This window comes from Oncorhynchus keta, unplaced genomic scaffold, assembly GCF_023373465.1.
Source record: "Oncorhynchus keta strain PuntledgeMale-10-30-2019 unplaced genomic scaffold, Oket_V2 Un_contig_23193_pilon_pilon, whole genome shotgun sequence".
NCBI classification, from domain to species: domain Eukaryota; kingdom Metazoa; phylum Chordata; class Actinopteri; order Salmoniformes; family Salmonidae; genus Oncorhynchus; species Oncorhynchus keta.
The window spans coordinates 58,750-130,471 of record NW_026283254.1 but is presented as its reverse complement, the minus strand read 5'-3'; the positions used below and the strand labels follow the sequence as shown (position 1 = coordinate 130,471).

The 71,722-nt window shown below is 46.3% G+C and overlaps 2 protein-coding genes and 1 pseudogene across 52 annotated transcripts; 2 read left to right on the top strand and 1 right to left on the bottom strand.

Annotated features, from left to right (window-relative positions):
• Positions 1-6,944: 6,944 nt before the first annotated feature.
• LOC127921701 (bifunctional purine biosynthesis protein ATIC-like) lies at positions 6,945-13,179 on the top strand. Its single transcript, XM_052505288.1, has 14 exons — positions 6,945-7,110; positions 7,494-7,620; positions 7,903-8,046; positions 8,805-8,893; positions 9,347-9,498; positions 10,538-10,694; positions 10,893-11,018; positions 11,108-11,301; positions 11,375-11,464; positions 11,591-11,716; positions 11,799-11,891; positions 12,075-12,257; positions 12,431-12,586; positions 12,742-13,179. The coding sequence occupies exons 1-14, from the start codon at positions 7,092-7,094 to the stop codon at positions 12,859-12,861; spliced, it is 1,776 nt and encodes a 591-aa protein (XP_052361248.1). The 5' UTR covers positions 6,945-7,091; the 3' UTR covers positions 12,862-13,179.
• Positions 13,180-16,665: 3,486 nt separating this feature from the next.
• LOC118381974 (fibronectin-like) lies at positions 16,666-51,239 on the bottom strand (annotated as a pseudogene). Its single transcript, XR_008109366.1, has 42 exons — positions 50,876-51,239; positions 50,510-50,632; positions 50,185-50,322; positions 49,955-50,086; positions 49,024-49,161; positions 48,784-48,930; positions 48,077-48,310; positions 46,526-46,708; positions 46,224-46,400; positions 45,440-45,595; positions 44,113-44,241; positions 43,246-43,388; positions 41,789-41,910; positions 38,917-39,085; positions 38,567-38,746; positions 37,357-37,485; positions 35,907-36,191; positions 33,023-33,301; positions 32,531-32,794; positions 31,138-31,401; positions 30,803-30,889; positions 30,087-30,278; positions 28,487-28,768; positions 27,283-27,474; positions 27,026-27,115; positions 25,813-26,079; positions 25,127-25,408; positions 24,499-24,654; positions 24,199-24,315; positions 23,757-24,026; positions 23,490-23,677; positions 23,267-23,354; positions 22,988-23,167; positions 22,418-22,699; positions 22,169-22,258; positions 21,136-21,581; positions 20,265-20,403; positions 19,887-20,051; positions 19,555-19,680; positions 17,322-17,428; positions 17,105-17,206; positions 16,666-16,985 (listed from the first exon to the last, which is right to left on the bottom strand). The product of XR_008109366.1 is annotated as a fibronectin-like (transcript).
• Positions 17,426-19,578, top strand: LOC127921702 (clumping factor A-like). Of its 50 annotated transcripts, none has more exons than XR_008109369.1 (7): positions 17,426-17,556; positions 17,629-17,796; positions 17,916-17,987; positions 18,471-18,518; positions 18,855-18,878; positions 19,119-19,238; positions 19,431-19,578. XR_008109369.1 is itself a non-coding variant. In XM_052505293.1 (7 exons), the coding sequence occupies exons 1-7, from the start codon at positions 17,452-17,454 to the stop codon at positions 19,506-19,508; spliced, it is 1,431 nt and encodes a 476-aa protein (XP_052361253.1). In that variant the 5' UTR covers positions 17,426-17,451; the 3' UTR covers positions 19,509-19,565. The 50 variants fall into 50 exon arrangements, 48 of the variants coding, with proteins under 48 accessions (XP_052361253.1, XP_052361254.1, XP_052361283.1 ...); XR_008109370.1 differs by lacking the exon at positions 18,855-18,878 and adding an exon at positions 18,687-18,710; XM_052505293.1 differs by adding exons at positions 18,012-18,059; positions 18,279-18,350 and having other exon boundaries at positions 17,426-17,796; positions 17,916-17,963; positions 18,399-18,974; positions 19,119-19,262; positions 19,311-19,565.
• Positions 51,240-71,722: the final 20,483 nt, after the last annotated feature.

Genomic DNA, 71,722 nt, shown 5'->3' with positions numbered 1-71,722 from the left:
ACACTTTTTTTTCTGTATCACACGTCCTTCCCTTGTTTCCTGTCTATTTCAGCCACCTTGTTGTCACAGATAACAGATGGCCAGATGGCAAAGAGAAAGGAAGATAATCCAACACTGCATATTAAACCAGCAGAGCCCCTTAATTTACAACCCTGGGGCTTTCAAATATGAATTACTCAGGCGGGTTTTACTGATAGTGAAATAATTAAGTTAATGAAGGAGAGGTAAAGGCTTATGTTCCAAGTGGCTCCCTATTACCTATATAGTGCACTACTTTTTAGGGATCTGGTAGTGCACTACTTAGGGAATAGGGTGCCATTTGGTGCGCACACAAAGTAATCAGTGCCTGATGGTGATGTCACCCAGGCTACATTTTCATTTGCAAGAAGAAACAGAAGATGATGTGTGTCTGACTGAAACGGGACGTTTTTATTGGCCGTCCAAAGTACGGGCGGTGATTAAAAACCGGACTAGAGGACACACGCGGCATAACTCGTCTCCTCCCACCCAGCCGGCCCACAGGCCCCCGGCCCACAGGCCCCCGGCCCACAACATCATGCTTATATAGTGATTAAATGCATTTTTAACTGGCCGGGCAAGACGCTGGCCTGTCTCTTGAAACGAAGCCGGGATGGTTCTGCTACATGAACTTGAGACAGAAAGGGGCCTTTCTGCACAGCTACAGATCTGGAGTCAGTTTAGTCTTAATTTTGGTGGTGGTGGAGGGCAGTATGGAGTCAAGGGGCACTAGTCCTAGATACGTTCTTTTCTGTTTGGAGACGGCTGGGTGCTCAGAAACTGAGAGCCGGACAAATGCAGTAATAGATAGTTATGGAACAAGGTGGAAGACAATGATTGGAGTTATTGAATGTGTTTGACAGTGTGGTGGATTGGATTTAGTGTCCAAGGATTTGAATGTGTTTGACAGTGTGGTGGATTGGATTTAGTGTCTAAGGTGTTGAATGTGTTTGACAGTGAGGTGGATTGGATGTAGTGTGTCCAAGGTTTTGAATGTGTTTGACAGTGAGGTGGATTGGATTTAGTGTCTAAGGTGTTGAATGTGTTTGACAGTGCAGTGGATAGGATTTAGTGTCCAAGGTTTTGAATGTGTTTGACAGTGTAGTGGATTGGATTTAGTGTCCAAGGTTTTGAATGTGTTTGACAGTGTAGTGGATTGGATTTAGTGTCCAAGGTTTTGAATGTGTTTGACAGTGTGGTGGATTGGATTTAGTGTCCAAGGTTTTGAATGTGTTTGACAGTGTAGTGGATTGGATTTAGTGTCCAAGGTTTTGAATGTGTTTGACAGTGTAGTGGATTGGATTTAGTGTCCAAGGTTTTGAATGTGTTTGACAGTGTAGTGGATTGGATTTAGTGTCCAAGGTTTTGAATGTGTTTGACAGTGTGGTGGATTGGATTTAGTGTCTAAGGTGTTGAATGTGTTTGACAGTGCAGTGGATAGGATTTAGTGTCCAAGGTTTTGAATGTGTTTGACAGTGCAGTGGATAGGATTTAGTGTCCATGGTTTTGAATGTGTTTGACAGTGTGGTGGATAGGATTTAGTGTCTAGTGACCCCATCCTAATCTTTGTGGCTCACAATCAGGGCCTCAAAATCAGTTCACTGTTTTGAATGTAAACAGTGCTTATAGGCCTTAAAGCACTATGTCTCAGACCTAAACACTGTGTCAGACCTAACCATTATGTCTCATACCTAACCACTATGTCTCAGACCTAATCACTATGTCCCTCTCACTCATACCTAAACACTATGTCTCAGACCTAACCACTATGTCTCATACCTAACCACTATGTCTCATACCTAACCACTATGTCTCATACCTAACCACTATGTCTCAGACCTAACCACTATGTCTCAGACCTAACCACTATGTCTCAGACCTAACCACTATGTCTCATACCTAACCACTATGTCTCATACCTAACCACTATGTCTCAGACCTAACCACTATGTCTCAGACCTAACCACTATGTCTCAGACCCACTATGTCTCAACCACCACTATGTCTCAGACCTAACCACTATGTCTCAGACCTAACCACTATGTCTCAGACCTAACCACTATGTCTCAGACCTAACCACTATGTCTCAGACCTAACCACTATGTCTCAGACCTAACCACTATGTCTCATACCTAACCACTATGTCTCAGACCTAACCACTATGTCTCAGACCAAACCACTATGTCTCAGACCTAACCACTATGTCTCATACCTAACCACTATGTCTCAGACCTAACCATTATGTCTCATACCTAACCACTATGTCTCAGACCTAACCACTATGTCTCAGACCTAACCACTATGTCTCAGAACTAACCACTATGTCTCAGACCTAACCACTATGTCTCAGACCTAACCACTATGTCTCAGACCTAACCACTATGTCTCAGACCTAACCACTATGTCTCAGACCTAACCACTATGTCTCATACCTAACCACTATGTCTCATACCTAACCACTATGTCTCAGACCTAACCACTATGTCTCATACCTAACCACTATGTCTCAGACCTAACCACTATGTCTCAGACCTAACCACTATGTCTCATACCTAACCACTATGTCTCATACCTAACCACTATGTCTCAGACCTAACCACTATGTCTCAGACCTAACCACTATGTCTCAGACCACCACTATGTCTCAGACCTAACCACTATGTCTCCCTCAATGCAGCATTTAATTTGGCTGATGAAAAATCATATCAATCAATAAGAGTTTATTTAGATGTGTGACTAATGCCATTCGGCCTGTTTTATGATACAGGGCCGCCTGACAAACACAACTAAAATCATAGTAAATTGATAAGCAGGCTGAGCGAAATATAGAGATCATTGATTCAGTTTTTCAATTCTAATTTAATCTGAACTCACCTGTCATACGGATAAAAAATGATTGGTGTAAATTCCATCCACTGGTGATAACGCTGTCAATAGGGATTTCTCAACAGCCTGGTCTGACAGAATTGCTGACGGCCCCTATGCTTTTTCTATACCAATAATGTAATCGCCTCATTGTGTGTGTGTGTGTTTGTGTGTGTATGTATGTGTGTGTGTGTGTGTGTATGTGTGTGTGTGTACATGCATGTCTGTGTGTGCATCCATGTATGTGTGTGTCTGTATTTGTGTGTGTATGTGTGTCTGTGTGTGTGTGTGTATGTGTGTGTGTGTGTGTGTGAGTGTGTGTATGTGTGTGAATGTATATGTGTGTGAGTGTGAGTGTGTGTATGTGTGTATGTGTGTGAATGTGTGTGAATGTATGTGTGTGTGAGTGTGTGTATGTGTGTGAATGTGTATGTGTGTGAGTGTGAGTGTGTGTTTATGTATATGTATAACATTTTGTCCTGTCTATTATAGTGTCACAATCACTCAAGCGACTCGCCAAGACATCAGTGCAACCCGCACGAGTCCTCCAATAGGGAAAATGTTTACCAGAAAGGCCATTTTCATAGTTAAATAAATAAATGCAGTTTTCTTTCACTTTGTCAGATGGTAAATCAGGATCAATAACTTAAGCGGCAAGACCCTGTAAAATATTTACATCCTGTAGTTTAATCAATCAGCAAAATGTCGGCCTCATTACGGAAATATGAACAGATTGTCTGATCTTTTAAAGTAATCACCCATATTGGTTTAGGTTTCCCTTGGCCCTGTCGTGTTACTTAAGCTAATGGGTAGCTAGGTAAGGGAATGAGGGACAGGGGCTGTAAATTCACATCTGTCAGAATTTAACCGCTGTTCAAATGCATGAAAAAGGCCAAGTTTTGGGTAATAAAGTTTATTGAAAAGGGTTGGCCCTCCGTCAGAACAATGGGGAATGTAATCATGAGAGGCTTTTATTGTTGCAGGAAATCTATGTTACAGGTGCTCAGAAAAGCAATGATCGTGACACAACAAAGCTTTGGTAATTGTGCTTGTCCCAATGTCATTCTCAAGACAGACAGACAGACAGACAGACAGACAGACAGACAGACAGACAGACAGACAGACAGACAGACAGACAGACAGACAGACAGACAGACAGACAGACAGATAGACCTACCTGACAGACAGAGGGAAAGAACAGGCAGACAGACAGGGATCAATATCTCAAAATATAACTGCTCATGGGCTCTATTATTCAGACCCCTCTGGCTCGGACCTACCCACCAGTGGCTAGGTGTATGAAGTACCCCTCCAGTGGCTTGGAGGTAAGAACATCCAGTGGCATATATACCCCTCCAGAACAAACCCCTCCAGCTTAGACCCCTCAGTGCTGGGATCCTATTAATATCCAGTGGCAAAATATAGTACCCCTCCAGTGGCTATAGGCCTACTAAGTGGCTCTATTATTCAGTTCCCCTCCAGTGGCTTGGTGTAAAACCCCTCCAGTGGCTTGGTGTATGTCAGTACCCCTCCAGTGGCTAGGTGTATGTCAGTACCCCTCCAGTGGCTTGGTGTATGTCAGTACCCCAGTGGCTTGGTGTATGTCAGTACCCCTCCAGTGGCTTGGTGTATGTCAGTACCCCTCCAGTGGCTAGGTGTATGTCAGTACCCCTCCAGTGGCTTGGTGTGTATCAGTACCCCTCCAGTGGCTTGGTGTATGTCAGTACCCCTCCAGTGGCTTGGTGTATGTCAGTACCCCTCCAGTGGCTTGGTGTATGTCAGTACCCTCCAGTGGCTTGGTGTATGTCAGTACCCTCCAGTGGCTTGGTGTATGTCAGTACCCCTCCAGTGGCTTGGTGTATGTCAGTACCCCTCCAGTGGCTTGGTGTATGTCAGTACCCCTCCAGTGGCTTGGTGTATGTCAGTACCCCTCCAGTGGCTTGGTGTATGTCAGTACCCCTCCAGTGGCTTGGTGTATGTCAGTACCCCTCCAGTGGCTTGGTGTGTATCAGTACCCCTCCAGTGGCTTGGTGTATGTCAGTACCCCTCCAGTGGCTTGGTGTATGTCAGTACCCCTCCAGTGGCTTGGTGTATGTCAGTACCCCTCCAGTGGCTTGGTGTATGTCAGTACCCTCCAGTGGCTTGGTGTATGTCAGTACCCCTCCAGTGGCTTGGTGTATGTCAGTACCCCTCCAGTGGCTTGGTGTATGTCAGTACCCCTCCAGTGGCTTGGTGTATGTCCCCTCCAGTGGCTTGTATGTGTACCCCTCCAGTGGCTAGGTGTATGTCAGTACCCCTCCAGTGGCTTGGTGTGTATCAGTCAGTACCCCTCCAGTGTGGCTTGGTGTATCAGTACCCCTCCAGTGGCTTGGTGTATGTCAGTACCCCCAGTGGCTTGGTGTATGTCAGTACCCCTCCAGTGGCTTGGTGTATGTCAGTACCCCTCCAGTGGCTTGGTGTATGTCAGTACCCCTCCAGTGGCTTGGTGTATGTCAGTACCCAGTACCCCTCCAGTGGCTTGGTGTATGTCAGTACCCCTCCAGTGGCTTGGTGTGTATCAGTACCCCTCCAGTGGCTTGGTGTGTATCAGTACCCCTCCAGTGGCTTGGTGTATGTCAGTACCCTCCAGTGGCTTGGTGTATCAGTACCCCTCCAGTGGCTTGGTGTATGTCAGTACCCCTCCAGTGGCTTGGTGTATGTCAGTACCCCTCCAGTGGCTTGGTGTGTATCAGTGGCTTGGTGTATGTCCCCTCCAGTGGCTTGGTGTCCAGTGGCTTGGTGTATGTCAGTACCCCTCCAGTGGCTTGGTGTGTATCAGTACCCCTCCAGTGGCTTGGTGTATGTCAGTACCCCTCCAGTGGCTTGGTGTATGTCAGTACCCCTCCAGTGGCTTGGTGTATGTCAGTACCCCTCCAGTGGCTTGGTGTGTATCAGTACCCTCCAGTGGCTATGTATGTCAGTACCCCTCCAGTGGCTTGGTGTGTATCAGTACCCTCCAGTGGCTTGGTGTATGGTAGTAGTCCACAAATGCTTCTTCACCTTTTCTCCTTTCTTTCATCCCTACTGATCTGTAAATAATGGATTTATTAAAGTAAAATGGTGGATGTCTACTGAGCATTCACTTTAGTGTGTTTAGTTCTCTCTGATCAACAGCACCACTATTTGCCCATATGGTCCTTCTATAGTGGTGTAAACTCACCCTCCAGTGGCAGAGCGAGAGTCTAAAATCTCACATTGTTATCATTTCAAATAGCCTAAATCTCTCTGGCCTAATTGTGTGGTGGTGGCATGTGGTCAAGATCATTTGTGGGATCCGTTTATTCGACCCATAGTCATATCCCCAGCAAATCATTTTTGTCTCAAATGGACATGTGTTTTGGTCTGTATCTCTAATGCCATTAGAGATACAGGGTTAGGTCATGAAGTACATATGAGAGGACATTCTGGGCTTTTCAATGATATCATGTGTGGGGGGTGTCACCCTGATAATCAAAATAGCCCCCATCCCAATTAGCACATCTTATGGTGTAATTGTGTAATGATCATTTTTGACAGTTTGATATTCAAATTGTTTCTTATAGGTCAATTTTTAGTTTGGTGAGTTTTCAGAGCAGTGCAATAAATACATGAAATAAGAGCTACATAAAAGCTGGTTAATTACTTGTAATCTGTTATGTTTACTGTAATGTTAACTTTTTATATATTTCCAGTCAACCGAGTTTTAATGGCCACTACAGTCCAGATACAGTCCAAAAAACAATATATGTGTTCACATTTTTTCCTTTGTAACATGTTTTTTTGCACCTCAAACCGTTATCTGATGTTTAAATATATATATATATAAAAATTCCAAAACGTGTTTTTTACTGGGACTCAGGATAGAAGTCAGCGAATTTGAATTTTACTGCGCAGAAGGCAACGAAGAGGTTGTTTGAGGGGTACAAATGGGTCATGGCTAGCAAACCCTAAATATATTTTCTAACCGTAATCTAATTCTAACCTGCACGTTAATTTTCCTAACCTGCTGCGTAAATTCTCCTAGACTGCAACGAAAAGTCACATCTGACAAAAGCTGTATCCCGTTTAGTCAAAACCGGTCAAAGGGGCGGTCCTGTCAAATCACAAAGTTCCCATCATGCCATGAATTGATACAACTATACACATGCTTCTCGTCTCTCATTCCCAGACAGAGAACGTTACCCAAAACCATGGCCTGCTCAGAACTGGGTAAACTTTCTCCTTCTTTTTAAATTAAAAATATATATATTGTAGCTAGCTTTAGCTAATGTAGTTTAGAGACTGAGTAGTCTATGTTGAAGCACAAGTTTGAGAATAGTGTTTATGCTGCGTGGTCAATATCCAATTAAATTGTTTCTTGCGTCGTGCTAGACAGGCTAGGTAGGCTAGCTACAACTAGCATGCCACAAAAAACATGCTTCCATTTTAGTTAGCAACGGGTGGCTACAAAGGAGCAATAACCTATCGATAACGTCTCAGTGGAGTCAACATATTTACCGATATTTGAAAAGCAAGCTTCGTTTCACAGTGGTGCCATTCAATCAATCTCTATAACTTTGTCACCGTTTTGTCTCTTAATTCTACACACACAGCACTGTTGAGTGTGTCCGACAAGTCTGGACTTCTGGACTTTGCCAAAAGGCTGGTGAACGTGGGACTGTCACTCGTCGCATCAGGTGGCACCGCCAAAACCCTGCGCGATGCAGGACTGGCTGTTCGGTAGGTGTAACCGTTTGCATACATTTCCAATATCTCATCTATCCTTGTTGATAGTGTTCAGCCACCAACGTTCTCTTGTGCTAATGCTCAAACGATTCAATGTTATGCTGATAACAATGTATTCCTTTAGGTCACCTTACTGTTTGGAACTTCAAAGAGTAGGTCTATCTAGTATTCTGCAGTCATTGACCACCTTTCAGATGAGTGGCATTCCCAGCCTCTAAATGCAATTGAGAATGTGTGCCACTGAATCACCTAACATCCATCTCCCTTTTGTTCCAGGGATGTGTCTGAGCTGACTGGCCATCCAGAGATGCTTGGTGGGAGGGTGAAGACCCTGCATCCTGCTGTACATGGGGGCATCTTGGCCCGGCACACCCCTTCAGACAAGGCTGACATGGAGAAACTGGGCTACAGTCTGGTTAGGTAAGAGACAGGGAAGTAGGTTAAATTAGGCTCTAGACATTGATCTAAGCTCAGATGTGTTTTCCTCAATAGTTAAGAGTAGGACTTGTCCATCTCAGTCAACTTTTCTATACTTTTTTCCCCCAGAGCCACTACTGCTTTAATGTGGTTTTTAGGGGTCTTTGAAAAACAGTCTTTGTATGAATGAGCAGACCTAAAACACCATGCATGTGATCGGGCACAAGACTGTTAGATTTAGCCCTAATGCAGGGCAGTACGGTTGTAAAGTGGAGAAACTTCGAAGTATGCGTTGCTAATCTAATAACCGGCTGACTCAAATGCTGCTGCATCTGCACACATCTGATCGTGTTACACACTTTACATTTTTTGGGAGTCTGATTGGCTGTTTAAGCTGCCTATTTGACATTCATGGGATGTGATTGGCTTTGAGGAGAAAGTGTGCAATGCATACAGCCTCTGAAATAAACCATGAATTCTCTTTGGATCCTATGGGCACATATGTTTAACAATTTGGGTTCAAGGCTGCAAAATGTGACCTGTTTAATTGACACATGTTCCCATTTACAAAAGTCAAAACTTCACCCTTTTTTTCTTTGTAAGATATTGTTACTCGTTGAGTCATCTAGGGCACACGCTATGTGGGGGATTGAACAGCCACGCTACTCATTATTTCAAATTGCCTAGATGGTTAGAGAAACATAGTGAAATGCATTGCATTTCTTGACTTGTATTGCTTTCCTTTGCCGGTCTTTGACCAGGGTGGTGGTGTGTAACCTTTACCCGTTTGTGAAGACTATCTCCAACACTAATGTGACCGTGGAAGATGCAGTGGAACAGATTGATATTGGTGAGTGGAATGTTAAAGTTGCAATAACTTTAAAAAACAATTTTTTGTCCGACCTGACCAAATTCACACAATTGTTCTCATTGAAAGCAAGTATAAGAAGCGGTAGATCTGTTCTATGTGCACTATTTCTATGCTTTCTGTGAAGTTTAGCATTTGCTGCTTTTACTTTCAGTTTTGTACACCAGCTGGAAATACAATATTTGGGGTTATTGAAAATAATTCACAGCGGTTTAGATGGTACAATGATTCTCTACCATATACTTGCTTCTTTTGGCACACAAACTGAATTTAGGCGAACAAATATTTTAGCAACCAGGAAATGGTGGCGCAATTCATTCATATTGCACCTTTTAAGGCCAGCTTTACATTTTACTTTCTGAAGTCTGTTCTATAACCGGAAATGCCCTAGGTTGCCATGGTGATTACCCTGTTTGACCCTGGCTGTGTCCTCAGGTGGGGTAACCCTGCTCCGAGCAGCGGCCAAGAACCACGCCCGCGTAACCATTGTGTGCGACCCTGCCGACTACCAGCTGGTCGCTGTGGAGATGGAGGGTTCTGAGGTTAAAGACACGACCCTGGACACCCGCAAGACTCTGGCCCTGAAGGTAACGAGGGCAACTTGAAAGCACGGGTTGAAAGTGGACTTTTTTTTTTACATGGTCCTTTTTGTCTCGTGTATATCAATCTACTTTCTGGACAAGTTGGGAATGGTGAGATCTAGTGTAACTTCCATGTGCTCTCCTTCTGCCTTCCTGTTGAGACATGTCTGTCAACCTCAACTGTGAACAGAGAGAATGTTGAGTGATAGAGAAATGATGCTATCAGGAACCAAACTGGACATAGACACAACTGAAGTCTTAAGACAAATCAGACAACTGGGGAAGGCCTCATACTGTGTCTTTGACAGATTATTGACCCTCTGTTAAAAGGATCAATTTGCACAATTGTAGACCAGATACCATGGAGTCTATATAGTCAAAAAGCACAATTGCAATCAGGTCATTGGGTTTTTGTTTAATTGATTGTTTGTTGGTTAATGCGAGGTAAAGTTCAGAGTCCACAACCTCCCATCTTGTCCTTGGGGCCATGTTGTTCAGGTCAGCCCTCAGTATTCTATTGATCCAGTATCCCTGGACATTGTAAATATGCTACTGGAACTGCCCTTTATATAGTTTGCTTACTTGATTGTTTTTGTTCTACCTTGTTGTTTTAATATTACATTGTTATTGATTACTGCATTGTTGGTTAGCTTGCAAAAAATAATTTCACTGTACTTGTGCATTTGACATTGAGTCTTGAGACTACATGGAGTAGAATGGATACATTTAGCACATGGTGTCTCTTGTGAAGGCATTACAAATCTTAGTGATAGTTTGTATTAAAGCTGCCTCCAGATAAAACTATAGAAGCCCATGTTGGCTTTGATCATGGAATAGGTTACAATGCTGTCTGGTTCAGCTGTTTACCCTGGGCTATGTTCATTAGGGAACACCGTAGAAAAACATTTTGCAGAGGTAAACAGATGTGCATTTCCTATTGGAATTAAGGTTTTCCCTTCCTGTTTCAGTCCCTTTTCTTCCATATGTTGCCTAATGAACAGGATCCTGGTGTCTGCTATCTAGTTGTCCTCATTCTCTCTCCCAGGCCTTTACTCACACGGCTCAGTATGATGAGGCCATCGCAGACTACTTCCGGGGCCAGTACAGCCGTGGGGTATCCCAGCTGCCCCTGCGCTACGGCATGAACCCCCACCAAGCCCCCGCCCAGCTCTACACCCTGCGCCCCACCCTCCCCCTCACAGGTAGGCTTCCCACCCCCCCTCATTGTGTAGCCAGCAGTCTCGGAAATGACAATAGGGAAACATTGTCAACCCTCATTTTAATTGGTGTCATATGTTCAACTGAAACCGTCCAGGCGGACTTTGGGGACCTTGTCCCGTCTAAGGTAGACTAACTGTATTGACCCTCCCTTCTCTCCATTCCATTTCTGCCTCTGTCAGTGGTAAATGGTTCTCCTGGGTTCATTAACCTTTGTGATGCCCTGAACGCCTGGCAGCTGGTCCGAGAGCTGAAGAGTGCCCTGGGCATGCCCTCTGCCACCTCCTTCAAACACGTCAGCCCTGCAGGTTAGACACGCAGAGCTTCCAATGCATATGCCAACAAGATTGCAAGGAATCCCAGTAACATTGACCTAGGCTGTCTTCTCCCTCTCTAGGGGCTGCGGTGGGTGTTCCTCTGAGTGATGAGGAGGCCAAGGTGTGTATGGTGAATGACATGCTGAAGAACCTGACCCCACTGGCTACAGCCTACGCCCGGGCTAGAGGGTCAGACAGGATGTCCTCCTTCGGCGACTTCATCGCTCTGTCTGACGTGTGTGACGTCCCCACTGCCAAGATCATATCCAGAGAGGTAGGGCTTCCCAGGTGTTGTGTGTCTGTCCTGGGTGTTTCCTGCATTTCCAACCCCTGTCTATCATTCTCAGGTCTCTGATGGCATCATCGCCCCTGGTTACGAGGAAGAGGCCCTCAGAATCCTGTCCAAGAAGAAGAATGGAAACTACTGTGTTCTCCAGGTATGGTTGGACATGGAAAAGCAGTTGGTGATCATCCTATGTTGCAGCCTTTCCTAGAAAAAATAAGTTTGAAGTTTATTTGAATCTTCTCACCGGTTGGGGGTGCTGCATGTCTAAATCTGTCAGATGGACCCAGCCTATGAGCCAGACGAGCCAGAGGTCAGAGTTCTCTTTGGCCTCCACCTCAAACAGAAGAGGAATGGAGCTGTCATTGACAAGGATCTCTTCAGCAACGTCGTCTCCAAGGGCGCGGTGAGTCTTTGTGGTTTGTGCGTGTCTTGATAGTGTGTGAGATGCTCACCTGTTCTGACCTTTTGTCGGTCTCCTGTTTAAGCTGTCGGTGGAGGCGCTGCGTGACCTGATCGTGGCCAGCATCACAGTGAAGTACACCCAGTCCAACTCTGTCTGCTATGCCAAGGATGGACAGGTAACCAACCTGGAGAGGGAGGAGACATGGGAGGTTCCTGTTGAAATAGTGTTTGGGCACTGAGTTTCCCCTTGTTGTCACCTACATCCTTGTTTACCTTTTTCCAAAGGAATTTTGAAACATTCAACACTATGTACTGTGGTTTTTCTGGGTCACAATCCGTCTCCTCTCCCTGTGTACCAGGTGATTGGGATCGGTGCGGGTCAGCAGTCTCGTATCCACTGCACGCGGCTGGCAGGGGACAAGGCTGATAACTGGTGGCTGAGGCACCACCCGCGGGTGTTGGGCATGAGGTTCAGGAGTGGAGTGAAGCGGGCGGAGATGGCCAATGCCATCGATCAGTATGTCAGCGGCACCATCGGAGAGGTGAGGGGGTCAGAGGTCAATTAGGGACATGCACTCTACGCATCTGAAATGGTTGTTGTCGGATGTACAGTTCTGCTGTATGTTTTGTGTAGGTTCCTACTGTAGGTGTCTGTCTATTTAAAAAATCAAATTCCAGATGAGTCTGTCCTGCTCTCTAACTCCTCTGTGTTCAGGGTCCAGACCTGGCAGTATGGAAGGCCATGTATGAGGAGGTCCCAGAGCCTCTGGATGAGACTGAGAAGAGGAACTGGCTGAGCTCTCTACAGGCTGTAGCCCTCAGCTCTGACGCCTTCTTCCCCTTCAGAGACAACGTGGACCGTGCCAAACGGGTAAACACTGCTGAATTATTACTTTTCACTAGTCTAAGATGGCCGACTTTCTGCTTTTGGTTCTTTAGTTGGTCTCTAGCCTTCTAGTACCTTCCAAGGTCTTTTCTGTTTGACGCCCACATGGACTGATTATTCTGAGGTGTCTGTCTCTGTAGAGTGGTGTGGAGTACATTGCTGCCCCGGCTGGGTCCACAGCTGACGAGGTGGTGATCAATGCCTGTAATGAGCAGGGCATCACCCTGGTGCACACCAACCTGAGACTCTTCCACCACTGAATACCTGGAGTGGCTGTCATACAACGCTGCCTGACACACCACACACTATTATGGCCCTGAGTAACATGTAGCCATGTCTGTCTACATGTTGGAGGTCCACTAACTGCTCTAGAATAGTGATCAACAAAGGTACTAACATAGTATTATTTCCACTGAGACATTCCTGTCCTACGGTTATCATGCACAAACAGCATCATGCTGAGGATCATTCAGATTCCGTTACATTCCGAGCTTACTTTCATAGTTGTATCTAAGTTACAATGTTACTGTCTGGAAGGTCACGTTTTACCATGAAATAAACCAACGTTTCTTGAGAAATCCTGTGGAGTGTGTGTGTATATGCAAACACTATTTTACGTTATAGCAATATTAAGCTGAAAGTCAGGGACTGACTACTACACTAACATGGAATTGTTTTATGATGGTCATACCATGGACCATTTAGCTATTTGAATTTTAGGATGCTTCTAGGTATCAAAAATATTTAAAGTTTTGAAATTGCCCTTTACTCTATTATAGCTCATAGAAACACATTGAGTAACACACATAAATGGCTTAGACAGTCTTAGACCGTTTTCATTGTTGTCCAGAAGACCGTAAAACACCAGAATCTGCTCCAAGTGATTTTAATCTAAGAAATGTTTCCAAGTATTCCCACGCATAATAGAAAAAGGTAAGCTAGGTTTGAAGTGGTTTAAGTGCACAAAATATGTTTTGGGAGATGAACACCTTTTGTTAAACTACCTCCATACTTTAATTAATTTGAATGGGTTACCTTTAGACAAGTCCTGTGACACTTGTGGGGGTTGTAGAGAACACCTTCCACTGCAGATGGTTGACATACAATGCCCTCAAAGTATTCACACCCCTGTACCTTCCCACATTTTGTTACAGCCTGAATTTAAAATGGATTAAATTGACGTGTTTGTTGTTGTCACTGGCCTACACACAATACCCTAAAATGTTTGAAGTGGAATTGTTTTTCAATTATATATTTTACAAATTTAAAAAGGAGCGATGTATTGAGTAGAGTGTTCAACCACTTATGGAAGTTCAGGAGTAAAAATATGCACTAGTGGCATGGACTTGTGAGTGCACTGATGGTGCCGAACAACCTCATCTCTGTACCCCACGTACAATTACCTCTAAGGTCGTGCAGTGAATTTCCAACAGATTCAACCAGAAAGACCAGGGAGGTTTTCCAATGCTTTGCAAAGGGCACCTATTGGTAAATACAATTCCAAGACCTTGAATATCCCTGAGCATGGTGACGTTCTTAATTACACTTTGGATGGTGTATCAATACACCCAGTCACTACAAAGATACAGGCGTCCTTCCTAACTCAGTTGCTGGAGAGGAAGGAAACCGCTCAAGATTTCACCAGAAGGTCAACTGGGACTTTTCTACAGTTTATTGGCTGTGATAAGAACTGGGGACGGATCAACATTGATGGCGTGAAAAGGAAGCCTGTACAGGAATATTTTCTCTCCAACATGCATCCTGTTTGCACCAGTAATACTGCAGTAACTTTTGGTCCTGAATACAAAGTGCTATATTTGGGGCAAATCCAACACATTACTGAGTACCACTCTCCATATTTTCAAGCATAGTGGTGGCTGCATCATGGTCTGGTTATGCTTGTAATTGTTAAGGACTGGGGAGTTTCAGGATAAAGACAGGAGCTAAAGCACAGGGAAAATCCTTAACCTGGTTGTCTGCTTTCCACCAGACACTGGGAGATGAATTCACCTTTCAGCAGAACTATAACCTAAAACACAAGGCCAAGTCTACACTGGAGTTGCTTACCAAGAAGACACTGAATGTTCCTGAATGATCGAGTTACAGTTTTGACAAATCTGCTTGAAGATCTATTTCAAGATGTAAATGGTTGTCTAGCAATGATCAACAACCAACTTGTCAGAGCTTGGAGAATAAAAAAATGTGCAAATGTCATACAATCCAGGTGTGGAAAGCACTTAGACTTACAGCTGTAAATTGCTGCCAAAGGTGATTCTAACGTGTATTGACTCAGGGGTGGGAATACATATGTGGGAAAAAAAAACGTTTTCACTTTGTCGTTCTGGGGTATTTGTGTGTAGATGGGTGAGCCATTATCTAACCTGTGTTGAATTCAGGCTGTAACACAACATGTGGAATAAGTCCAGGGGTATGAATACATTCTGTTGGAATAAGTCCAGGGGTATGAATACATTCTGAAGGAATAAGTCCAGGGGTATGAATACATTCTGTTGGAATAAGTCCAGGGGTATGAATACATTCTGAAGGAATAAGTCCAGGGGTATGAATACATTCTGAAGGAATAAGTCCAGGGGTATGAATACATTCTGTTGGAATAAGTCCAGGGGTATGAATACATTCTGATGGAATAAGTCCAGGGGTATGAATACATTCTGATGGAATAAGTCCAGGGGTATGAATACATTCTGAAGGAATAAGTCCAGGGGTATGAATACATTCTGAAGGAATAAGTCCAGGGGTATGAATACATTCTGAAGGAATAAGTCCAGGGGTATGAATACATTCTGATGGAATAAGTCCAGGGGTATGAATACATTCTGAAGGAATAAGTCCAGGGGTATGAATACATTCTGAAGGAATAAGTCCAGGGGTATGAATACATTCTGAAGGAATAAGTCCAGGGGTATGAATACATTCTGATGGAATAAGTCCAGGGGTATGAATACATTCTGAAGGAATAAGTCCAGGGGTATGAATACATTCTGAAGGAATAAGTCCAGGGGTATGAATACATTCTGAAGGAATAAGTCCAGGGGTATGAATACATTCTGAAGGAATAAGTCCAGGGGTATGAATACATTCTGAAGGAATAAGTCCAGGGGTATGAATACATTCTGAAGGAATAAGTCCAGGGGTATGAATACATTCTGAAGGAATAAGTCAGGGATATGAATACATTCTGAAGGAATAAGTCCAGGGGTATGAATACATTCTGAAAAAGTCAACTGATCTTCTAGTTTAATAAGTCTGAATACATTTTGGAATAAGGGGATTTACATTTGATTAATAAGTTAGGGGTAGAATACACTGGTGCATAATCTATGGGGATATAATACAGTTATTCAATGAAACAAAGGCAATTCATGATGTTCTTTTGAACTTTATCAAAACAAGGAATCTCCATCAAACTTTGGCACCTTTTAGACATTCTGAAAAATAAAACCAGAACAAATTCTGACAATAAGTCCAGGTCTCACATTCAATACAACAATGCTGTGATTAAAGGGATAAATAAAATGCATTAAAGAGTTTCAAAATTACAATAACTCAGGGTCCATCACATTCTGGCAGTGCTACCCATTCTGTCTACACAGAGGCTACAGAAAAACTGCTCAATGATTTCAAACACTATGTTACGACATGGCATCACTACACCAACATTCTCTCAAAACAGTGCTTTTGATTTCAGAATCTCCATTTTGGCATTTTATAGAAAAATAAAACAAAAGAATAATAAATGATTAGGACAAATAAAATGCATTAAAGGTAATACTGGATAGGTAGTCTTGGAAATGTATCATTTGTAAAGAGACAAGCACATCTGAACTGTTAACAAGCACTTCAAACACATACCTTCAGGGACAGGGAAGATTTTAATCTTTTATAGGCACGAACACAAGGAATGTTCCTTTTGACCTCTTAAGTGTAGTCAAATGGTAAATGACAACAGACAACTTAACCAACATTCTGACAGTGTGACAGGGGAAGATCTTTAAGACTTTAAGGCATGGACCTACAAGTATGTTCCTTGTTAGATATTAAGTGTCTCAAAGGGAAATGACAACAGACAACTTAACCAACATTCTGACAGTGTGCAGGGGGTTCTCTTAAGACTAGGAAGGCATGGACCTACAGTATGTAGGTGTGTTAGATATGGTTAAGCTGATCAGTAAGGCACCAATGTGTTAGTTCAGGTCTGTCTCTGACTGGACAGGGGGACCTCCTCTTCAAGGAGACTTGACAGACCATGGGTAAGGAAGAGGAGATTGATCTTTTACTCCAGGGGATTCTGGGGGATGTGTCCTTCTGCCAGTGCGTCTGCCAGTAGTTCAGGTCGAAGGCATTCGATGGGGCACTGGATGTTCTGCAGAAGGAGACAGACATACAAGAGGTCAGTATGGGTCCAACCTCAGCATGGGGATTTCAAGTTCTAATCCAACACATTTTCTCAGTTGTCTTTTGAGAGCGTAGTCTATGACTCACCACTTTGCGTAGTGTGTTGGTGGGGTCCCTGTATCGGACGGGCTGCAGCAGACTAGAGTCCACCTCAGCACCTGGTCTACGACAGTTCTCACAACGCCAGCCCTGAGAGGAGGACAAGCATTACATTTACACACGTTGGTCATTCAGCAGGTGCTTGTCCATGTTGCATTCAACTAAGGTCGGTAAGACAAGCATAGCCATTAGCAGTAAAAGTGACCTGTTGTCCTCCGTAGCAGGTGCAGGTACAGATGGCTCCCAGGTATTCTTTCTGCCACTGGTTACCAATCTGGTACATCTTCCCATCGTCATAGCAGGTGGACTCATCTGAATCACACACACAGGCAGACATGGAGGAGGTCACACAGGCAGACATGGAGGAGGTCACACAGGCAGACATGGAGGAGGTCACACAGGCAGACATGGATGAGGTCACACAGGCAGACATGGAGGAGGTCACACAGGCAGACATGGATGAGGTCACACAGGCAGACATGGAGGAGGTCACACAGGCAGACATGGATGAGGTCACACAGGCAGACATGGAGGAGGTCACACAGGCAGACATGGAGGAGGTCACACAGGCAGACATGGAGGAGGTCACACAGGCAGACATGGATGAGGTCACACAGGCAGACATGGATGAGGTCACACAGGCAGACATGGATGAGGTCACACAGGCAGACATTGATGAGGTCACACAGACAGACATGATGAGGTCACACAGACAGACATGGAGGAGGTCCACAGGCAGACATGAGGAGGTCACACAGACAGACATTGATGAGGTCCCACAGAGGCAGACATTGATGAGGTCACACAGACAGACATTGATGAGGTCACACAGACAGACATTGATGAGGTCACACAGGCAGACATTGATGAGGTCACACAGGCAGACATGGATGAGGTCACACAGGCAGACATGGATGAGGTCACACAGGCAGACATTGATGAGGTCACACAGGCAGACATGGATGGGTCAGACAGACATTGATGAGGTCACACAGTCACACAGGCAGACATTGATGAGGTCACACAGGCAGACATTGATGAGGTCACACAGGCAGACATTGATGAGGTCACACAGGCAGACATTGATGAGGTCACACAGGCAGACATTGATGAGGTCACACAGGCAGACATTGATGAGGTCACACAGGCAGACATGGATGAGGTCACACAGGCAGACATGGATGAGGTCACACAGGCAGACATTGATGAGGTCACACAGGCAGACATGGAGGAGGTCACACAGACAGACATTGATGAGGTCACACAGGCAGACATGGAGGAGGTCACACAGGCAGACATTGATGAGGTCACACAGGCAGACATGGAGGAGGTCACACAGGCAGACATTGAGGAGGTCACACAGGCAGACATTGATGAGGTCACACAGACAGACATTGATGAGGTCACACAGACAGACATTGATGAGGTCACACAGGCAGACATTGATGAGGTCACACAGGCAGACATTGATGAGGTCACACAGACAGACATTGATGAGGTCACACAGACAGACATTGATGAGGTCACACAGACAGACATTGATGAGGTCACACAGACAGACATTGATGAGGTCCCACAGGCAGACATTGATGAGGTCACACAGACAGACATTGATGAGGTCACACAGACAGACATTGATGAGGTCACACAGACAGACATTGATGAGGTCACACAGACAGACATTGATGAGGTCACACAGACAGACATTGATGAGGTCACACAGACAGACATTGATGAGGTCCCACAGGCAGACATTGATGAGGTCACACAGACAGACATTGATGAGGTCACACAGACAGACATTGATGAGGTCACACAGACAGACATTGATGAGGTCACACAGACAGACATTGATGAGGTCACACAGACAGACATTGATGAGGTCACACAGACAGACATTGATGAGGTCACACAGACAGACATTGATGAGGTCACACAGACAGACATTGATGAGGTCACACAGACAGACATTGATGAGGTCACACAGACAGACATTGATGAGGTCCCACAGGCAGACATTGATGAGGTCACACAGACAGACATTGATGAGGTCACACAGACAGACATTGATGAGGTCACACAGACAGACATTGATGAGGTCACACAGACAGACATTGATGAGGTCACACAGACAGACATTGATGAGGTCACACAGGCAGACATTGATGAGGTCACACAGACAGACATTGATGAGGTCACACAGACAGACATTGATGAGGTCACACAGGCAGACATTGATGAGGTCACACAGACAGACATTGATGAGGTCACACAGACAGACATTGATGAGGTCCCACAGACAGACATTGATGAGGTCACACAGGCAGACATTGGAACTGTATTGTGTTGTATTCTGACCTGCTGCCAGAGAAGTTCTGTGTTCTTCCTTTAATATCCAAACAAGTGCAGGTGGTGACTGATGTTAAAGTGCTACTTACGTGGTTCACACTTGAACTCTCCCTTCCCGTTGCCCAGGCAGGTGCAGCTCATCATGGGGCCCTTCTCCTCCTGACGCTCCCATTTCTCCCCGATACGGTAGTTGTTACCTCCATCATGACACCACTCTGTTGATGGACAGGGAGCGCGAGAGAGGGGGGAGATATAGAGAACAAAAAAAAGGTCAGACCTGTTTCATAACATCCGACACTGTCTCCCAGCCCCTAGATCTGATTGGTGTAACCAATATGGCAACCATTACACCCAGCCAGTCAGGTGGCAAGGGATCAATACAGTTTCTTAAATTGCATTGAAGAGGTAGTTAAATACTCACTAGAGGAGTCACATCGGAAGTGTCCACTGCCTAGTCCCAGACACCTGCACCACAGCTTGAAGCCCGTCTCAGACATGCGCTCCCACTCGGTCCCAACGTCATGGTAGGTCGCTGTGAAGGTGTCGTAGCACGAGTCCTTATCTGTGCCGGTGGAACCCTCTGTCACTACAGGCGGAAGAGAGGGGTTCATTTCACCACAGAATCACAGGCTAAGCTGTGTAAGTAAACGCCTATCTATGAACTTTCTGAACTATATTATCTGACCGTGGAACAGCATGACTCAAAACAACATCAGGATTCACTCATACCATCTATTCTATAGGTTAAATGTCAGTACTGATCCTAGATCAGTTGTCATAGTCACTGCTGGTTCCTTACGGGTGTTGCCGGCGGTGACAATCTCCTCCAGGATCTTGTGTTTGAGTGCCCCCTTCAGGGCCTCTACGATAACGTTGTAGGAGGCTCCGCTGGTCAGGCCGATCAGAGTGGCACTGGTGGAGGTACCAGGCAGACGCATCTGAGACAGGAGGGAGAGAGAGGAGATGGAAGGAGAGAGAGGGAGAGAGATGGAGGGAGAGAGAGGAGATGGAACGAGAGAGATGGAGGGAGAGAGAGAGATGGAGATGGAAGGAGAGAGGGGAGGGAGAGATGGAAGGAGAGAGAGGGAGGAGATGGAGATGGAAGGAAGGAGAGAGGGAGAGAGATGGAGGGAGAGAGGAGATGGAAGGAGAGAGATGGAGGGAGAGAGAGATGGAGGGAGAGAGGAGAAGGAGGGAGGAGAGATGGAGGAGAGAGAGAGAGATGGAGGGAGAGAGGAGATGGAAGGAGAGAGGAGAGAGATGGTGGGAGGGAGAGAGAGGAGAGAGATGGAGGAGAGAGGGAGATGGAAGGAGAGAGATGGAGGGAGAGAGAGGAGGGAGAGAGATGGAGGGAGAGAGAGGAGATGGAGAGAGAGAGAGGGAAGGAGAGGAAAGGAGGGACAGAGAGAGAGATGGAAGGAGAGGAGAGAGAGAGACAAAAGGAAAGGAGAGAGAGATGGAAGGATAGAGAGAGAGATAAAAGGAAAGAGAAGAGAGATGGAATGATAGAGAGATTGGGAGAGATGAATGGGAATGAGAGGTGTAGACCGTCATTATAAATAAGAATTTGTTCTTAACTGACTTGGCTAGTTAAATAAAGATGACACTTTAAAAAAGTGTCTCTTAGATGTGTCTTTATATGTGTGTGTATGTGTGTCGTGCCCTCTCACCTGGAACATCTTCTCGTTGACGTGTGTCAGAGGGTTGCAGGACACCAGGTACTCTGAACTCTGCTTGTAAGGCTTCCAGGCGATGGTGGTCTGGGTCTGGGCCTCCTGAGGGATTCCTGTGTCCTTCTCTGGAAAACCAAAGGGAGAGCCACCAGGCACGTTCACGCTCACCACCGGCACCCTGCGCCCCTCCGCGTCCGGAAGGGGCACAAACACCAGGGGTGACTGGCCGTTCCCATAGGGTGTCTGGCCGTTCCCATAGGGTGACTGGGGGTTCTGGTTGTTGTACTCAGTGTACTCCACGTTCTGGCCCTGGCCCCCCAGGGTGTCTAGGCCGTTGTTACCTACTACTGTTGGGACACGGCTCTCCTTTTCTTCAGGCACGTCCAGGTGGTCGTAGCCTCCGGGGCGGTTGGGGAGTGGCAGTGTAAGCAGGGATTCACGTTCTGGCCGGGAGAGAGGGGTTAGGAAGCAAGCGAGTTAGGGAGGGAGTAGGGAGTTAGAGGAGCTGCAGTAGCATGACGCCGCCAGCAGGGGGTGGCAGTAAGTCCGCATACTAGAGCCACTACTGTACTGCAAAGCACTGCACTTGAAGTAGAAGTTGCCCCTAAGCACAGATCTAAGATCAGATTACCCTACCCCCGTTTTAGTTTGAACCATTAAGGGGAGTGGGAAAATATCTGACCCTGTATCAGTGGTTTGGGCAAATATCTACTACAAAGCCTGCCACTGCCGTCAATACCTTTTGAATCGCTTGTTTATTCAAAACGTATTCAAAGTGAGTGAGCAGTATTATTGTTTTAAAAGACACAGCTGTTTGTAACAGATGCTGGCACGACTACAAACCAAATCTAACATCTCGGCCTATGAGTTGCTACGCTGTTCTTACAATATTCTACTGCAGCTAAGCACATATGCAGGCTTCCCAAACCTTTCTTTGTAACATCACCATTCAGGTACAAACAAAAATCTGGTTTTGGGCCATGTGTGTATGTAGACGTATGAGTAAAGTGTGTGTATGTGCTGTACTCACGAGTCCTGGCCGTGCCCACCAATGGGGTGCTTCTCTGGACATTCTGAAGAGCGATGATCTTGATGATGTACTCGGTACCTGGTCTCAAACCTGAAAACATCCAACAACATCAACACAATCGATTTGAGTCGATTCAGGTGTTTTCCATAAACTGGACGTGTTGAGAGGCTTGAGCTTTCAGAGGGTGAAGAGGAAGGGGTGGAGTTTAAGAGGGCAGGGTAACTTGAGAGAGCAGAGTTTGACGTTTACCAGAGATGGTGGCGTAGTTCTGGCCAGCGTGGGGGCGGGGGGTAAGCTCACGGGGCTGCGCCCTGCCTGCCTCCTCGTAGGTGATGTAATATCCTGTGATGCGCGTGGCGGGGGGTTCCCAGCTGAAGGAGATGGAGTTGGGGGTCAGGGAGGTGAACTGGAGGTTGGTGGGGGAATGCACCGCTGGTTTGGCTGTGGTGGCCGTGAGGGTGAAGGGGGCGCTGCGTGCATCGCCGTTGATGGTGTAGATGTGGATAGTGTAGGAGGTGCCTGGCTCCAGACCTGAGGGACATCAAACACAACACACTGTCAGTCAGTCAAGAGCCCACTCTGTACTGTACATGGGTTATGTAGTTTACTATTACTACAATAGTTTAGGTGAAAGTGAGGATGGATAATGTAGTTGAATGTAGATGGGGCGATAATAGGTAATGTAGTTCATTTATAGATGAGAGTGGTGAAAGTTGTGTGATGTAGTCTACTGTAGATGAGAGTGTTGATGGGTGGGTAATGTAGTTGACTGTAGATGAGTGTGGTGATAGCTGGGTAATGTAGTCTACTGTACAGTACCAGTGATGGTGTAGGTGCGCTGCTCTCCTGGGATTGTCTTCTTGATGGCGGGGCGGCTACCGCCGAGGGGCTGAGCTTCGATGAGGTACCCGGTGATGGTCTCAACCTTAGCACGCCAGGTCAGCGTGATGGCCGAGTCCTTCACGTCAGAGATACGCACACGCCGAGGAGGACTGATGTCTGGGAGAGAGAGAGGAAGGGAGAGGGAGAAAGAGAGGGTGAGTTTACAGTGAGTAAACCAGTGGCCAGTCAAGTTAAAACTCTGTGAAAGCTGCTTACTGTCCAGCGTGGTGACCTCTCCCTCCAGGGGTCGGCTGGTCACAGAGTTCTTCAGGGCGTAAACGTGCACTGTGTACAGAGTGGCCACCTACACAGGAAACACATATTGACAGACACATAAATACAGTGACAATACATAACCTGAATATAGACCGTTTAACAGACATCTTTATCTAGAACACAGTTATGACATACATTCAGAATACTGTAGTCTGTTATTTACCATGAGTCCTGGGACCACGGCGCGCGTGGTGTCTGGGGCGATGGTCATCTCCTTGGTGGGTCCATTGTTGTTCTTGGGGTTGACAACCACACGGTACCCAGACAGCCCGGAGCTAGGGGAGCGCCACGAGACAATGAAGGAGGTGTCACCAACCTCAGAGATGTCCAGATTGGTGGGAGCAGGGATAGCTGGGGGCAGAGATGGACATTAAGTATTTGTGTGTGTGTGTGTGCGTGTCTATATGTGTGTGTGTCTGGTATCTCCTACCTGTGGCCTGTGTGCCCACCAGTGGGGTGCTGGGGGTGCGTCCGTGCAGAGCGATGACCTTAACAGTGTACTCTGTGCCGGGGCGGAGATTCCTCAGTACCACGGTATCGTCTGTCCCTCTGGGCGCCGGGCGCAGCTCTCTCTCACCCTCCTCAGGGCTGGAGTACAGCACGCGGTATGATGTCACTGTGCCATCCGGACTGTCCCATGTGAACCTCAGGGAGGTGGAGTCCACCTCAGAGAAGGACAGGGCCTTGGGACGGTCCATTGCTACAAGGAAATGGGGGGGCGGGGGGGGGGGCGGATGAAGGCCAGAAAGAAAGGAACATCAGAATAACATACATTTGAAAATTTCTTTCCTTTGTTATCATGACAGATCAATGTTTTAAACTCTTTTACAATCCGAATGCATGCATACACGCATGTACACACACACACGCACCTGTGATGGCGTTCTCTACCAGAGGTGTGGAAGGTTCTCCATCGGTTCCCAGAGCGGTCACACTCAGAACGTACTCCACCGTGGGCATCAAGCCAGTAAACGTAATCTCAGTCTGATCTAGATCCACGGCAAGAGAAAGAGAGACAGAGAGAGAGAGGTTGAGCACAGGAGTATAGCTGTAGAACAACAGAGGCTAAAGCTCCTTTTTATCAATGTCTCACAACACAGTCACAAAATGTCTGCCGTACATATGATCACAGACCGGCAGAGGGCAGGGGAGAGAGCAGGGGCAGGTCTTACCAGGGGCCACCACCTCAGAGAAAGAGGGGCCCTGTCCATTCTTGGGGACGCTGGTGACCCTGTAGCCCTTGATGGGGCCCTGGGCCGCGGACCAGCGCACTGTGATGGTGTTGTCCTTCACATCAGTCACGTCCATGTTGGTGGGGCCCTCCACGTCTACGGAGAAAGGAAGAGGGAGGGAGAGAGGGGGGAGGGAGTGAACGAGGGAGATAAATCAAATCAAATTTTATTTGTCACATACACATGGTTAGCAGATGTTAATGCGAGTGTAGTGAAATGCTTGTGTTATGGGAGGAAGATACACATACATTACAAATGATCTACACATGAATCTAAAACTATTTTCTTCATCTGATCATTCCTCACTACTGGTAGACCAAGGCATCATTTCCAGATAACCAAATACATATCAAATCTGAAATTGTAATAATGGACACTAGATGGCGACACCAGATCAGAGCCTGTCCCAGACATGAACATGTCTATAAATATGTAGTTGATCACCTGTAATTAACATGAGCATGACACTTAACCCAAACTGCTCCTGTAAGTCTCTCTGGATAATTGTGTCTGCTAAATGACCAACATGTTGATGTAATAAAGGTGCATTAAACCATCAGCCCCGTACCAGTCTTGTGACTGACGTAGATGGGTGTGCTGGAGGCCGGGCTGTCCCCTCTCCCTGTCACAGCGTAGACGGTGATGGTGTAGTCTGTCCCTGGGTTCAGGTTAGAGATGGTGGCCTCGGACTGGGAGCCGGGGACAGTGAACTCCTTAGCAGGGCTTTCTCCACCTGTCTCTCCGTGGGTGATCCTGTAGTACCTCACGGTGACAGAGGGGGCGTCCCAGCGGATGGTGATGCTGGTGGGGCTGGTTGAGGTCACTTCCAGGTCGGTGGGGGCGTCAGAGACTAGTGGAGAGAGGAGATCAGGAAATAAGACTAGACAGATTAGGAAGAACAAAGAGAAGGGAGGATGAAGAGGAGGAGCGAGAGAGACTGACAGAGAGCGAGCGAGACAGACAGACCGACAGAGAGTGAGAGAGAGTAAGAGAGAGAGAGAGTGAGAAAGACAGACAGACAGAGAGCGAGAGACTGAAAGCATAGAACGATAACAGATAAAGACAGAGACATGAGGCTGTATCACAACCGGCTGTGATTGGGAGTCCGATAGGGCGGCGCACAACTGACTCAGCATCGTCTGGGTTAGGGTTTGGCCGGGGTAGGCCGTCATTGTAAATAAGATTTTTTTCTTAACTGACTTGCCTAGTTAAATAAAGGTTAATAAAAAAATTAAACCAGTCAATACTACTCACTAGTAGCCTGAGTGCCAGTGAGAGGCAGACTCTCCTGGTTCCCGCTGACAGCGTAGACCTCAATACTGTACTCTGTCTCGGGAGCCAGGCCAGTCAGGGTGAAGTGGCTCCTGGTCGGGGGCAGTCTCTCGTCCTTGGCCCTGCCTCCGCTGGTCATCTGGTAATGGATACGGTAGCCAGTGATCACGGCGCTGGGGGCCAGCCAGTGGATGGTGAAGGAGTTGGTCAGGACGTCAGCAAAGTCCAGGCCAGTGGGAGAGTCCAGGGCTACGGAGGAGAAGAGAGACACACAGCCATGATCTACATGATACACACGCTGTATGCATACATATCACTTACTACATCCTGTAGGCATACATATCACTGACTACATCCTGTAGGCATACATATCACTGACTACATCCTGTAGGCATACATATCACTGACTACATCCTGTAGGCATACATATCACTGACTACATCCTGTAGGCATACATATCACTTACTACATCCTGTAGGCATACATCCTGTATCATCATCCATCCTGTAGGCATACATATCACTTACTACATCCTGTAGGCATACATATCACTTACTACATCCTGTAGGCATACATATCACTTACTACATACATATCACTTACTACATCCTGTAGGCATACATATCACTACATACATCATCTGTAGGCATACATATCACTACTACATCCTGTATGCATACATATCACTGACACATCCTGTATGCATACATATCACTGACTACATCCTGTAGGCATACATATCACTGACTACATCCTGTATGCATACATATCACTGACTACATCCTGTATGCATACATATCACATCCTGTAGGCATACATATCACTGACTACATCCTGTATGCATACATATCACATCCTGTAGGCATACATATCACTGACTACATCCTGTAGGCATACATATCACATCCTGTAGGCATACATATCACTGACTACATCCTGTAGGCATACATATCACTGACTACATCCTGTAGGCATACATATCACTGACTACATCCTGTAGGCATACATATCACTTACTACATCCTGTAGGCATACATATCACTGACTACATCCTGTAGGCATACATATAATCCTGTACTACATTTGTGGCATACAATCATACATGTGCATTTATCATCATTATCACTGACTACATCTTTTTTACTATTTGAAGACATTTAGCCTGACAAACTGTCCTGTGTCTGTCCATACTCACTTGTTCTCTGAGTGCCAGTGACTGGTGCGCTTTCTCTCTCCTCGTAAACACACACCACGCTCACCCTGTACTCTGTGTTGGGCAGCAGGTCTGGAGGAGAGATGGACAGGAAAACACTTGTTAGTTACCTCATAGTTAGTCCGACGCCACAACACACTGCATGAACCAGTGAGGTGTATGACACAATACATACAACGGTAATAATACTGTTCTATTTAGTTCAGGGGTAGGTCATAGGTCATGATGATGTCACTCACTCTGCAGCAGGAAGGTGTTGGTGGCTCCGCCCACGTTGAGCTCCTTGACATCGTCGTCGTTGCTGCTGGGGTGGAAGCGGATGACGAAGCGTGTGATGTCACTGGGCGTGGGGACGTTGGGGACGGTCCAGCTGACCCTCATGTGATCGGGGCCCACCCCTCCGAAGTTCAGGTTGGTGGGGGCGGGGACGGCTGGGGTGGGAGAGGGGAGATAATTAGGATACTAACTAGGAAATTATGTGGTAACAATACATACCTTTAACGAATTTAACTTGATCGCTTCTATTCCCAAGAAGACCAAAATTATAGTATTTGATAATGATTCATTATTTTACGACAATTTTAACATGCAATGACCAGGTTATTACCATCTGACCACGTAATGACCAGGTTATTACCATCTGACCACGTAATGACCAGGTTATTACCATCTGACCACGTAATGACCAGGTTATTACCATCTGACCACGTAATGACCAGGTTATTACCATCCGACCACGTAATGACCAGGTCCATTACCATCTTATTACCATCTGACCACGTAATGACCAGGTTATTACCATCTGACCAGGTTATTACCATCTGACCACGTAATGACCAGGTTATTACCATCTGACCACGTAATGACCAGGTTATTACCATCTGACCACGTAATGACCAGGTTATTACCATCTGACCACGTAATGACCAGGTTATTACCATCTGACCACGTAATGACCAGGTTATTACCATCTGACCACGTAATGACCAGGTTATTACCATCTGACCACGTAATGACCAGGTTATTACCATCTGACCATGTAATGACCAGGTTATTACCATCTGACCATGTAATGTATAGCTGACTGTAAAGTAAAGCATAACCAACAGGTATTTACAATGAGAAGTAATATAAGAGCATGCCAAGGAGAGGGGAGCTCCTCACAGTTACCTCCAGGCCTTCTGTGGCATGTCCAGATGGGACAAGTCAACCAGACAAGAGAGGACACACTAGAGAGCATGGCAGGTATGAAAGAAAAACCTGGACGCAATCAACAATGACATTACTGCTATGATCAGAGAATATATCTACAACATGGTGAGTATGTAAGGTGAGTATGTAAGGTTTGTGAGGCAGTATATTCAGTATTTAGCTTCTCTCATAGCCCCCCACCCACCCTGTCTAACGACCACCTCCCCTTGTAAAGTTGAAGGTTCAAATCACCAGTCTGGGTTTGCGTTCTGCGTGTGGCCGGCTCGCTCTCCCCTTCCTCCGTTATCGTAGTGACACTGATGTCATAATCCACACCGGGCTCCAGCCCGCGCACCGTATAATGGCCCGTCGACGAGTCCACCGTATCCATGATGATGGGCAAACTCTCGCCCGACGCCATAACCGTTACCCGGTAACTGGTGATGGCGCTAACGTTTACCAGGGCGGTCCAGCGCAGGCCCACAGTGGTGTCGGTGACGTCGACAAAGTCCAGGTCGTTTAGCTTGGGCACGTCTGAGAGGTTTGAGTGCAGAGCGAGGCGCAGGCAGAATAAGACATACAGACACAGAAACCATAGCAGACAGACAGAATCAAAGCAGATGAATGAATATTCCTGGTGATGCATAGCCAGACACAGTGGGACAGACAGCACAGCACCCTGGAGCAGAACAACAGTAGCCATGCTGGTAACAGTTAGATTATCAGACCCATCATGACAGGAAAGGATGCTCATGGGTTTTCAGAGAAATGGTTTTTCAACCGGCATATTCACATGATATCCTCAATGAATTAAGAGCTCTACCTTCTCCATGCATATCTTACAAACAAACAGCCATGGAACATAATTACAGTTCAGCCAATGACCATGTTAGCCGGACAGTGTGCAATTGAGGCATCACAACGGACAAAAGACAAACATGTACTGCAATGGTAATTCAGAATGAACAACTGGGGATTTGTACTGAAATTAAGAGTGATTTTAGGAATTATCCTTCAGTGAAAAGTGCTTTCAGCGTGATCAGCCGTGACAGTGTGTTTTGCTGGCAGGGAGATTCCGTACTTCAGAGAGAAGCCAGACTGGGAGGTTTAGGGGAAGCTGGGCCTGTCCAGGTATACCACTTTTATGGAACGTGTACCGGAGTGTGACGTGGGAATAAATCGGAGTTGGGAACGGTGAATATAAGAAGGGGTGGCAGAAGTATCCAATCGTGCTTCAACCTTTCCAGGCCACGGATTGAGAAGGAGAGCTATCCAATAAACTCACACACACACACACAGGTGTGCAACACACCATAGTGAACACACACACACACACACACACACACACAGGTGTGCAACACACCATAGTGAACACACACACACACACACACACACAGGTGTGCAACACACCATAGTGAACACACACACACACACACAGGTGTGCAACACACCATAGTGAACACACACACATTCAAACACTCCCTTAAAATCAACCAATAGCCAAGACAAAACCATTGAATGTGTGTATCTGTGTGTTGAATCTGTGTTTTATGTGTTGTATCCCTGTGTGTGTGTGTTGTCTGTGTTTGAATCTGTCTGTGTGTGTGTGTTGTGTTGAATCTGTCTGTGTTTGTGTTGAATCTGTCTGTGTGTGTTTGTGTTTAATCTGTGTCTGTGTTTGTGTTGAATCTGTGTGTGTGTTTACATCTTTGTGTGTCTTTCTATCTGTCGGAGCAACAGAACCATGAGCTCCACAGCAAACAGACACTACCTGATCCAGAATCAGTCTAACCCTTCAACACAGCACAGCTCAACCTCAGCCCATGCTCAGGTCCACTGATCTGAGTCCTACCTTGGGTGACAGTGGTGGACACAGGGACACTCTCCAGGTTGTCTTTGACAGTGTAGACAGAGACGTTGTACTCCACTCCTGGACTCAGGTTCTCCAGGATTAACTGGTTCTGGACCGGCTGGACTAACTCCTCCAGGGAGTTTCCTCGCTGCCCATTGGTCGGGGTGCATGTCACTCTGTAGCCTGTGATGTCTGTAATAATAATCATAATAATAATAATAATAATAACAACAACAACAACAACAATCCAAATAACAATAATCATCCTAATAACAATAATAACCACAATAATACAATTATAATTTGGTGGGTGCTTGTATTTCATATATGTACAAGTACGAATTATACGCATGTGTGAATTGGAAATGTGTTTTTTGCATATCCCATCTCCCCCTGAGACAACCTCAGAGAGTGGGGTCACGGCCTGGGTCTGTTGGGGGAGGGGACAGGAGGGCAGAGGAGACAGGGAAGTGAGCAGCGGAGTGAACCAACTTAGATCTGCCAGGATTTCATGGAAGTACTTGTAACCATTCAAAAGAGAGAGAGAGACAGAGACACCGACAGAGAGAAGCCTTGTTCCTGCTGGCACAACGTTCTGAGGAAAGACAAGGTCCAGACAGAGTGATCCAGAGCCACAGTGAGCCTGTCCTGGATCCTGGGCCTTGGGCAGTGTGTCTGTGGCGTGGGCTGTAGGAGGGAGCAGAGTCAATATTTACCTGGCGTGTTGGCGCCGCCCCACAGGACAGTCAGCTCACCCGTGTCCGCGTTGGACTGCGTACTGAGGTCAGTGGGGGGAGACAGTTCTGGAGGGGAAGAAACATCACACATGGCACATTTTAAAAAACAACAGACTACCTTACATGGTTTAAGTAAACTGACTGCAGAAACCTTGAAACAACTCATTACTCCCTGACTGTATAACATCTATATAGATGAGTTTTTTACCCCAAAATGCCTGCAGCAACAACACGTCTTTCTTGGACAAAAGGCATTCTGACCTCAATAAAATAAATGGTTGACCGGAGTCTCTCTCTCTTTCTTGGTTACTTACGAGTGACAACGTTTTTAGTGATGGGGTTGCCGCGGTCACGTCCGTTGATAATGGGCTGTACACTGTAAGTGTACTCAGTCCCAGGGGTCAGGCCTGACACAAAGATACTTCCTGAGTCAGAGGTCACATCCCTGGGTGACTCTCCTCCCTGACTGGGCCTCACAGACAGCCTGAAGCTGAACCTGCTGACAGGGGTCCAGGAGATGATGATGGAGGTGTCGGTCACATCAGTGGTGAAGCGAGGGGCATTACCCATCTTTGGGGCTGAGGGGAGAGAGAGAGAGAAGAGCAGCAAAAGAGAGAGGAAAGAGAAAGTGAGAGACAGAAAAAGAGGGGGAGAGAGAGAGAGGGTGAGGAGACAGAGGAGGGGTGGAGAGAGAGACAGAGGGGGTGGAGAGAGAGAGACAGAGGGGGTGGAGAGAGAGAGACAGAGGGGGGTGGGGTGAGTGGGGTGGAGGAGAGAGACAGAGGGGGTGGGGTGGAGGAGAGAGACAGAGGGGGTGGTGGAGAGAGACAGAGGGGGTGGAGGAGAGAGACAGAGGGGGTGGAGGAGAGAGACAGAGGGGGTGGAGGAGAGAGACAGAGGGGGTGGTGGAGAGAGACAGAGGGGGTGGAGGAGAGAGACAGAGGGGGTGGTGGAGAGAGACAGAGGGGGTGGAGGAGAGACAGAGGGGGTGAGGGACAGGGGGTGGAGAGAGACAGAGTGGGGTGGAGAGAGACAGAGGGGGGTGGAGAGGAGGGGGGGGTGGAGAGAGACAGAGGGGGTGGTGGAGAGAGACAGAGGGGGTGGAGGAGAGAGACAGAGGGGGGGGTGGAGGAGAGAGACAGAGGGGGTGGAGGAGAGAGACAGAGGGGGTGGAGGAGAGAGACAGAGGGGGTGGTGGAGAGAGACAGAGGGGGTGGTGGAGAGAGACAGAGGGGGTGGTGGAGAGAGACAGAGGGGGGGGGGTGGAGAGACAGAGGGGGTGGTGGAGAGAGACAGAGGGGGGAGACAGGGGGTGGAGAGAGACAGAGGGGGTGGAGAGAGAGAGACAGAGGGGGAGAGAGACAGAGGGGGTGGAGAGACAGAGGGGGGTGGAGAGAGACAGAGGGGGTGGAGGAGAGAATATAACATCAGTGTCTTTCCTTTTTCTGCTTCATAATTCAAATAAACTCAAATCTGGAGTTGAATTGATCAATACCATTTAAACACCTTGCCACAAGCTCAGCAGAACAGAAGACGACAGTACTCAACAGAAGATGACAGTACTCAACAGAAGACGACAGTACTCAACAGAAGACGACAGTACTCAACAGAAGACGACAGTACTCAACAGAAGACGACAGTACTCAACAGAAGACTACAGTCCTCAACAGAAGACTACAGTCCTCAACAGAAGACTACAGTACTCACAGGTGGTGAAGATGCCATTGACTTCCTCACTCAACACGTTGTCCTGCTCAGAGTGCAGTTTGACGGTGTAGTCTGTGTCGGGGCGGAGGCCTCGCAGAGGGAACTGGGTCTGACCGCCGGGGATTCTCTTCTGGGTTGGGCTGGAGCCCTCCACACTCAGGAACAGACGGTAGCCGCTGATGCTAGCCCTGGGAGCCTCCCAGATCACTATCGCACCGTCCTCGCCGATGTCAGTGAAACGCAGGTTGGTGGGGGCGTCGGGCTCTGACAGGGGTAACACACGTAGGGTCACAACATGGGTACAACCACAGTATATCTATGAGAATCTCAGTCTATCTGCAGGTTTGAAATGGACGACACTGCAGACGGATTGCTCAGCATCACTGATCTACCAACCCTTCTCACATAGAGTAACGACTTAGAACCTGATGCACCTCGACTTACTCAAACGGATCCCCTCAACACGCTGTTATTGTCTGCACATGTACTCACTGGTGGCTCTCTCTCCCGTCAGCGGCTCGCTCTCCACTCCTCCGTTGATGGCGTAGATGTTGAAGCGGTACAGGGTTCCGGGCTGCAGGTGGGTGATCTCTGCGTACGCGTTGGCCGTCATGGGCAGCTGCAGGGGCCTCTGGGGCGTGTCACCGGGGGTAACGGGGGCGAAGGTCACGCGGTAACCCGACACCTCGCTGGGAGGGCCGGTCCAGGTGATGATGATTTTCACGTCAGACACCTCGTAGAACTGAAGGTCGGTTGGGGAGCGGACTTCCTCTGTGGACAGGAAGTAGGAAGTGGTCCGTGAGTTGACTGAGGCCATCTTGTGTGTTGATGGCCTATTGCCTTGTGTTGCGGTGCAAGAAAGAAGGAGTCAGATGAATTTGAAACTATACGCTGATCTAAGGTCAGTGTTGGATTGTAATGTGGAACATACTTCTACTTTACCAGCTGAGAGGAAGTTGAAAAGACAATGCCAGACAGGAAATTGAAAATGGAGAAACTCTGCTGTCAAGATGAGAAGGATTTAGAGCTGAAGGGAGGATAAGACATCAACAAGAATGACCCAGATAGCGAGTGTGTGTTGTTGTTTTATGTGTGTGTCTGTGCGCGTGCAAGTGTGTGAGTCTGTATCTTTCTCATGTGAAAGTACTTAAATCAGTGAGGGAGGTGAGAGAACCAGTCTGACAGGCCCAGTCCAGAACCAAACAGAGGAGAAACCCTACCCCAGGTTCCATCTGGCCCTACATGGCTAGCGCAGAGCCCTAGGCTCCTCCAAGCTCACACTCTACCAACTGTCACTCACAGCAGGGACTGACTCCACCCGAGAGAGAGAGAGAGACAGAAGCAGGGACTGACTCCACCCGAGAGAGAGAGAGACACAGAAGCAGGGACTGACTCCACCCAAGAGAGAGAGAGAGACAGAAGCAGGGACTGACTCCACCCGAGAGAGAGAGAGAGAGAGAGAGACAGAAGCAGGGACTGACTCCACCCGAGAGAGAGAGAGAGAGACTGACAGAAGCAGGGACTGACTCCAGAGAGAGAGAGAGAGAGACAGAAGCAGGGACTGACTCCACCCGAGAGAGAGAGACAGAAGCAGACTCCACCCGAGAGAGAGAGAGAGAGAGAGAGGGAGAGAGAGAGAGAGAGAGAGAGAGAAGCAGGGACTGACTCCACCCGAGAGAGAGAGAGAGAGAAGCAGGGACTGACTCCACCCGAGAGAGAGAGAGAGAGACAGAAGCAGGGACTGACTCCACCCGAGAGAGAGAGAGAGAGAGAGAGAGAGAGAGAGACAGAAGCAGGGACTGACTCCACCCGAGAGAGAGAGAGAGAGAGAGAGAGAGAGAAGCAGGGACTGACTCCACCCGAGAGAGAGAAGAGAGAGACAGAAGCAGGGACTGACTCCACCCGAGAGAGAGAGAGAGAGAGAAGCAGACTGACTCCACCCGAGAGAGAGAGACAGAAGCAGGGACTGACTCCACCCGAGAGAGAGAGAGAGGGAGAGAGAGAGAGACAGAAGCAGGGACTGAGACAGAAGCAGGGACTGACTCCACCCGAGAGAGAGAGAGAGAGAGACAGAAGCAGGGACTGACTCCACCTTTGAGAGAGAGAGAGACAGAAGCAGGGACTGACTCCACCCTTGAGAGAGAGAGAGAGAGAGAGAGACAGAAGCAGGGACTGACTCCACCCGAGAGAGAGAGAGAGAGAGACAGAAGCAGGGACTGACTCCACCCGAGAGAGAGAGAGAGAAGAGAGACTGAAGAGAGGACTGACTCCACCCGAGAGAGAGAGAGAGAGAGACAGAAGCAGGGACTGACTCCACCCGAGAGAGAGAGAGAGAGAGAGAGACAGAAGCAGGGACTGACTCCACCCGAGAGAGAGAGAGAGAGACAGAAGCAGGGACTGACTCCACCCGAGAGAGAGAGAGAGAGAGAGAGAGAGAAGCAGGGACTGACTCCACCCGAGAGAGAGAGAGAGAGAGAGAAGCAGGGACTGACTCCACCCGAGAGAGAGAGAGAGAGAGAGAGCAGAAGAGGGACTGACTCCACCCGAGAGAGAGAGAGAGAAGCAGGGACTGACTCCACCCGAGAGAGAGAGAGAGAGAGAGAGAGAGAGAGAGAGAGAGAGGGACTGACTCCACCCGAGAGAGAGAGAGAGAGAGAGACAGAAGCAGGGACTGACTCCACCCGAGAGAGAGAGAGAGAGAGGGACAGAAGCAGGGACTGACTCCACCCGAGAGAGAGAGAAGACAGAAGCAGGGACTGACTCCACCCGAGAGAGAGAGAGAGAGACAGAAGCAGGGACTGACTCCACCCGAGAGAGAGAGAGAGAGAGAGACAGAAGCAGGGACTGACTCCACCCGAGAGAGAGAGAGAGAGAGAGAGAGAGAGAGAGAGAGAGAGAAGAGGGACTGACTCCACCCGAGAGAGAGAGATAGAGACAGAAGCAGGGACTGACTCCACCCGAGAGAGAGAGAGACAGAAACACTCCCTAGAAGGTACAATGAAATGGCTCCATGGCTTCAAACTATCATTTTACTGCCTGGGCCAACACTCTCAGAAGAAAAGATGCGATCTAGAACCTAAAAGGGTTCTTCGGCTGTCCCCATAGGAGAACCTTTTGAATAGGAATGTAGCTGTATAGGAAATGATTGATTCTAATGTTGGAAGGGTGATAAAGTGCATGCCAAAAGCAACTCTAAGTCAGTCAAATGACTGCAAGCCAATTCAACTGGAGGACATTGGTCAATGGCCTATGCTCCTTATAGGAGCCATGGGCTGAAGTCAAGTAGGTCAAGTCTGAGGTTGTGTTATGGTTAGAGTGTGTGTAGGGTTAGGGTCATGTTTGGTTCTGTTGTTCTGTATGCTGTCCAGTTCTCTACCTGGTGCTGGCTCTCCGGCCGTGTTGACCTGGACGAAGATGGGCTCGCTCTCCTGGTTCTCCTCCACAGCGTAAATGCTGATGTTGTAGAGCAGGCCAGGTCGAAGGTCAACCAGGGTCACGGAGGTCTCAGTGTCTGGGAGGATGAGCTCGGTGCTGCTGCCCTCTACTGACGGGGTGAAGACCAAACGGTAGCCTGTGATGGGGGCCTGGGGCTTGGACCAGCTGATGGAGATAGAGGTTTCTCCCACCTGGTTGATCTGATGTTCAGCAGGGGCATCAGGAGCTGAGGGGGGATAAGGAGCACTGGATTTTGATTTATTTCTCTTTTATTTCACCTTTATTTAACCAGGTAAGCCAGTTGAGAACAAGTTCTCATTTACAATTGCGACCTGGCCACGATAAAGCAAAGCAGTTCGACACATACAACACAGAGTTACACATGGAGTAAAACAAACATACAGTCAATAATACAGTAGAAACAAGTCTATATACGATGTGAGCAAATGAGGTGAGAAGGGAGGTAAAGGCAAAAAAAAAAGGCCATGGTGGCAAAGTAAATACAATATAGCAAGTAAAACACTGGAATGGTAGATTTGCAGTGGAAGAATGTGCAGTAGAAATAAAAAATAATTAGATTAGAGAAGAGGTCAATGTATTCCTGTCAGAGAGTGAATTATGATGGTGAAAGGTGAGGGTGATGAAGGGTGAGGGTGATGAAAGGTGAGGGTGATGAAGGGTGAAGGGGATGAAAGGTGAGGGTTATGAAGGGTGAGGGTTATGAAGGGTAAATGGGATGAATGGTGAGGGTTATGAAGGGTGAGGGTGATGAAAGGTGAGGGTTATGAAGGGTGAGGGTGATGAAGGGTGGGGTGATGAAGGGTGAGGGTGATGAAAGGTGAGGGTGATGAAAGGTGAGGGTGATGAAGGGTGAGGGTGATGAAAGGTGAGGGTTATGAAGGGTAAAGGGGATGAAAGGTGAGGGTTATGAAGGGTGAGGGTGATGAAAAGTGAGGGTTATGAAGGGTAAAGGGGATGAAAGGTGAGGGTTATGAAGGGTGAGGGTTATGAAGGGTGAGGGTGATGAAGGGTGAGGGTGATGAAGGGTGAGGGTTTTGAAGGGTGAGGGTTATGAAGGGTAAAGGGGATGAAGAGTGAGGGTGATAAAGGGTAAAGGGGATGAAGAGTAACGGTGATGAAGGGTAAAGGGGATGAAGAGTAACGCTGATGAAGGGTGAAGATTATGAAGGGTAAAGGGGATGAAGAGTAACAGTGATGAAGGGTGAGGGTTATGAAGGGTAAAGGGGATGAAGAGTAACGGTGATGAAGGGTGAGGGTTATGAAGGTTAAGGGGATGAAGAGTAACAGTGATGAAGGGTGAGGGTTATGAAGGGTAAAGGGGGGGATGAAGAGAAACGGTGATGAAGGGTGTGTGAAAGCTGGTATAATACCTGTGGTCTGAGAGGTGGTGAGGATGAGGGTGGGTTCTCCCTGAGGGGAAACCTCATACACGTTGACGTTGTATCTACGGCCAGGCAGGAGGTCACTGATGCTCACAGAGGTGGTGGTACGGGGCAGGTCTGATGGACAGAGACAATCAATCAAAAAACATCAATCAACCAATCGGGCTAGAAACCAATTAACACATTAACCAATCAACCAACTAACCAATAAGATAATGGTCTATGCTGCAGGAGTAAGACTGGAATAAACTGGAAAACTCTTCTGGATGGTCGATACTGCAGGAGTAAGACTGGAATAAACTGGAAAACTCTTCTGGATGGTCTATACTGCAGGAGTAAGACTGGAATAAACTGGAAAACTCTTCTGGATGGTCTATGCTGCAGGAGTAAGACTGGAATAAACTGGAAAACTCTTCTGGATGGTCTATGCTGCAGGAGTAAGACTGGAATAAACTGGAAAACTCTTCTGGATGGTCGATACTGCAGGAGTAAGACTGGAATAAACTGGAAAACTCTTCTGGATGGTCTATGCTGCAGGAGTAAGACTGGAATAAACTGGAAAACTCTTCTGGGTGGTCTATGGTCTGCTGCAGGAGTAAGACTGGAATGAACTGGAAAACTCTTCTGGATGGTCTATACTGCAGGAGTAAGACTGGAATAAACTGGAAAACTCTTCTGGATGGTCGATACTGCAGGAGTAAGACTGGAATAAGACTGGAATAAACTGGAAAACTCTTCTGGATGGTCTATGCTGCAGGAGTAAGACTGGAATAAACTGGAAAACTCTTCTGGATGGTCTATGCTGCAGGAGTAAGACTGGAATAAACTGGAAAACTCTTCTGGATGGTCTATAAACTGCAGGAGTAAGACTGGAATAAACTGGAAAACTCTTCTGGATGGTCTATACTGCAGGAGTAAGACTGGAATAAACTGGAAAACTCTTCTGGATGGTCTATACTGCAGGAGTAAGACTGGAATAAACTGGAAAACTCTTCTGGATGGTCTATGCTGCAGGTGTAAGACTGGAATAAACTGGAAAACTCTTCTGGGGTGGTCTATGCTGCAGGGAGTAAGACTGGAATAAACTGGAAAACTCTTCTGGATGGTCGATACTGCAGGAGTAAGACTGGAATAAACTGGAAAACTCTTCTGGATGGTCTATACTGCAGGAGTTAGTCCAGTAAATGGAGCTACTCACCCAGGACCTGAGGTTTGGCTCCGTCCTCACTCAGCTCATACTCCACTCTGAAGCCTGACACGGTGTCGGAGGCTGACACCCAGGAGATGATGAAGCTACTGGACGTGATCTCTGTCACCGACTCAGACGTGTCCACCACGGGAGGAGGCTGGGTCGTCTCACCCTCAGAGGTCACCCCAACTGGACAAGGGAGGCATAACACATTAATAACACTTCAGATTTGTAGGAGAGAAAAAGAGACAGGCTTGTGAAAGTGTAGCTATATAGAGGAACCAAAGAGATGGACACAGTGGAATCAACGGTCGGTGTAACATTAATACACTCAAAACACACCCAGTTGGGAGACTTACGGGAGCCGTAGGTGGTGGTGAAGTCAAAGCGGGTGACCTCGCGGCGTCCATAGCGCAGGATGCTGATCAGCTGACCCTCATAGGTAATACCTGGCCGCAGCCCAGCGATGGTGTACGAGTTCAGGTTACCTGGGATGGTGGCCTCTCTCCAGGGGGCACGGGTGTTTTTCTACCAGGGGTCAAAGGGCAGAGAACAGAAGGGAGAGGTCAGGGAGTGAACTTCAAAGATAGCAAGGGTCAAAGTGCTGAATACATCATGGTGATACGAACCGATTTCTATCTGACGTACTGTATATATACAGTGCCTTGCGAAAGTATTCGGCCCCCTTGAACTTTGCGACCTTTTGCCACATTTCAGGCTTTAAACATAAAGATATAAAACTGTATTTTTTGTGAAGAATCAACAACAAGTGGGACACAATCATGAAGTGGAACGACATTTATTGGATATTTCAAACTTTTTTAACAAATCAAAAATGGAAAAATTGGGCGTGCAAAATTATTCAGCCCCCTTAAGTTAATACTTTGTTTTTGAACCATTCCATTGTAGATTTTGCTTTATGTTTTGGATCATTGTCTTGTTGGAAGACAAATCTCCGTCCCAGTCTCAGGTCTTTTGCAGACTCCATCAGGTTTTCTTCCAGAATGGTCCTGTGTTTGGCTCCATCCATCTTCCCATCAATTTTAACCATCTTCCCTGTCCCTGCTGAAGAAAAGCAGGCCCAAACCATGATGCTGCCACCACCATGTTTGACAGTGGGGATGGTGTGTTCAGGGTGATGAGCTGTGTTGCTTTTACGCCAAACATAACGTTTTGCATTGTTGCCAAAAAGTTCACTTTTGGTTTCATCTGACCAGAGCACCTTCTTCCACATGTTTGGTTTGTCTCCCAGGTGGCTTGTGGCAAACTTTAAACGACACTATTTATGGATATCTTTAAGAAATGGCTTTCTTCTTGCCACTCTTCCATAAAGGCCAGATTTGTGCAATATACGACTGATTTTTGTCCTATGGACAGAGTCTCCCACCTCAGCTGTAGATCTCTGCAGTTCATCCAGAGTGATCATGGGCCTCTTGTCTGCATCTCTGATCAGTCTTCTCCTTGTATGAGCTGAAAGTTTATAGGGACGGCCAGGTCTTGGTAGATTTGCAGTGGTCTGATACTCCTTCCATTTCAATATTATCGCTTGCACAGTGCTTATTGGGATGTTTAAAGCTTGGGAAATCTTTTTGTATCCAAATCTGGCTTTAAACTTCTTCACAACAGTATCTCGGACCTGCCTGGTGTGTTCCTTGTTCTTCATGATGCTCTCTGCGCTTTTATCAGACTTCGGAGACTATCACAGTGCAGGTGCATTTATACGGAGACTTGATTACACACAGGTGGATTGTATTTATCATCATTAGTCATTTAGGTCAACATTGGATCATTCAGAGATCCTCACTGAACTTCTGGAGAGAGTTTGCTGCACTGAAAGTAAAGGGGCTGAATCATTTTGCACGCCCAATTTTTCAGTTTTGGATTTGTTAAAAAAGTTAGAAATATCCAATAAATGTCGTTCCACTTCATGATTGTGTCCCACTTGTTGTTGATTCTTCACAAAAAAATACAGTTTTATATCTTTATGTTTGAAGCCTGAAATGTGGCAAAAGGTCGCAAAGTTCAAGGGGGCCGAATACTTTCGCAAGGCACTGTATATACACACACACATTACTTCAGATACAAATAGGTACAAATATATATTTAACCTACAGTGTCAGGACTATGAATGAATGAGATGATATGGAATGAAAAACGGTGGGCAACATTTACAGTCTGCACTACTAAGACTCATTCCAACACTCTCTCCAAGCCCAGCCTATGGCCAATGTGGTCACTGGCATTGACTCTCTGGCACCCTGTCTCTCTGCCCCTCCCTGCTTCTGGGGACATTCAACTTGGCTTCGAACGATCGGAAAACTACAGATTCTTCACAACACGAGAGAGAGAGAGAGAGAGAGAGAGAGAGAGAGAGAGAGAGAGAGAGAGAGAGAGAGAGAAGGAATAGAGGACCCCCATCCAAAACATACAAACCACTACCACTTAGCAGGAAATATGTTTGAATTAAATAAGGGTTAACAGCTTGGCAGATCAGGGCCCCTTCAGACAGAGTGTGAGACAAGAGGAAACTGGATTTTTCCTTTAGGAGAGAAACACACAGCATTTGTACTGTAGCAGGATGTTGAGGGTCGTTTGTGACCGTCCGATATAATTTGGATCTATGTGTATGTGAGTGTGTGTTTTTCAGGCCAGTTCAAGAACCCCCCACAACCTTGTTTTTCTGTGCTCAAAACCTGTCCTCTTCTTCAGAGTTGACACACAGACAACTAAATGTTGCAACCTCCTGTGTGGGCACTGGTTTACTCATTACTTTTCAGCAACACTTTCAGGAACGGAATAGGAACATCCACTTCAAGTGATTCAGGAGTTTTTTTTAAAGAACGTCATGTGAAAAACAGTACCTGGAATAACTTGTTTCCACTTTGGATATCGGAGAATTAAAAACAGGTACAGTACTTCAAGAGAGTATGTTCAACTCTTGTGGTACTGCTTCCTATAAGACAGTCAGTCCACCTCTAGTGGCATAGGGCTTCAAGGGCTATCGAGTGGTGCAGCGGTCTAAGGCACTGCCTCGCAGTGCTAGAGGCGTCACGACCGGCCGGGATCGGGAGTCCCATAGGGCGGTGCACAATTGGCTGAGTGCTGTGTAGGGGTAGGCCGTCACTGTAAATAAGACTTTGTTCTCAACTGACTTGCCTAGTTAAATAAAATAGTGTGGCTGCACTACCACCAATGACCAGTATCTAGGATGAGAAGTAGAGAGCCACTTACCACTCTCCACTTGAGGATATACTGGGTGATGTGTGAGGAGGCTGGGGCATTCCACTGGATGGGGTGGGAGTCAGGCTGCTTCCCTGCCTCTGTGATAATCACCTGGACTGGGCGGTGGCCACCTGGGGAGAGAGGAGGAGGAGGAGGAGGAGGAGGAGGAGAGAGTATCTTTTATTAGAAGTCTGTAGTCTACGATCAAGCCAAATGTCACAGACAAGATGGTACTGAACAAATGCTACGTATTCTCCTTGAACAACTTTATATTAAGGTTCTGTAAATAAACACACAATTGTTAAAAGTCACATTCGCTGTTCAGTGTCAATTGGTTCACTGTTCACACCAGACAGACCTGGTGTGACCAAAAAAGATCCTAGACTACCTTGTCAGTACAGTGGCTTGGATGGAAACTAGTCCGAACCAGAATTCGCTCCACTCTCTGGTCTCAACCAACTATGACACCCACTGGGCCTGTAAATCACTAGGTGTCTTCAGTGTCTGAAATCGCACCAGGGCAATATGTCCACCCCCACTCACTCACATTCACTCACACACACCATACATACAAACACCTCCCTGTCACAGGTGAGCAACTCACAGCAACAGCGGGGAGTCATTTGACCTGCACTCTTAAGGTCCCTGGCCTGCACCAAACATAACTCTAATCAATCAAAACATATTCCTCTGTATCTGTAACAGGCCACATGGGAAAACTAGGGCAGGATAACAGGGTGCAGGATTCAGAATTTAAACTGGGGTCAAAGTGTTTCAGAACACTGCATCAAAGTGGCCAGTTGGTAACTCCTGGTTGGTGTGTTCTGAACACAGCTCAGCTGAGCTTTTCTGATTGACACCGTCACCTATAGAGCACTGGCTCAGTGCAGGACGAGCCAGTGCTGTGAGGGGCCTCTTAGGAGGTGGAGTTGGGACTGTTTCGCCCAAAGCGTGTTACCACCCAGGTAGTGTGCGCAGGTAATTAAATCCCCCAACCTCTCGGCCCTCCCTGCCCAGCTGGGTAGAACAACAATAGGGGAGAGCCAACAAAGACCTCCGAAACTACAAAGACCCGGGGGGGGAAGGTGGACGGACGCACCCCTCTCCATTTGCCCCACATCAACGTTTAGCAGTCCCTTCCCCCCTCCCTGCAGAGGTGGTGAAGGGGTGACACACCGCCCCCTCGTTTAATTTGAAAGGGCCTTTCGATAGAGGGGGGATGGAGGGTATTTAAAGGAGGGAGTGAATGGGAGAGTTAAAAAGAAGAGCTAACAACGATTAACTCCCAGCAGGTGTCCCAAGCGTAAAGAGAAGGGGGTGGGCATAGACGGTGAGGGAGGGGTAATGTCAACACCCCACCGAAGACAGCCCTGACCTGGGTTATCTGCCCAGAGGACACACTCAGACAGTTCCATTTTTGCTTCACTGGTCACACTTCTGTTAGCCAATCAGACTTCTCTCCTTACCTGGGAAGGTCTGCTGTGGCTCGCAGCTCATCTCACCAATACCGTTGCCGTAGCAATAGCAGCGGTAGAGGACTTGGTGGATGGTTTTGTCCCAGGTCTCTCAATCTGATAGAACGCCCTGCTCTCAGGCTCCTGGCACTGGTCTGGAGGGAGAGAGGAGAGAGATGACCTCCCATATCTATGGGGTGAAATACCACAGTGTGACATCACAGCAGCAAGATGAGTGACCCGTTTCCACAAGAAAAGGGCAACCAGTGAAGAACAAACACCATTGTAAATACAACCCATATTTATTTTTATTTATTTTCCCTTTTGTACTTGGACTATTTGTACATAATATGACATTTGTAATGTCTTTATTCCTTTGTAACTTGTGAGTGTAATGTTTACTGTACATGTATTGTTTATTTCACTTTGGTTTGTTATCTATTTCACTTGCTTTGGAAATGTAAACATATGTTTCCCATGCCAATAAAGCCCTTACATTTAAATTAAATGGAGAGAGAGACAGAGAGAGAGGAGAGAGAGAGAGAGAGAGAGACAGAGAGAGAGAGAGACAGAGGAGGGGAAGGAAAGCAATTCAAATTCCTGCTGCCAAAAATCTCTTTAGAATGTCAGCCTCCTCTTGGATAGAAAGGGCCAGAGGTGTGATTTTATTTATTTATTTTACTAGGCAAGTCAGTTAAGAACAAATTCTTATTTTCAATGACGTTCAGGGGCAGAACGACAGATTTGTACCTTGTCAGCTCAGGGATTTGAACTTGCAACCTTTGGGTTACTAGTCCAACGCTCTAACCACTAGGCTACCCTGCCGCCCTGTGATAAGGCTTTATTGAAGCTCTTAAGTGAAACCTGAGAGAAACTCACCGATGGCGTCGCACTTCCAGCGCCCGCGTCCCTGTCCATAGCAGGTGCAATTCATCATGTAGCCCTGGTCATGGCGCTTGGTGAAGGTCTGGCTCACCTCATAGGTCAGCCCATCCACAATGCACTGGTCTGGAGGAGGAAGGAGACAAGATGTTTTAATGATGTACTGGTCTGGGGTAATGATGTACTGGTCTGGGGTAGGAAGGAGACAAGGAGACAAGGGGTTTTAATGATGTACTGGTCTGGGGTAGGAAGGAGACAAGGGGTTTTAATGATGTACTGGTCTGGGGTAGGAAGGAGACAAGGGGTTTTAATGATGTACTGGTCTGGGGTAGGAAGGAGACAAGGGGTTTTAATGATGTACTGGTCTGGGGGGAAGGAGACAAGGGGTTTTAATGATGTACTGGTCTGGGGGGTAAGGAGACAAGGGGTTTTAATGATGTACTGGTCTGGGGTAGGAAGGAGACAGGGGTTTTAATGATGTACTGGTCTAATGATGTACTGGTCTGGGGTAGGAAGGAGACAAGGAGTTTTAATGATGTACTGGTCTGGGATACGAAGGAGACAAGGAGTTTTAATGATGTACTGGTCTGGGGCAGAGACAAGGAGTTTTAATGATGAACTGGTCTGGGGTAGGAAGGAGACAAGGGGTTTTAATGATGTACTGGTCTGGGGTAGGAAGGAAAGATGTTTTAATGAGACTGGTCTGGGGTAAGGACAAGGGGTTTTAATGATGTACTGGTCTGGGGTAGGAAGGAGACAAGGGGTTTTAATGATGTACTGGTCTGGGGTACGAAGGAGACAAGGAGTTTTAATGATGTACTGGTCTGGGGTACGAAGGAGACAAGGAGTTTTAATGATGTACTGGTCTGGGGGTAAGAAGGAGACAAGGGGTTTTAATGATGTACTTCTGGGGTAGGAAGGAGACAAGGGGTTTTAATGATGTACTGGTCTGGGGTACAAGGAGACAAGGAGTTTTAATGATGTACTGGTCTGGGGCAAAGGAGACAAGGAGTTTTAATGATGTACTGGTCTGTCTTTTAATGATGTACTGGTCTGGGGGTAGGGAGACAAGGGGTTTTAATGATGTACTGGTCTGGGGTGCAAGGAGACAAGGAGTTTTAATGATGTACTGGTCTGGGGTACGAAGGAGACAAGGGGTTTTAATAATGTACTGTTCTTTAATGCTGGTTGATCCTTTCAGTTCATTCTACATTCCAGTTGTCAAGGCTACTGGGTCTAGAACCAGGTAATGACAGTACAACTCCTATGACTGCTGTCTAACAACACATAAGAGAACAGGTGCTAGCTAGTAAGGCGGTAGGACCTTTGAGTTGGGAGTAGGCGATGCAGCTCCACTCTCCGCGGTTGTTGCCCAAGCAGGTACACTGCATCATGTGACCCAGGACATCGTGGCGTTTGTCCCACTGGTCTCCCACACGGTACATGACCCCGTCGTTGGTGGTGCAGGCCTCCTCGTGGGCTGGACGGAGGAAGAGAGGGGTCAGTGAGGGGCTGTGTGTGCACGTGTGTAGGTGGCATGGATAATCTATTTTGGAACTGAGACAGATTTAGTTTCCAGACAGACTCTGGACCCATGCCAGGGTGTGGGTCCTATCCTCTGCCCAGTGGAGCCAAGAGTCATTCATAATCATTCGAACAGGCTCTTATAGAGGCATTACTCAGCCCTCTTCATGGCCGTCCCCCCTCACTTAATAGCTTTTAAAGACCAACTCATTAACTGCCCATTGAACCTCTGACAGCTCTGTAGACCATAAGTAACCCTTTCAGTTAAACAGTCATTCTTACCATCTGTAAGGACATCAGACGGATGAAGACAAGCCTAGTACATTTATCTTGATAAGACCTCTGTCAAATAGAGGAATTCAGTGAATGTTGAAGACAGTAGCCCACCAGACCTTCCCACGCCCATCATACAGAGCCTGAATGACCTTTCAAAAGAGCGATCTTACCTAACAATAGTCTTGTTTGCATGCCAGTAAAGATGGGCTAGTCAATGTGCCTGACTGCTACTGTGATTGTTTATTGTTTGGTGTGAGGGCCTGAGACAGGAAGAGACATGTGAATTGACAAATCACACACACACTCACCAGCCATGGGGCAGAATCCGTAGCGCTGCTCCCCTTCGTAGTTGGTTGTGGTACCGCACCACCTCATGCCGTCGCGGCGCCCATCGGCGGTACAGTCAGTGTAGTTACGCCCGTTGTAGAGGAAGGGGAACTGGCACAGCGCACCATTGGAGTTACCCCCTCGGGTCGACACCAGGGCTACAGAGCAGATAAAACTTTCAACAGTTAGATATGCTGCTATCTATCTTGCTAGCTACAGTATATATCTATCTATCCATCCACCCACCCATCCATCCATCCATCTCCCTCCCTCCCAGACTCACAGTTCTTCTCGGTACAGTAGGAGTACTGCTGGTCTCTATGGTAGTCAGAGGTGGTGCTGCACCACAGCTGTCCATCAGTACGTCCCTCTGAGGTACAGGAGTAGTAGGTCTTATCCATGAACACAAAGGGGAACACACAGGCCTGGCCTTCTGAGTTCCCACCGTACACCTGGCTCTGGCCCTCTGGAGGGTAGGGAGAGAGAAGGGGAGGCAGGTTTAGACCAAGTTAGGTGAGGTGAGACAGGTTTAGACCAAGTTAGATGAGGTGAGACAGGTTTAGACCAGGTTAGATCAGGTGAGACAGGTTATACCAAGTTAGATGAGGTGAGACAGGTTTAGACCAAGTTAGGTGTGGTGAGACAGGTTTAGACCAGGTTAGATGAGGTGAGACAGGTTTAGACCAGGTTAGATGAGGTGAGACAGGTTTAGACCAGGTTAGGTGAGACAGGTTTAGACCAAGTTAGATGAGGTGAGACAGGTTTAGACCAGGTTAGATCAGGTGAGACAGGTTATACCAAGATAGATGAGGTGAGACAGGTTTAGACCAGGTTAGGTGAGGTGAGACAGGTTTAGACCAGGTTAGATGAGGTGAGACAGGTTTAGATGAGGTGAGACAGGTTTAGACCAGGTGAGACAGGTTTAGACCAGGCTGAGGGTGAGACAGGTTTAGACCAGGCTAGATGAGGTGAGACAGGGTTAGATGAGGTGAGACACGTTTAGACCAGGCTTGAGGTGAGACAGTTTTAGACCAGGTTTAGACCAGGCTAGATGAGGTGAGACAGGTTTAGACCAGGCTAGATGAGGTGAGACAGGTTTAGACCAGGCTAGATGAGGTGAGACAGGTTTAGACCAGGCTAGATGAGGTGAGACAGGTTTAGACCAGGCTAGATGAGGTGAGACAGGTTTAGACCAGGTTAGATGAGGTGAGACAGGTTTAGACCAGGTTAGATGAGGTGAGACAGGTTTAGATGAGGTGAGACAGGTTAGATGAGACCAGGTTTAGGGTTAGAGAGGTGAGACAGGTTTAGACCAGGTGAGACAGGTTTAGACCAGGCTAGATGAGGTGAGACAGGTTTAGACCAGGCTAGATGAGGTGAGACAGGTTTAGACCAGGTTAGATGAGGTGAGACAGGTTTAGATGAGGTGAGACAGGTTTAGACCAGGTTAGGTGAGGTGAGACAGGTTTAGACCAGGTTAGGTGAGGTGAGACAGGTTTAGACCAGGTTAGGTGAGGTGAGACAGGTTTAGATGAGGTGAGACAGGTTTAGACCAGGTTAGGTGAGGTGAGACAGGTTTAGACCAGGTTAGGTGAGGTGAGACAGGTTTAGACCAGGTTAGATGAGGTGAGACAGGTTTAGACCAGGCTAGATGAGGTGAGACAGGTTTAGACCAGGTTAGGTGAGGTGAGACAGGTTTAGACCAGGTTAGGTGAGGTGAGACAGGTTTAGACCAGATTAGATGAGGTGAGACAAGAGGTAAGACAGGCCTTGACTATGGAAATATACTTTTTTGAGACACAACCTTTTACTTTTAGTCTGAGTTAAGACTCACCCTTCTCCTCACAGCTGACGGCGCCAGTACCCTGGCAGGTACACAGCATCTGCTTGCTGCCCTGGGTCCTGATCCAGCGCATGCCCACGTGGAAGGTGGCGCCCGAGTCCGTGCGGCAAGCCCCCTCCTGGGGGGTTCGGGGGAGGGTGGAGGGCTGGTGGAGCTCCGTCTGGATGGTCATATGAGTACTTCCTGTACCTGTTCCTACACCTGTTCCTGTACTAACACCTGTGCCTGCGCACCAGGAAGACAAAGAGACATGTATTTACCAAGGTGGTAACTTAATTTATGGAATGGGTTTGATACCATTCCATTCACTCCATCCCAGCCATTATTATGAGCCGTCCTCCTCCCACCAGCCTCCTCTGCTACCTATATATTAATTTACAACCTGTATGTCCTGTTCATTTAATTATGTATGCATTTAAATATATATATATATATTTTTTTAACCTTTATTAAACTAGGCCAGTCAGTTCTTATTCTTATTTACAATGAAGGACTACCCCGGCCAAACCCGGACGACGCTGGGCCCATTGTTCTCCACCCTATGGGACTCTCAATCACATCCGGATGTGATACCATCTGGATTCAAACCAGGGACTGTAGTGACGCCTCTTGCACTAAGATGCAGTGCCTTAGAACGCAGCGGTAATCTTGTAATATTTTACAAAGAGTGTGTGTAAAACACAAGAGGGCTGACTCACCAGTAGTGGCAGAGTGTCTCTCACACTTCCACTCTCCTCTGCCATTTCCTGTACACAGACACTGGAGTTGGTGCCTGTTAGCATCTGTCTTGGTCCATGTGTCTCCGATGCGGTAGGAGGTCTTGGTGTCCTGGTCATTACAACGGTCTAAAGAAATAAAGAAAGGAATGATGAGTGTGTGTTTAAGTGTGTTTGCGTTTACATGAGTGTGTATGTATGTGCTTGCGTGTGTGTACTTACTCCTAGAGGTACAGGTGATGCGTCCGTTGCCCTCCCCCAGACAGGTGCAGTCGATCATCATCCAGCCTTGGTACGGCTTCTCCCAGGTCTGCCCCACCACGTAGGATGCTCCACCTGTGTTGTCATAGCAACGCTCCGCTGCACAAAAACAAGTTCCAAAAATGTTGTTATTATTGTAACCTAATTATTTGAACTTAATTATCCATCACCTTCTCCAAAGGGCCTGTGGGTTTGATGATGGAGTTACAATCAAGTTATTTTATAGTGGAACAACAGGTTACATCTCCATCACTTCCCTTCTCTGTCCCACATCTCACCTGTGAATCCTCCTCACGCGCAGGTGAATCTTGGAAAGGTATTTTCAGAATAAGATTTATTTCGACAGAGTGCACATCTCCATCTCTTCCAGAATAAGAGTCCCCCAAAAAAATCTAAATGGCAATGCCATAATAAAAGTCTCAGATACACATGACATATTTCTGATTATAGAAGATAGATTTCTAATTCCAAAACCATGCCTACATTATCACCAAATCATCTTCACCATTAGGGCCTACCTCCATATGAGTCACCTCACCTAACTTTCCATGAAAACACTCAACTGAGCTAAATCAACAGTTATGGGGCAACGTTTGGGACAGAGATGACTGTTATGGCCTTCAAATATTTACAATGACATCGAGCACTATTTCCAATAAATGACTCGAAGAAGGACTTTGAACTGCAGTTTGATTGGTTTAAGGACATCCCCATATTAAGAAAAACATTTATCCCAACAACCCACAGACCACACATTCATTCCTTTCAGATTACATCTAGTCTCTCCTACTCAAAGGACTCAGACAGACACTCACACACCGGTTTGCAGGTCCTCAGACAGACAGACAGACACATACAGGGTTTACAGGTCCTCAGACAGACAGACACTCACACACGGGTTTGCAGGTCCACTCTCCCTTGCCGTTTCCCAGACAGACGCAATCCAGCATGTAGTCTCCGGTCTCGTGGGGCCTTCTCCAAGTGTCCCCGATTTTGTAGGATCTGCCTCCCTCGTGGCAGCGGTCTGCAAACGAAAATACCAAACATCATTATTCATAAACACCAACGTACTACATAAGTACACAAATAATGCTATATGGGTTGCCGGGAAGGGCAACTCACTTCCGATTGTGCAGCTGATTTTGCCGCGGGCGGAACCGATGCAGGTGCAGTCCCACATCATGCCGTCCTTCGCCCTCTCGTAGGTCGCACCCACAGGGTACGTCTGGTCGTTGTATTTGTCATAGCAGGTCTCCTCCCCTGCAGAATGCACCAGAGAAGACTTTCAACATGTGGCCTAAACGTTTGAGATAAACGAAGCGACTTCTGTGCGCAATGGCAAAAGTGCCAAAAATGGAACGCGCTCTAAGAGCGCACGGATGTTTTGCAAAAAAACGAAACAAATTGCCTACTTCATTATACATTTAAGTCTGGTGCTCCAGCTCACCTTGGGGTTTTGTTTTACATTTGATCCCTGCCGCTCCGTTGCAGGTACAAAGCAGTGTACTCCCGCGGTAAGCCTTCTCCCATTGATCGTTTAGTCTGTAAGAATGTCCGTTCTCATCGCAGCCTGCAAGATGAGGGAGACACACACAAAAGAGCCATGAGTCCTGAGCAAATTCGGCGCATGATAGGTTAGCTAAACACCCATATTCAATACATGTATAGTAGTGATTTAAAAAATAAATAATATTAGATGTCCTTCATAAATGGAATTGTAACTACAGTTGTTAATGACAAGATGTGGATTCAAGGTGCATTCAAATGCTTTATCTAAGGGGCAAAATATCACATTTAGAGCAAGTCTACATACCTTGAGCAAGGGGTACTGTGTCTGCGAGTTCGGGGTAAACTTGTTCCTGAGTTTGTCTCTTGTTTTTCCCTTGGTTCTTTGGCATACAATGGACCGCGCTGCTTACGCACAGCGCAACCAGCAGCCCTGTCACTGGGCTACCAGTCATTTTGGTCAAGTTAAAAAGAAGAAAAAAACAAGACACTTTTATGTTTCCAGTTATGTCCTAAGTAAAAATAAGAACGATCCAGGTGCGGTGAAGTTGACCGTCAGGAGCGGATAGTATTCTCTCCCCTTGCTTTCCAAATATTACCCAGTGCCGCTTCTCCCAGCGGCTACTTTGACCGCCTTTCCTGCAGCAGATGCGATAGACAGACTGGAGGGATGCAGACCGTTTTTATATGTGAGCACAAAGGCACCGTTTGGGGAGGGGCAATGTGCGTCTGGGTCCAGGGGAGCAACACAGACTCGTCACTTACCAACCATCCTAAACCGCAGACCCAGACCAAGAATGAAAACTCACAAACAGAGTACAGCACTAACATTCTGAGGCTGGGCTGGGTTGTGCAACCTGGACTCAGACGTCGACATAACACAGTACGCAGTAAACCTGTGAAACTCAAATGAGTATATGTTACATTTAGTATGGTATTTATTAATTTGTGGTTGTCCATCATCCATTTTGTAGGATATGTTATGAATTACATTTCATATGATATGTTACGAATTGCAGTTCATACAATATGTTACACATTCCAATTTGTTGTGGCTAACATTAGCTACATGGCTAACGTTAGCTAGGGTTAAGGTTAAGGTTAAGGTTAAGGTTAAGGTTAGGGTTAGGGTTAGGGTTAGGGGTTAAGGTTAGGAGTTAAGGTTAGGGGAAGGGTTAGCTAATCTACTAAGTAGTTGCAACATAGAGACATTCCTCCTTTCGTTTTTGCCTTAAGTAACCTTCTGTCCTATGTAACCATACAAAACGTAACATATCATACTAATTAGAGCATCACAGATTTACATTTACTATGTAATGTCTTTGAGGCCAGGCTGGATAAATAGGCCCACTACAAAATTAACCAGAGTTATTTTATTCACATATTTTACCAAATGTATATGAATCGAATCCGTTAGATCTGAAATAGACTGCTTACAGGGTAAGGAAACCCATGTGTCATTTTGTAATTTGGGTGAACTATCCCTTTAACACAAAAATGCCTACCCTCAGACAAATCCTAACCTCAGACATAATGCCTACCCTCAGACAAATGCCTACCCTCAGACAAATCCTAACCTCAGACATAATGCCTACCCTCAGACAAATCCTAACCTCAGACATAATGCCTACCCTCAGACAAATGCCTACCCCAGACAAAATGCCTACCCTCAGACATACTGCCTACCCTCAGACATAATGCCTACCCTCAGACAAATCAAATCCTACCCTCAGACATAATGCCTACCCTCAGACAAATCAAATCCTACCCTCAGACATAATGCCTACCCTCAGACAAATCAAATCCTACCCCTCAGACATAATGCCTACCCTCAGACATACATAATGCCTACCCTCAGACATAATGCCTACCCTCAGACATAATCCTACCCTCAGACAAATCCTACCCTCAGACATAATGCCTACCCTCAGACAAAATGCCTACCCTCAGACATAATGCCTACCCTCAGACAAATCCTACCCTCAGACAAAATGCCTACCCTCAGACAAACTTCAATTTATAGGCCTAATGATAATGACAGCCTAATGTTGATAGGCTAATCATGCTAAACTGGTCCTTTACAGAACAGTCAATGTGACCCACAATGACTTAGCTATCAAACATGGGCAATTCAAGCGTTAAACGAAAACAACAACAGAATAAAAGTATAACGATAAAACTAGGCCTGCAGGATTGCAGTCTCATTTCTGTTTGGACTTAAGAATGACATGTTTTGGTAGGTCGATGGGGGATGAGGGGGTTACTGACAGCTCACCCCTACGTTCCATCACTGTTTAGAGGGGAAAAGTTGACCCTAATGCACCCAGACTGGTTCACTGTTAGGGAGGAACCCAACAGTTTTCATCTTATCTACACATTAAACAGAACCCGTTTTAGTGCTATTAGCTACATTTATATTGATTGCGTAAGAGCAATTATCCAAACATTATTTTGATGGAGAACTGTTTTGATATTGGCTCATTCTGTTGAATTATTGTATACAGTTCTATCAGTACATTTGAGATGTTATGAATTGTGAAACATCACCCTCCCTTCCTCCCTCCATCATCCCATCCCTCCTCCTGTTGCTCCTCCCCATCCCATCCCTCCTCCTGTTGCTCCTCCCCATCCCATCCCTCCTCCTGTTGCTCCTCCCCATCCCACTCTTCTCTCTTTCTTGCACCCCTTTCAACACTTGTTTTTCCCTCTTCTCCTCTTCAGTATGTGTGTGTATTTGTGTATGTGTGCTCGCTTGCATGTGTGTTTGTTTGTGCGTGTGTGTGTGTGTGTGTTTGTTCATGCGTGTGAGAAAGCAACAGAGCAAGAGGTGTTCTTGCATTTTTCTTTGCATATTTTTGTCTGCCTCCTGCCCTTACCAAATAAATCAATGCTAATAGCAGATTTTATACTCTCAACGACAGAAAATAAACCCCTCTTTTCATGAGTCATGTTTGGTTGTCTGTGGTTGAGGTAACTTTCTCCCCAAATATTGTGTCACACCGATTAATCCCTCAGCTGAGGAAAGTAATGTTTTCCCAATGAGAGGAAGAAAAAGAGGACAGCTGGAGATGACAGATGATATGACTCCTGGTTGTGGCAGTGGACTGTCAACCTGGGAAAACCTCAAACGGATGTCTTCTGGTTTCACTGAGATTAGTCACGGTCCAGGTCTGGTCTGGACGGTGGCTTCAGTACGGTAAGTCAGATCCGTGGTTGGGCGGGTTCCTGTAAGTGTCCACTTGGCACAAACCTGGTACCAAATCCCGGTTCTGAAACACACAAAAACGAAACACTTCCTTGTTTTTTATACGGATGGTGAATCACTGAACCTTTCACATGTGGAGAAAGGTGTCTGCCAGAAGTATCACATATTTTCCACCCATGAATCAACTCCAAAACAACCAGGAGAGGGTCAAAACTGACATGTAAGGCTGAACTCCAGAACATTTCATAAAAAAGGGATCAAAACAAACTTCTGTGTAGTATATGTATAGACCTATAAACTCATGATGAATCACCTTCAGCTCCCATTGGGTCATTCAACCCTCGTCTCCAACCCAGTAGCATCAATATCATGTCCCCTGTTAACTATCCCCCCAGGTGACAGGCGGTCGATGGAGATAACTTAGGCTGTACTGGGGTCAGGGTTAGGGTACTCCCTATACATACTTCTGGTCTCCCTGAGTATGACTTAATTTCCTGTGCTGGAGGTTGTAACCCAAAACCCGTTATGTCAGATTTATGACCAGTCTCTCTCCATAGCCCTGAAAAGCAGCCTGGATTGTGTCACAACTCTCCCCCACCACGTCAACTCTGAGCCCAGACAGAAACCCAGGTTTGCTCTCACTCTTTAGTTTGTCTCTGGTTCATCTTTAGATATGTTTTTGCAGTCATTTAGGGCCAGTTTCCCGGACACAAATATCCTAGTCCTGGTAATAGTTAGTAGTTAGAGACATAGAACCTGAAAAATAACTATGATGTCATGCTAGGGACAAATTGTTCTATCAATCTCTCTCTCTTCTTCTCTTCTAGCCTCACTGTGTTCCTGTGCCTGTAGTCCTGGGAGGCCTTGTTGTTAACCTGTGGTTTCCTGACCCTGCCCAAGCAAACTGAGGACAGACGGCTTGGGGAGCGTCCGTCTGTCCCAGAGCCTGTTGCCAGTTGGCCCAGGGACAGAAGGGCTGGAGAGGTGACACGACAACTCACACCCACATCTGCCTCGGGGGCTCTAGCCAGAAGGGTATTCAATCAAAATGTGCATCAGGAAGTCTTCTAAGAGAGAGTATGCCAGTTTATGCATTATGGTTTTATCTTGAAGGCTTGAAAGCATGTCTTGTTCCAATGTTACAAAACAGTTGACACAAGACACAGAAATGTATTTTCAAAAGGAGAATGATGAAAGCAACTTCAAAAGCAACCTAAACACCTTTTTTTGCACTATTGGTTAGAGCCTGTAAGTAAGCATTTCACTCTAAGGTCTACACCTGTTGTATTCGGCGCACGTGACAAATAAACTTTGATTTGATTTGATTGATGGGCTCATCAGTCCACCCTCACCCTTCATTGTCATAGTTGTTGGCTGGATCAGCAAAGAGAGGACTGCACTTCTGCACAGGATGTGAAATACGTGCGGTGGTTTGGCGTGACGAAGGCCAGAGGTGGCTGGGAGAGGAGGACCCTGTCAGACACAGTGAGACTCTTCTGACCAGGCATTCCTCAAGATTCCGCAACACAGTGCCACAAGGGCAGCGTTTCCGTGGTTACAGAGGGGCCGCCGGAGTTCTAGGATGACGGGGTCATCTTGACTTGAAAGAGTGAGTGATTGGAACTGGGAAATGGAGCTTCGCTGACTGAGAGTGTTGAGTTACACTAGCCAGGTGGGTTTTCAGTTAGTGAAGAGGTGTACTCATGGGAAGACTAGCAGAGGGACACAAGGGAGACACACACACACAGCGTGCTCCACAGCCCTTTCCACCCACACCTTGGTGATGAGGTAACATCCACATAAAGAGCCCAGTGGGAGGGAGGAAAGTCTAAACACATGTTCTGTTCTGACCCATGCGTTCTTTTACTAGCTATTTAAGACCACCGTAACTCCTCTCCCTGCAGAGTAGGGTCACTGTCCAAAATAAAGGAAAGGTTTGTGTGCTTCTTATGTTACAGGCTTTCTCAAACCGTTTTAGGTTAGGCTGATGTGGTGTCTCTTTCAGTGTCTTGAACACCTCCCCGGTTACCCTCAGCCAGGTCACCCACGATACAAGTCAGTATTCAACGTCCTTCCATGTCTGAGGCCGTTGGGGGAAGAAGTGGGAACCGGCCACTAGGGGCTACGGTACGTGCAGTTACCTTCAAGTAGGTTTCGGTTCTGATAGGGTGTTGGGATGGGGATGGCGGATGGGCGTAAGCATCCTCCTCTGATTCCAAACGTTGCACGTTTCAATCCAGCCATAGAACGTTTAAAAATATATATTTTTGTTTAAATCCCTATCCCATAAACCTTAATCCTTACCTTCACCATTCAGAGTTAATGCCTTAACCCTTAACCATTCAGAGTTACCTTTCACCATTCAGAGTTAATGCCTAAACTTAACCCTTACCTTCACCATTCAGAGTTAATGCCTAAACTTAACCCTTACCTTCACCATTCAGAGTTAATGCCTAAACTTAACCCTTACCTTCACCTAAACTAACCCTTATTCATTCAGAGTTAATGCCTCTTAACCCTTACCTTCACCATTCAGAGTTAATGCCTAAACTTAACCCTTACCTTCACCATTCAGAGTTAATGCCTAAACTTAACCCTTACCTTCACCATTCAGAGTTAATGCCTGAACTTAACCCTTACCTTCACCATTCAGAGTTAATGCCTAAACTTAACCCTTACCTTCACCATTCAGAGTTAATACCTAAACTTAACCCTTACCTTCACCATTCAGAGTTAATGCCTGAACTTAACCCTTACCTTCACCATTCAGAGTTAATGCCTAAACTTAACCCTTACCTTCACCATTCAGAGTTAATGCCTAAATTTAACCCTTGCCTTCACCATTCAGAGTTAATGCCTAAACTTAACCCTTACCTTCACCATTCAGAGTTAATGCCTAAACTTAACCCTTACCTTCACCATTCAGAGTTAATGCCTAAACTTAACCCTTACCTTCACCATTCAGAGTTAATGCCTAAAACTTAACCCTTACCTTCACCATTCAGAGTTAATGCCTAAACTTAACCCTTACCTTCACCATTCAGAGTTAATGCCTAAACTTAACCCTTACCTTCACCATTCAGAGTTAATGCCTAAACTTAACCCTTACCTTCACCATTCAGAGTTAATGCCTAAATTTAACCCTTACCTTCACCATTCAGAGTTAATGCCTAAATTTAACCCTTACCTTCACCATTCAGAGTTAATGCCTAAACTTAACCCTTACCTTCACCATTCAGAGTTAATGCCTAAACTTAACCCTTACCTTCACCATTCAGAGTTAATGCCTAAATTTAACCTCAAACACTTTGAAATTTGACGTTTGGAACAACTTGGAAATTTGACATTTGAGAAATATGGATGAACGTCCAATTTGGACGTGAGACTGTGAGGTCTGGTAGCCTACCCACCCCCATCTGGTAGCCTACCCACCCCACGGTGACACACTCACTTCATTTCTTAATTGTTCCTCTAATTTTGGGCCTTCCTCTAATTCACCAACCAATGCGATGTGATGCCTCAGAGCTGGTTTGTCATAATTTCCCCTTTCAGTAAGCAGACTTTACATTAGTACATTAACCACTAGCATCAGCAGTCGGGCTGTGAGACCTCTCTGTCACCGCTGTGCTGCTTGCTGACCAAACTGGCTGTGTTTTCACACCACTGGCCTGGTTGGCTCGAGTCGATGTGCTCTTAAAAGGTGTGTGTTGTTTCCGCTCTCTCTGGAAGTGGCTGACTTGATCAAAGACTAGTGGCTCAGTGTGTGTGTGTGTGTGTGTGTGTGTGTGTGTGTGTGTGTGTGTGTGTGTGTGTGTGTGTGTGTGTGTGTGTGTGTGTGTGTGTGTGTGTGTGTGTGTGTGTGTGTGTGTGTGTGTGTGTGTGTGTTGTGTGTGTGCAGGAACATGTGTCTGTGCCGGTGGTGTGGGGGGATGGGGGAGGGGCACTAACGTGTGTTGTTGTGGTGTGTCTGTCTGTTGGAGTTCAAGAGGTGTCAAGGACTTCCTTGAACCCCCACCCCCACACACACTTTCTCACCCTCCTAAACAAACACTGATGCATCGTGCCTGCGGGGGTCTAGTCTGGGTTAGGTCACAGTGAATGCACACTGAGTGAAAAGGAAAACACTGGCCTCATCAGACAGAATATCAAGCCAGTCTGTCTGTCCTCATGGTTTAAAGTCAAGGGAAAAGCTGAGTGGGCACGTCTGCATCTTGTTTACCCTTCAGAGAGATAAAATAGACCCTTTGTCTGTACTGGAACTACCCTTCACAGACATGCACAGAATTTGGGACCCATGTGAAAGTGTCTATGCTGGTTCCTCATGTCACACCACTGATTCAGATGAAGATTGATTAGCTGGTCAGGAAGTGACTGACCACAATCTATCACTTTAATTCATCCTTAATGAAAGTGAAAAGGTGATGATATTCACACTAAGGAGATACATGGCTTCCTGTATACTGACAACATGGGATCATGGCCGAAAGAAAGGGAACATGGTCAAACACTACTGTGAAAGAGAGAGAGAGTGTGTATGTGTGTATGTGTTGACTCCGGTGAAAGAGAGAGAAGAGTGGTGTTGACTCCAGTGAAGAGAGAGAGTGTGGGTGTGTGTGTATGTTGACGTATGTGTGTATGTGTTGACTCCGGTGAAAGAGAGAGAGAGTGTGGTGTATGTGTGTATGTGTTGACTCCGGTGAAAGAGAGAGAGAGTGGTGTGTATGTGTGTATGTGTTGACTCCGGTGAAAGAGAGAGAGTGTGTGTGTGTGTGTATGTGTTGACTGGAAAGTGTGTGTGTGTGTATGTGTTGACTCCGGTGAAAGAGAGAGTGTGGGTGTGTGTGTAGTGTTGAGTGGGTGTATGTGTGTATGTGTTGACTCCGGTGAAAGAGAGAGAGAGTGTGTGTGTGTGTGTATGTGTTGACTCCGGTGAAAGAGAGAGAGAGTGTGGGTGTGTGTATGTGTTGACTCCGGTGATGTGTGTGTGTATGTGTGACTCCGGTGAAAGAGAGAGAGAGTGTGTGTATGTGTGTATGTGTTGACTCCGGTGAAAGAGAGAGAGAGTGTGGGTGTGTGTGCGTGTTGTCTCTCCGGTAAAGATGCTGGTGTGTGTCTGGGACGTGCATTTGAACAAGGCCCCTTCTCTACAAATACCTGCTTCGTCATCTCTCACTGAAAAAGCGGTATATGGAGTGAGAGAAAGAGAGAGAGTTAAAGAGTGAAAGAGAGAGAGAGTGAGATATATATATATATATAGAGAGAGAGTGAGATATATATATATATATATGTATATGTATATATATATATATATATATATATATATATATATATATATATATATATATATATATATATATACAGAGAGAGGGGGGAGTGGTTAGACCCTGCATTGGACAACCAGGAGCACAGGGATAGGTAACATGAAACACACTCAAATACTCACCATATACACACAGAACACACACAGCATTGTAGAGCACTTACAGTCATTTACTTTAAATCCAGAATCAGTATTTTATGGATCTCCCTTTTGAATGGCTATGAATGTGAATGGCTATGCTTGTCTTAAGAACTGAAACTAGTGTTTGTTTCAACAAACATTATTCTCACTAAACCAGGCAATTAAATAGCTAGTTTCCCAGCATTCTTTTTCTATTTTCTGCTTTCATGACAAGAAGTTTCCCCCAAAGTGCTACGATTTCTTTTAGCAGAGCTTGCGAAAAGGACAGTGGTTGGATTCACTATAGCGCCTCTCCAAAACATGTCAAATAGAACAGGTTATGTTCCAGCTAAGCTCAGGAAATCTTACAGCCCTGTCTGCCTCCTAAAACTTGTCAATGACATCATTACTAAGTGTTTCACATTGAATGCCTTTGGAGGAATATAATCTATGTTTACAAGCTCTCAGCAAACGTTCATCTCTCTTACTCTTGCTCTCCCTTCCTCTCTCAGTCAGAGCTAACATGGACTTTTAAGACCAAAAGCCAGGGCGGAAATACTTAGTTCGCCCAATGCCAGCCATGCACACACATGAGCGCATACACACACAGCCAGTAAAGTTAATCATCCACGTCCTGAATATTGTCCAACACGGACTGGGAGGAAGCTGAAATACAGCCCCAGTAAAGAGCAGCTCCAGGGCTGTGAATGTACAGCCACACTCTCAACCAGTGAAGGGAAATGCCATTAACTGTACGATGGCCATCAGTATTACTCATTCCCGTCTAGACTCTCTGAGCCTGTCTGTTCTACCTGCCTCCTCAGTCACCCCAGGTGAGGTGGGCCTTTTAAGGGGGAGGAATTCCCCGATGAGGCCCCTGGGTCTGGTTCTTCCCTGGTTGTGTAAATGTTGTGTGTTACCACGGGATGAGGGTTCAGGCTACAATAATAAATCAAGTCATTTGATATGCACGGTTCAGAACCATAGATTGAATGCTTGTCCTGGACTGGGCTGTGTGAGTATTACACAGATAAACTCACTCCAATAACATCCCCTTTAACAAATTCATACATGCTGGGAGACTAAATAGTCTGGATCTGGAAACGTTCAATCAAAAAGGGAAACAAGTAGGACACACACACACACACACACACACACACGCACACACACACACACACACACACACACACACACACACACACACACACACACACACACACACACACACACACACACACACACACACACACACACACACACACACACACACACACACACACACACACACACACACACACACAGGTGTGAAAGGGTGAGGACAGACACATTAGGGAACTATCCGACTGTATTTGCTGAGTTGTCTGCCTGGGTGTGTGTGTGTGGGCTGGTGTATGTGCGTCTGTGTGTGTTTGCGTAGATGTCTGAGTGTGTGTGTGTAGGGTAGACTGTGGTAAGGGTCTTTCTACCACACCTGGAAGAGTGACACGGAGCTCGTAGTTCTGAATCTGCTCTTATTAGTTACAGTGTCAGTCAGTAGGCTTTCACGACCTGTCTCTATTCACCTCACCTAAACCTCACATTATGGGCCACAAATACTGTTGGACTCTAAATATGCAAATTACTCTTTTCAAAGGGTTCTAAAATAAACTTTTTGAGCTACTTGAACCATTTTGTCCAAGCTTTATACTTCTGAAACCAAACGAACCCACTTCTGAGCACAAAACTGCCAAAACCCTTGCCAGTGTCCGTCTGTAGGGGGGGCAGGTAGCCTAGTGGTTAAGAGCGTTGGGTAACCGAAAGGTCGCTGGTTTGAATCCCCAAGTCGGCGAGGTGGAAAAATCTGCCGTTCTGCCTTTGATCAAGGCAGTTAACCCCTAACAACAACTGCACGCCGATGACGTGGACATCTATTAAATGCGGAAGACGCATTTTGGTTGAATGCATTCAGTTGTACAACTGACTAGGTATCCACTTTCCCCTGTCATCACCACACAATCAGCCCCACAGGAGCTCAACATGACACTTACATCACATCCTCTGGGAATATTGTCATGTTCCAAGCTGAGTACAAATAAACCTGTGAAAACAAACAGAAACATTTTATGGGGATGATTTTATTGGGTAGCTGAGTGCCCCTTCTCTAGCTGCCCCATTTTTCAGCCTTTCGTTGTTGTTCCTGTCTGCCCTGTCCTGCTCCCATCTCTCTGCAGACATTGCTGTGGTTGGTCTCTGTTTGGACACCGAGACATCCAGACCCCCATGTCAGGACCAGGGCCAGGCCACCACCACATGCCCAGGGAGAGTTGACTTAGTGGGGAGGGCCGGAGGAGACAACTGGGACCATGGAAGAAAGGTGTTTGTCTGTCTGTCTGTCTGCAGTAGTGCTGACTAAAGCTTAGTTCACATCACACACAGCTGATTCTTTTGCCATATGGTGAGTCAGTCTAGGGGAGAGGAAGGGAGAGGAAGGGTGAGGAGGGGTGAGGAGGGGTGAGGAGGGGTGAGGAGGGGAGAGGAAGGGTGAGGAGGATGTCATTTCTGTAAGTTTGTTTGTATTTCATCTTAATCAGACAACATCAACACAGTGATGGTGGGAATAAAGGGCAAGGCAATAATGTGTCCACAGTGTCATGGTGGGAGGATGATCACAAGAGCAGTTCAGTTGAACTCTGCTGAGGACGCTCTAGTCTCTGTCTCATCAGGTCTCCTTACAGTGTGCTCTGTATCTCTCCCTCTGATCCTCAAACACACACATTACTCCTCCCTCTCTCTCTCTCTCTCTCTCTCTCTCTCTCTCTCTCTCTCTCTCTCTCTCTCTCTCTCTCTCTCTCTCTCTCTCTCTCTCTCTCTCTCTCTCTCTCACTCTCTCCTCCCTCACTCCCCCTCTTTCTCTATCCCTCTTTCCACTACCTTTTTTGGTCCCAGTCATAAATAAAATCTCTCTGGCCACATGTGAGGGGAAGTGAGACTGGCTCTCAGTATTTCTCAGGCCACTTAAAGGGCCAGCGCTGTTTTGGGGGGGAATACCAGGGTTAGTTAATGACTACGCCACAGAGAACCACACTAGAACCAGTCTGCTGAAAGACCGAGGGCCAGAAAGTTCTAGATAGTCTTCCCATTTAGGCCAAATGGTCTTGGTATTTTGTCCTGCCGTTCTGACTGTGTGAATGATATGTTTTAACTGAAAATCAGCTTTGGATCTAGCAGTTCGGTGAAGTCACTGCACTTGGAGAGACAGACAGACAGCCTCACCCACCCACACACACACACACACACACACACACACACACACACGCACGCACGCACGCACGCACGCACGCACGCACGCACACACACACACACACACACACACACACACACACACACACACACACACACACACACACACACACACACACACACACACACACACACACACACACACACACACACACACACACACACACACACACACACACACACACACACACACACACACACACACACACACACACACACACACACACACACACACACACACAGTCTCTCTCTCTCTTTAACATTGGATCTGTAACAGGAGGTGCTAGAATAGATACGGTCTCTGTCTCTGTCCCAGCCTGCTGCCAGACTGCACTAACTAACTGTAATCACCTTACACTTGTGTCTGTAGTAGTTTTGGAATTGTTAGCTAGATTACTTGTTGGTTATTCCTGCATTGTCGGAACTAGAAGCACAAGAATTTCGCTACACTCGCATTAACATCTGCTAACCATGTGTATGTGACAAATAAAATTTGATTTGATTTGATGATTATCTATCCTGTTGCCAAGTCACTTTATCCCCACCTACAGTATATGAACATATCTACCTCAATTACCTTGTACCCCTGAACAACGACTCAATACTGGTTCCCATGTATATAGCCAATTTATCATTGACTCTGTACTGGTTCCTGTGTATATATCCTAGTTATCATTGACTCAGTACTGATACCCCATGTATGTATCCTAGTTATCATTGACTCTGTACTGGTTCCTGTGTATATAGCCAAGTTATCATTGACTTTGTACTGGTTCCTGTGTATATATCCTAGTTATCATTGACTCAGTACTGGTTCCTGTGTATATATCCTAGTTATCATTGACTCTGTACTGGTTCCTGTGTATATAGCCAAGTTATCATTGACACTGTACTGGTTCCTGTGTATATATCCTAGTTATCATTGACTCAGTACTGGTTCCTGTGTATATATCCTAGTTATCATTGACTCTGTACTGGTTCCTATGTATATATCCTAGTTATCATTGACTCAGTACTGGTTCCTGTGCATATATCCTAGTTATCATTGACTCTGTACTGGTTCCTGTGTATATAGCCTAGTTATCATTGACTCTGTACTGGTTCCTGTGTATATATCCTAGTTATCATTGACTCAGTACTGGTTCCTGTGTATATATCCTAGTTATCATTGACTCTGTACTGGTTCCTGTGTATATAGCCTAGTTATCATTGACTCTGTACTGGTTCCTGTGTATATATCCTAGTTATCATTGACTCAGTACTGGTTCCTGTGTATATATCCTAGTTATCATTGACTCTGTACTGGTTCCTGTGTATATATCCTAGTTATCATTGACTCTGTACTGGTTCCTGTGTATATATCCTAGTTATCATTGACTCTGTACTGGTTCCTGTGTATATATCCTAGTTATCATTGACTCAGTACTGGTTCCTGTGTATATATCCTAGTTATCATTGACTCTGTACTGGTTCCTGTGTATATATCCTAGTTATCATTGACTCTGTACTGGTTCCTGTGTATATATCCTAGTTATCATTGACTCTGTACTGGTTCCTGTGTATATATCCTAGTTATCATTGACTCAGTACTGGTTCCTGTGTATATATCCTAGTTATCATTGACTCTGTACTGGTTCCTGTGTATATATCCTAGTTATCATTGACTCTGTACTGGTTCCTGTGTATATATCCTAGTTATCATTGACTCTGTACTGGTTCCTGTGTATATATCCTAGTTATCATTGACTCAGTACTGGTTCCTGTGTATATATCCTAGTTATCATTGACTCTGTACTGGTTCCTGTGTATATATCCTAGTTATCATTGACTCTGTACTGGTTCCTGTGTATATATCCTAGTTATCATTGACTCTGTACTGGTTCCTGTGTATATATCCTAGTTATCATTGACTCAGTACTGGTTCCTGTGTATATATCCTAGTTATCATTGACTCGCTGTGTATTTATTCCTTGTGTTATTGTCTTTCTATCATTTTTCTATTTCTCTCTGCATTGTTTGGAAGTAACCATTTCACTGTTAGTCTACCAAGCATGTGACACATTTATATTATTATTTTTTAAATTTTACCCCCTTTTTCTCCCCAATTTCGTAGTATCCAATTATTAGTTACTATCTTGTCTCATCGCTACAACTCCCATACGGACTCGGGAGAGACAAGGATATCCCCACCTGTCAAACCAAACCCTCCCTAACAACGCTAGGCCACTATGCGTCGCTCCACGGACCTCCCAGTCGCGGCCGGCTGCGACAGAGCCTGGGCGCGAACCCAGAGTTCTGGTGGCACAGCTAGCGCTGCGATGCAGTGACCTGTACCACTGCGCCCTGGGCTGCATGTGACAAATTTGATTTGATATACAGAATTTACATTCTCCAACTGTGCCTTCTCTGTTGCCTCCATTGTTGGCTCCTCCTCCTCCTGTGACAAATAACATTTGATTTGGTTTAGTCTAGCTCGATCTCATACCCGCAGTCTACAGCCTGCCAAGTGACTCACGCAGTACTGTCTGCCTCCCAAATGGCACCCTATTCCCTATTTAGTGCACTACTTATGACCAGGGCCCTAAACAGGCTGCCAACCAAGTGACTCACAGTCTCTGGGAACAGTGTCAGAACCCGTTAGATCAATTTTCCAGCAGCACGTTTGGTTTTATATGGAGAACACACTAAGCATTAAGACCGATGAGCTGTGGAGGTTTACTTCTGCTGGTCTCCACTCTACATTAATACAGCAGACCATAATAACCCAATGGCAGAAAGTAACAAGGACATAAAAACCAGCCACACCTTGGAAAGTATTCTGTAATAAGGCCAGAATAGCTTATAACTCATCATAGTGCATAGCTCAGTTATTACAGTACAGTACACTGCCACTGAAATACACATTGCGCTCCAAAAGTATTGGGACCGTGGTACATTTTTTGTTGTTTTGGCTCTGTACTCCAGCACTTTGGATTTGAAAAGACACAATGACTACGAGGTTAAAGTTCAGACTGTTAGCTTTAATGTGAGAGTATTTTCATTCATATCGGGTGTTCCGGTAAGAAATTACCAAGTAGCACTTTTTGTACATAGTCCCCACGTATTAGGGGAGCAAAAGTCTTGGGACAAAATGACTTATATGTGTATTAGAGTAGTCAAAAGTTCATTATTTGGTCCCATATTCTGACATGCAATGATTACATGGATGCATTTGCTGTTTGTTTTGGCTGTGGTTCAGATTATTTTGCGCCCAATAGAAATGAATGGTAAATCATGTATTGTGTCATTTTGGAGTCCCTTTTATTGTAAATAAGAATAGAATATGTTTCTGAACACTTCTACATTAATGTGGATGCTACTGTGAATAATAATGAGTGAGAAAGTTACAGAGGCTAACAGTCTGCACTTTAACCTCATAGGCATTGTATCATTTCAAATCTGTACCAATACTTTTGAAGCTCACTGCAATATAATAATATGGCATTTAGCAGATGCTTTTATCCAAATCAACTTACAGTCATGCGTGCATACTGGGAATCCGGGAATCAAACCCACTACGCTGGCTTTACCATGCTCTACCATCTGAGATACACAGAACCACATAAAGGACCACACGGTATTACAGTAAATGGAACCAACAAGTTTGTAGAGTCACAAGGTTGATGTAATCATTGCGTGAATAATTATACACCATTTCAATGCTCTCAAAGTATTCAAGTAATAATAATAGACAATGTAGAATGTTTTGACCACGAAGGGTCTTTGATGGGCTTAGCCCTGCTTATGTTTCTCTGATGAGTTCACTGTTCAGCAGCCCACACAGTACGTTTCACCCAACTGTAGTGACCTCGTGACCTCTCCTCCTCATTCAGATGACCTCAACACACTGCTGAGTAGGAGCTCCTCCCTCTCACCCCTGTTTAACTCCTCTCCTTTTCTCTACAAAGGGCAGCTTAGTAATTGCACAGAACCTAGCAAATGCACTCTGGGTTAAATATCTGTTGACGAGCTTTGATGTAAGTTCAAGTAAGCCAATAGCTGGATGTGAGATGAGGGTGAGGCCTTTCAAGCCCAGGTACTGGAGGTGTGTGTGTGTGTGTGTGTGTGTGTGTGTGTGTGTGTGTGTGTGTGTGTGTGTGTGTGTGTGTGTGTGTGTGTGTGTGTGTGTGTGTGTGTGTGTGTGTGTGTGTGTGTGTGTGTGTGTGTGTGTGTGTGTGTGTGTGTGTGTGTGTGCGTGCCGAGTTACTTACCTCTACTAATTATATAGCTCATCTGCCCCAAAGGCAACAGATTACATCATCAGAGTATTCGATGCTGTAGCTACCTGAAGCAATTCATTTAGAGGTGAGTGATTCCTCTGGAACATCTCACAGATCAGAGTCACCAGATAGACAGATGAGGGACAGAATGTCTCGTCACATTCCCTTGTCTCTCCGACACTGGAAAACATGACTAGGGAGACTGCAGGAGTTGGTATCCCAACCACATAGTAAAATATCAGAAGGCAATAATTATCTAAGAGTAAGCATTCCTTTCAAAAGACGAAATGCAGTAAGTATAGTGTGATTACAACTGATATGATGTGTTATCCCCATTAAATGACTGTTGTCTGTGACACTCCAGAGGGCTCCCGAGTGGCGCAGTGTTCTAAGTCACTGCATCTCAGTGCTAGAGGTGTCACTATAGACACCCTGGTTCGAATCCAGGCTGTATCACAACTGACTGTGATTGGGAGTCCCATAGGGCGGTGCACAATTGGCCCAGCGTTGTCTGGGTTTGGCTGGTGTAGGCCGTCATTGTAAATAGGAATTTGTTCTTAACTGACTTGCCTGGTTACTTAGTTTGGAGGATGGAATAAACCGTATTTGCTGCAGTGGACTGTGACATGGTGAAGAGGGAGGTGTTTGTTGTGGAGATGTTGTGGTGAGAGGGCCTCATAGCCCAGCAGGAAGTCTTTTGGGAGGAGAGATCAGGTTGTGGTTGATGAGGTTGCACAAAGCCGATGGAGAAGCAGTACACTGGATTGTGTACGGTACAAAAGAGGAAGAATGAAGGGAGGAGATGGTGAGTAAAAGGATAGAAAGTAAGAAAGGATCATATGAATCATCTTCCACTTCCCCATCATCACAACCAAACATTTCCAAGTTAGTTGTGTCCTCCTACTCACCAATACCAATTCCTCCCTCACTCCTTCATTCCTCCCTCTCCTCCATTCCTCCCTTCCTCCATTCCTCCCTCACTCCTCCATTCATCCCTCACTCCTCTATTCCTCCCTCACTCCTCCATTCCTCCCTCACTCCTCCATTCCTCCCTCACTCCTCCATTCCTCCCTCACTCCTTCATTCCTCCCTCACTCCTCCATTCCTCCCTCTCCATTCCTCCCTCACTCCTCCATTCATCCCTCACTCCTCTATTCCTCCCTCACTCCTCCATTCATCCCTCACTCCTCCATTCCTCCCTCACTCCTTCATTCCTCCCTCACTCCTCCATTCCTCCCTCACTCATCCATTCATCCCTCACTCCTCCATTCCTCCCTCTCCTCCATTCATCCCTCACTCCTCTATTCCTCCCTCACTCCTCCATTCATCCCTCACTCCTCCATTCATCCCTCACTCCTCCATTCATAACTCACTCCTCCATTCATAACTCACTCTTCCATTCATCCCTCACTCCTCCATTCCTCCCTCACTCCTTCATTCCTCCCTCACTCCTCCATTCCTCCCTCACTCTTCCATTCATCCCTCACTCCTCCATTCCTCCCTCTCCTCCATTCCTCCCTCACTCCTCCATTCCTCCCTCACTCCTCCATTCATCCCTCACTCCTCCATTCCTCCCTCTCCTCCATTCCTCCCTCACTCCTCCATTCCTCCATTCCTCCCTCACTCCTCCATTCCTCCCTCACTCCTCTATTCCTCCCTCTCCTCCATTCCTCCCTCACTCCTCCATTCCTCCCTCACTCCTCCATTCCTCCCTCACTCCTCCATTCATCCCTCACTCCTCCATTCATCCCTCACTCCTCCATTCCTCCCTCACTCCTCCATTCATCCCTCACTCCATTCATCCCTCACTCCTCCATTCATCCCTCACTCCTCCATTCCTCCCTCACTCCTCCATTCATCCCTCACTCCTCCATTCCTCCCTCTCCTCCATTCCTCCCTCTCTCCTCCATTCCTCCCTCACTCCTCCATTCCTCCCTCTCCTCCATTCCTCCTCACTCCTCCATTCCTCCCTCACTCCCTGCCCTGGAGTAGTGAAGCAGAATGTCTTAGGTTCTGTAACTATTAATCAGAGGACTCAGAGGAGTCTGCTCTAAAATATATCTGGAGCAGCTCCAGGATAAAGAGGGACATTTATATTTTCCTTCTTTCATATTTTGCCTTCCCGACCTACACAATAATAATAATGTGTGTGTGTGTGTAACATAGGGTTTGTTTGCTGACAGCAATAACATACTCTAGAGTCCCAGACGACTAGACCAATGAAAACAGCTCTTCTCTCATGTGGTCCTGGTCAACATGATCTGTTTCCCTACACAAACCCAAAGACGGGTGTTACTGCACCCCCCCTGCAGCCCCACCACACAGGGCCTCACTGTGTCCAGGCACTATGACATCATCATTCCGAGCCAACAGTGTCCGGAGGGAGATGTCTAACAGTAAGATTACAGAACAGACTGAAAGTTCAGCCCAGCACAGCCACACGCTATATTAGCAGCAACACGGTTGTTATTTCTACTGTGAATCTCAGCTATGTGAGTAGCAGTAGATTAGCCAACAGACAGGAGACACTCCATCAAACACTACTTAAACACTACTTAAAGCTGTCCTAGACATAGAACACATGTGGACAAGTGTGTCCCAATCCTGTTTTCTGTTTCTAGAGAAAACAAGCACTTTAAGAAATAGATAAAGAGAGAGAGAGAGAGAGAGAGGTAAGGGAAACACTGATCCCAGGACTGGTCTTAGTTGAGCTTTGCTTATTAATAAAATATCATATACTGCCTTACCGTTCCTACTTCCATCATCTGATGTAATCACAGTCAGACAGGAGAGGAGCCTGCTATCACATCAGTTGATCTGAACTGTCTTTACACAGTCAGACAGGAGAGGAGCCTGCTATCACATCAGTTGATCTGAACTGTCTTTACACAGTCAGACAGGAGAGGAGCCTGCTATCACATCAGTTGATCTGAACTGTCTTTACACAGTCAGACAGGAGAGGAGCCTGCTATCACATCAGTTGATCTGAACTGTCTTTACACAGTCAGACAGGAGAGGAGCCTGCTATCACATCAGTTGATCTGAACTGTCTTTACACAGTCAGACAGGAGAGGAGCCTGCTATCACATCAGTTGATATGAACTGTCTTTACACAGTCAGACAGGAGAGGAGCCTGCTATCACATCAGTTGATCTGAACTGTCTTTACACAGTCAGACAGGAGAGGAGCCTGCTATCACATCAGTTGATCTGAACTGTCTTTACACAGTCAGACAGGAGAGGAGCCTGCTATCACATCAGTTGATCTGAACTGTCTTTACACAGTCAGACAGGAGAGGAGCCTGCTATCACATCAGTTGATCTGAACTGTCTTTACACAGTCAGACAGGAGAGGAGCCTGCTATCACATCAGTTGATCTGAACAGTCTTTACACAGTCAGACAGGAGAGGAGCCTGCTATCACATCAGTTGATATGAACTGTCTTTACACAGTCAGACAGGAGAGGAGCCTGCTATCACATCAGTTGATATGAACTGTCTTTACACAGTCAGACAGGAGAGGAGCCTGCTATCACATCAGTTGATATGAACTGTCTTTACACAGTCAGACAGGAGAGGAGCCTGCTATCACATCAGTTGATATGAACTGTCTTTACACAGTCAGACAGGAGAGGAGCCTGCTATCACATCAGTTGATATGAACTGTCTTTACACAGTCAGCCAGGAGAGGAGCCTGCTATCACATCAGTTGATCTGAACTGTCTTTACACAGTCAGACAGGAGAGGAGCCTGCTATCACATCAGTTGATCTGAACTGTCTTTACACAGTCAGACAGGAGAGGAGCCTGCTATCACATCAGTTGATATGAACTGTCTTTACACAGTCAGACAGGAGAGGAGCCTGCTATCATATCAGTTGATATGAACTGTCTTTACACAGTCAGACAGGAGAGGAGCCTGCTATCACATCAGTTGATCTGAACTGTCTTTACACAGTCAGACAGGAGAGGAGCCTGCTATCACATCAGTTGATATGAACTGTCTTTACACAGTCAGACAGGAGAGGAGCCTGCTATCACATCAGTTGATATGAACTGTCTTTACACAGTCAGACAGGAGAGGAGCCTGCTATCACATCAGTTGATCTGAACTGTCTTTACACAGTCAGACAGGAGAGGAGCCTGCTATCACATCAGTTGATATGAACTGTCTTTACACAGTCAGACAGGAGAGGAGCCTGCTATCACATCAGTTGATATGAACTGTCTTTACACAGTCAGACAGGAGAGGAGCCTGCTATCACATCAGTTGATCTGAACTGTCTTTACACAGTCAGACAGGAGAGGAGCCTGCTATCACATCAGTTGATATGAACTGTCTTTACACAGTCAGACAGGAGAGGAGCCTGCTATCACATCAGTTGATATGAACTGTCTTTACACAGTCAGACAGGAGAGGAGCCTGCTATCACATCAGTTGATATGAACTGTCTTTACACAGTCAGCCAGGAGAGGAGCCTGCTATCACATCAGTTGATCTGAACTGTCTTTACACAGTCAGACAGGAGAGGAGCCTGCTATCACATCAGTTGATCTGAACTGTCTTTACACAGTCAGACAAGAGAGGAGCCTGCTATCACATCAGTTGATCTGAACTGTCTTTACACAGTCAGACAGGAGAGGAGCCTGCTATCACATCAGTTGATCTGAACTGTCTTTACACAGTCAGACAGGAGAGGAGCCTGCTATCACATCAGTTGATCTGAACTGTCTTTACACAGTCAGACAGGAGAGGAGCCTGCTATCACATCAGTTGATCTGAACTGTCTTTACACAGTCAGACAGGAGAGGAGCCTGCTATCATATCAGTTGATCTGAACTGTCTTTACACAGTCAGACAGGAGAGGAGCCTGCTATCACATCAGTTGATCTGAACTGTCTTTACACAGTCAGACAGGAGAGGAGCCTGCTATCACATCAGTTGATCTGAACTGTCTTTACACAGTCAGACA

Coding starts and splice junctions, on each gene's coding strand:
- LOC127921701 (XM_052505288.1), top strand. Junction 8,894..9,346: donor AGTGGAACAGATTGATATTG/GTGAGTGGAATG, acceptor CTGTGTCCTCAG/GTGGGGTAACCCTGCTCCGA. Junction 12,258..12,430: donor TCAGCGGCACCATCGGAGAG/GTGAGGGGGTCA, acceptor CTCTGTGTTCAG/GGTCCAGACCTGGCAGTATG.
- LOC127921702 (XM_052505289.1), top strand. CDS start 17,452: ATGGAGGAGGTCACACAGGCAGACATGGAGGAGGTCACACAGGCAGAC. Junction 18,036..18,254: donor CACAGGCAGACATGGATGAG/GTCACACAGGCA, acceptor GACATTGATGAG/GTCACACAGGCAGACATGGA. Junction 18,351..18,398: donor CACAGGCAGACATGGAGGAG/GTCACACAGACA, acceptor GACATGGAGGAG/GTCACACAGGCAGACATTGA.